The following is a 59,479-nucleotide window of genomic DNA, read 5'->3' on the forward strand; positions in this document are numbered from 1 at the left end:
AGATTTCTTCTACTAAAATTAAATAATTGTTGATTTTTCAGAGTTTTGGTGATGTAGGAGATGGATATAGTGGTAAATCATCTCCTCATACTGAGCATGAGATATTTGAAGGAGTAACTCTGATTAAAGCTGCAAATGTGAGTCTTGTAGAATTCTTTAAATTGCATTTAGTTAGTTTATGGACAATTACATGAGTAGTGTCTGAGAGGCTGCAGTTAACTCAGCTTGAGTTGTATTCGAGTTATTTAAATGAAATGACCTGGGCATCGTAATACCCCAACTGCCAGTAAGATTAACTTGTGATTGACTCAGAACCCACGCAGGATAATCAGAGGTTCTATGGCGTGCGTATATCGCTTAGCAGGAAGCAGCACACCACCAAGTCTGATGATGTTTATTATCATCATTGAAACTATGAAATTCGGTTAGTTCGAAGTTTTGACTCCGATTCCCAACTCTGGGCTGTTTAAATATTTGACTTCAGTGAAAACATTTCAAACTTGAATACCACAGTCCTGGTTGTCCCAGTACAATCTCAATATTATTAATCACCTTTATGTTATGTTATATAAACTTTCGATTTCACGGAATTGCTTACTTTAATCTTCATTTCCTCACAGCTTGCTAAAGAAGGAATACTTCCATTATCCACTGCCATATTGTATCGTGATTTGAGTGAGAAAGTACGGGCACAAGTACAAGCTTATTTTAACCTTCCTCATCTATATTTTGATTATACTCATCTGGTTTGCAGAACTTCAAATCCAGGTTTGTATTAAATATTTAAAAAAAAAATTCGCAGTTATGTGACGATAATATAGAAATGTACCATGCATTGATTATTTCTTTGGTAATGAATTTTCATGATCTATGGCCTCCTTCCAAAGACCAACCCTTGTGGCTCGCTGTACTTCACTGAAAATACCCACTTTAGCTTATGAAGTGTTTCCATCAGTTGTTTTTAGAGATAAGATCTGAAGCCCGATCCCCGACCCTACCTGAAATTCGGGCCGGGCCTGAAATGTCAATCATTACGTTCGGGTCGGGCCGAGCGTCTCTATTGCTGACTTTTTTTTAAAATAAATATATTTTTATAAAAAATATATGCTAAAGCTATGTGTGGAATTTAAAGAACTCTAATAAAATATGAAATTTTGGGTTTGCTTCGGGCTCGGGCCTGCAAATCCAGTTAATTAGTCGGGCTCGAGTCGGGTTTATTACCCGCGAGCCCGCGTTGTTTTATGCGCCACATTTAACAATAAAATCTAACAAATCAAAAAAAAAATTTAATATATCGCAATCAACAAATTGAGTGTGGGTTCCTGTTTGAGAAACCTTGACCTAATGGTTAATGTATTAAATCAGGGGCGGCTCGTGAGCCACAAGCAGGCCCATCAAGCCAGTTTGGGTGGCCCTTGTTTTCAACATCGAGCATAAAATCCGAATCAGTTTAGGTTCAAATAGGCGCTCACATTGGTAAAAAATTCATAATGTTTTTTGCTCTTGTAACTTTTTTTAAATCTTTCATCGTTTAGCCTGGTGTCTATATAACTACTGCAAGGCTAAGCATTAGCAGCATTCTCTTCTTTTGCCTTTCCCACATGGATAAACTGAATCTTTTGTGTGGCCAGTCTAAATTTGTCAGAAGTTGGTTATATAGCCCACGACAAAAACTGTTGCACACCGCTGTGTTAAAATAATAAGCTAAAAGAATTACAATGAAAAACTCACTGACAGTGATAGTATAATTTTTCCACGATAAGATAAAATCACCACAATGATATTATTGTGGTGAAATTACAATGAGTCTTCAGGCACAAGCTATTCTAATAAACCAAATATGATTGGTAAGTAAAATTTTTTACAGATTCTCCCGAGAATAGAAAAGATCTCAGCCATCCTATTCATGCTGATAATTGCCTGCTGAAACCCAATGGAGAATGTGTTAAAGAACTTCCTGCTTATATATGGCGAGATTATAGTGCAATATTGTATTTGAATGATGGTTTTGAAGGAGGAGAATTTATATTTGCCGATTCAACTGCACGGAGAGTGAGAGTAAGTGGGGTTTTTCAAATTCAGGTTGCATGTCCTAGAACAGGGTTTCCCAAACTGTGGGTCCGTGACGACTACACAGGAGACGCAGCGATATTGAGAGTCTGAAATATGTAAATTTAACGTATATCCACTGTTACATAGTCATTCATAAACGAGGTGAAGTTAAATGATTGTATGCGTTATTGAGTTATCGCCAGTCAAGAACTTGTGCGACTTTGCCATGGTCATTTAAGCCCCGTTGATGCAAGAAAGAGGCGTGAACCCCAGTCAAGTTAATTGTGAGAGACTATCCAAGAATACACAATTAAATTAGTTCGTTGTCGTACAGTTGGGCCTACGAGTTTGCTTGTCAGAAATTGATCCGTCACATTAATGCTGTTTGTGTTGTTGTTGTTTTAAATCCAAACGGAACATTATCATCCCTCCCTAGTTACGCACATAAATTGGTATAGGATGGGGGTCCGTAAAAAATAATATTCACAAATAGGGGTTCGCCGCCCAAAAAGTTTGGGAAACTCTGTCTTAGAATCTCTAAAAGGCTGATTGATAATAAGGTAGATCTCCTTAGGGCTGTGAAGTTGGGAAAGATGTATACTGAACTCCGACTTCATACTTCTAGCCATTTAAACAATGACTATGACTCCCTACACCGGGATAAATAATTCCGACAATGGTTTGCGGGAAATTGGTGAATTGGTACATCTCAGAGGAACTCCAGGAAAACCAAATCTCGATAAATTTGACTTAGTCAACTTCATGCTCGGGGTTTCTTTCTGAAACTCTTGCTAATAAGAGCCTGAAATTTTGAATCCCGACTCAGAAGAATTTAAATTTTTGACTCCAACCTGACACTGAGGAATTCGAAATGACAACTCTTGCTCTGACTCCAACATCAATAAAAACATACTAAACTGTGACTCCATGGTTATGTCACTGGAATGCTCAAAACAACATATATACTCACCACAGCGACATACGACTGTATATATTGGATTGTGTCAACTTGTCACTTTAATTTAAAGTCAATTCTTTTTAATGAAATCAGCAAGTATCAATTCCACAATGGTGGTTTGGTTGACTGAGTTGATAGATGAATTCTTTGTAAGATTGGATGACCAGATTTGTGAAGCAACTGTTAGTATATATTGTGTATTAGTATTAGTACAATCGAATAAGAGAATATTCTCCGGTACCAAACTTTTGACCACCTTGTCAAGTTGTAATACTTTCGCATTTGGTCCGAAAGGTCCACACCCCCCACATTTGCGTTATAGTCCCTGAGGAGAGGCAGGCAGGGTACTTCAATAAAACCTGACGAACCGCCTCGCCCGCCTTTCCTTTTGATTGTTTTTTTTTACCAGTATCGACCGCGTTATACTCGGGCTCGTGGAAAGTTGAAGAGAAATACACGGGTCTATTGACAACCCATGACTGGACGAGCAGTTGGTTGGACATTCGCCAATCGCTCGTTCCTCTGGAAATTGCACCCACGCGCGTGATAATAAGATCTTTTGAGAATCCCACTCTATTACTTCTGAAGGTTCCGCACGCGTATACCCCCTTTGATAGGAGGTATTCGGAAAGTTCAGGACTCGTATAGAAATTGCCCATGTACAATCCTTCGAATGGGTTCATCAGATATTTTACAACCCGCGAAGAGAGTCCGGTTTCTGGGCTAGCTGTTGGTTCTTTGCCCACATAAATTTTCAATCTCGAAACATACCCTGTGGAGGATTCAGCCAACACCCAGACCTTTATACCGAACCGTGCTCTTTTCGATTTTATGAATTGCCGAAAGCTAATTCGGCCCTTGAAAGGTATTCTAGCATGTAGCTGCCCTCCAAAAATGGCAATAGTAAAGATAATAATCCACGAATCTTGAAAAGTTAATCCTTGTTTGGATCATCTGATCTTGGCGCTAAAGTTTCATCACAGAAATGCTGATATCTATGTATTTCAACAAATCGGTCTCTGCATTATTTTATTTAAACTTGGTACATCGAATATCCAATTTTTCTTTTGCCAATAGAGATGGACGTTTGGAAGCCAAATAATTCCCATAGCAATATCCAGTCCAAGAAATGCTTTGAATTCCTCCACATCAACAACTTTCCATTCTTTTTCCTAAACATTCTTTTTTACAGGCGTCGCTATGAAAGAAAAAAATGACGTGAGTAAAGAGTGTCGACAGGTCTATTTTCTGAGAAAACTATCAAATATCGATTTGACAAAAACCTATTCACCAATGGACTTATTAGTCTTGTTTTCTGATAGATAAAGTAATATATAGCAATACAAGATGCTTACCATGTATTTTTCAAACAGCATTGAGATTGGTCATCCTGACAATGAATTGAAGGACTGTGGTGTTGAAAAATTGAAAAAAAAACAGTCCATGAGTGTGGACGTTCGATTTAGCTGATGACTCTGTACCATTCTTAGGCCACCGAAAGGCTGATTTGTTCTTCTTGTAAAAGATTTTGTTCAGTTGTACGACGGACGGGTTCTCATCAACCACAAAACAATAAAAGTCATACAAACCTTCAGTTTCTTCTTCTTCGTCATCATTCCGAAAGGTTGGACTCCACTAAGTCACTTTCATCTGAATCACTAGGAACAAATCCTTCGTTCTCTATTTGCAAGAGGACATCCTCTCTATCGAATAACTGTGACTGCTGACGAGACATAATGTGATAGTATATCTTCCTACTATAGCGCATGAAATGATATGGCTCGCTCGAGTTCAACCCCGTCCTATTTATATACCTAGTCGATTTCGACACAGAAATAACTTCTTTCTCTCAGATACACTACTATTTGTTTACACACTCTTAAACATCAAGTTCTAACTGTGTTGGGTTAATGCATTGCAAAGACCTCAATTTTATTCAACATAGTAAATAGGTGCGTTGTGTAATCTCAATGCTATGTTGTTTAACAGGTTCAAGTTAAACCTAAATGTGGCAGGATGGTGAGTTTCGGTGCTGGACGCGAATCATTTCATGGTGTCAAGCCTGTATTAAAAGGCCGCAGATGTGCTGTTGCTTTATGGTTTACTTTATCAGAAGAAAGAAACGAGCGGGTTGGTAATTTATATCATTTTTAATTTCGCTAATTGCCAAACTTTAGTTACGGTACTTCCATAGCTTTCAATTGAAAAAAATCTCTGCTTTTTGTTAGTCTACTTAGATTTTAAATGTCTGTTTGAAGTAAATTATTTGCAGGTAATAAACATAGTCTAATTTTTTTTAGGTAACATAGCTCATGATTGTCCATTGATAACTTACTGTTGCTGAAATACAACAATTGTTTGTAAATTGTACAAGGATATTCAAATTGCATATTTCAGTGCATATGTAAATTTTCTCTTTTGATGATCTCTATTACTTGTTGGTATTTCTATTACATTTTTATCCCCCATTAGACTTCAAATATTGGCAGATGTCACACAAAATGTTAGTAACAGGTTTGCTATTGCACTTCTGATTACCTTGCGTGGATTAGTAAGTTCAAACATCACAGGTGACAACTTTGTGTGAAAATATTGCTTTCTTAGCCCATTGGATAAATAAGATAAATCCTAAAAATATTCCTATCATCTGATTACCATTTAGAATCTTTCTTAGTAAAATTTTGTCTTATTTCTGAAAATATATTTCCTTATATATTTGTTTTAGCAACGTATCAAAGCTGAAGAAATACTTGCCGAACTTGTATCAAAACAAAAAGATGAACTATGATTTGATAGAATATGCACACTGTGTCATTACGATGCTCCTGATATATTCAAACTTTTATTAATTCCAAAGAATACAGTAAGACATCAACTTTTATATACTATTTGATGTTGGTAACTTGGTGTATTGTAACTTTGATGAGTTATTTCTGATATTCATAAGCCGAGCTTTCATATAAACTAGAAGCATATTGCTGTTATATTTGTATCTGATACTAACATATTGATGACAGGCTAAGCCACATCCGACATTCTACCTTTATTCCACTTACCTTGCCAGAAGTGACATTCCTGGTAGGCCAAACCAAGACTTCAAATATTTTGATAAAAAAAATTCTTCACGGTTCCAAATGCTTTTTTATACTCATATAAACTTTCCATCCTTCCATTGCAGTTACTTTAAATGCAGATCAGTTGATAAATATCTAAATATCTTGTATTCATAGTGCTGATGAAACGGTCCCTTTTGCTGCCAATTTTTGCACATTTGCACAACCTGCAGTATTTCTCTATTTTTCTAATCATGTTTCCATACACCAGTGTTGACTATTATATATTTGTGCTAATATTTCAAGTGCCAATTATTCCATTCTTTCATTTTGTATTTCTCTATGGTTTAGTATATGTTTATGCGAAGCATATAAATTCAATATTGTTTGTTTATGCCACCGTCGAAACCTTGAATTCTTGATTTGGCAGCTGAAGCTAAATCTTTAAGTTTTCACTGAAACTGCAGTACAATTTTCTTATACGTACACTTCCCAACATCTACCATCAATCTTCACAGTATTATGATTACTGGTACCTTTCCTAAATGCTTTGTTCGTGATATGAATCTGACCTTTATTATGGCTCTTAATGAACACCAATTTAATGATCATCTTCAAACGATTGATAGTTTTTTATAGTCTTGTTGCTGCTAATTAGCGGTTTGCGAATTATTTTGTTTCATTTCTTATATGTGCTATAAGCAGGGTTGAAATACCAACAAGTAACAGAGCTGATCAAAAGAGAAAAGTCACATATGCACTGGAATATGCAATTCAAATATCCTTGTACAGTTTACAAACAATTGTTGTTTTTCAGCAACAGTAAGTTATCAATGGACAATCATGAGCTATGTTTCCTAAAAAAAAGGATGCATATGACTATGAGTTGCTTCGCTTCAGGATTTCCGCTTTGCATTCCCCATTCATTTACACTTTGAGAAAATTCGTTTTCAAGCGATCATGACAGTTCAAACAAATATTTAATTTATATAAGCGCATTCACATCTATCTCGTTTGTTTCGTTTGGAGAAGATATTATTGATAGTAAGCCAGAAACGTCAGGTTTTCAGTAAATCGTTCATGAATAGAGCAAAATGGTGTTGAAAAAAAATTTAATTTATGTTTCGCTGCAAATGTCGCAAAATTGCATTTAAAAAATGTTGAAAATTTGGTACTTCTGTAGTATATGTACCAGGTTAGGGTTAGGCCATACTTTTATTCTGATTTTCCTTATTTTAGTTCTATAACGAGTTCGGGGACTGTTTGTGTTAGCCATGTGAATATACCACCTGCCCGTGAGCTTCCGTTCATTTACACAACTTGATGTAAATTAGGCGAACGAGCTGTGAGTCTAAAATAAGGACAAATTTATTTTGTATGGCGCAGGTCCTGAAAGCAAGGACATAATCTTGAAAATCGCGGATGTTTTGGAGCCTTGGCTATAAACGTAAAGTGCCATCTGTATTCCGCTGTATACGAGCAGTGTGTGCTGTCTTCCTAACAATTTCAGAGGGTATCTTATATATATTTCTTTGTATTTTTTTTTACCATAACGCTTTTTTTCTACATTTTGCCTGATGCAATAACAACATTAAACTCTATTTAGCCAAAGTGTCCAGTCTGTTATTCTGTTATTTGCGACTCTTGGGAAGGAAATCGATTTGAAAAAATCATGTCTTTAAATATTCTGCAGTAGAATTATCTCCAGAGGTTTGCATATGTTCAGGTTGTCATGCCGAGGCCTTGTTTCCCGTGGTATTGTCTCGTGGGTTATTAGGTATTATAGTAGCCACATCAAAGGCTTATGCGCGGTAATAGAGCCCAAAACTCTCGCTTTTATTTGATCGTATTCAGACTGGAATACATTTGTGATTATTGAAAATTTAACGTAAATACGTAGAGCATGATTTCGTTTTCATAACCCAGTGCGTTCGATAGCTTGAATATCTTTACAATGTCCACGGTTGTAAATGTATTCATGCACTTGGACCAATGAGGGAGGGAAAATAGGTACCGGTAATAGTTTTGTACTCTGCCTATTCGATAGCTGCTAGTATTTTGCATTTAGAGTCATTTCCGAATAGTTTGACAATACCTATTCCTGCCTTTCAATTGATTTTGGATAGATATAAAAAATGGACAGAAATCCTATTTTTGCCGCAAAGTTCATTATATAAAATTGGGTTATTTACAGTAGATTATGTCATCATAACTTAACGTTTTTTCAGAATGGTGGTAATTTTTATTTGAAAAATTTGTCGTTTATATCATATCATTTTTAAAATTTCAGCTAGAGGCTTTCAGCCTAAACTCTTGGGAAGAAACGAGGTTTGTTTATGCGGGTTTCTAAGCACAATGGTTGATAAAAAGCGTTTCCGACGCAATCTGTGAAACGATCTGATGTCGAATACAATATACCTGTGGTACATTATATACCGGCATATAAAACATTTCATAAATTTGAAGACTTTTGTACTTGTTATTCATGATAAAAAATAAGTAAAATTCGACACTTGTTTTGAAAGTGTTGGCTTTATTACTCTACTTTTCTTTGATCGTTGTTTTAACAACATATCTTTTATCGCGCATTTGACTCATTTCACCTCTTTTGTTCACACTCACAGTGATTCGTATTGACGCGTATTCTTCGTTTTAATCTAATCTTGATAAGGTGAAGTGGGGCACGTACAGACAAAAATATTTTTATGGGAACTATTTCTAATAGAAAGGGCTCATGTAACATTTAGAATATTATTCATTCGGCCGCCTATCTTTTTGAGATTAACTCTTTAATGACGTATAATGTAGATTTTTGGCCAATAATGCTTTATTATAGCCCACCTCAAAAGGACTCTTGCTTTGTGACGGTAGAAGGTGTGCCACAGAATCCTATTAAACTAATGCTCTTTGAGAATCGAATTTTCCGACTATACTTCAGTCATTTTGTTGCAAGTGCGCGATATTAGCTTCCGCTGTTGTTTAGATGAACTATTCGATTAGTTTCAGATAAAGTATAAAAAAATAGTTATTCCTTACTATGACGTATATACATACACAATTGTCTCTAAGGTTTTCCAAAACTATCGATAAGTTCAATAAAAGCGCCAGTCTTTCAAAACTGATATTTTGATAACTCGTAATCTTCGTATGTGCTTGTATGAGATGGTTGATCATTTAAAATAAAATAACACGACCTGATATAAGGAAAACTTATCCATTTAACGCAAATATCTCATCATGGTTGAGGTGGCGTAATATTCCTACATATTATTATTGTTTCACCCTCTCATTTTTAAGTTAGGCCTACTTCTCTACATGGAGCCGGCCCTGAGCCACTGTAATTCTAAGTGTAAATGTTTTCACGTGACCATCCAGGCCAACGATTTTCTTTGTATAAGCTGAACACTTAGGGTAAAGTTAATTTTATCGTGATTTTGTGCTGTTAAACGGTAATAAAATGTAAAATGGAATCCATTTCCACGGTGATAAAGACCGGCCCTGTTTATACTCATCAAGAACCAATTAAATTCAAATAGCGCTTCATCATAAAATAGTGAAAAAGAAATACAAATCAGCGTATACTTAGTAACGCCTTTATTGCACTAAAATACTTAAAAAAGTTATTTAACAAGCATGAGTCATAGCTAAACACAACCCAGTCAAAACCCATGTTTTGTGGCTGAACACAAATCTGCCTTGACCATTATTCTATTTTATCTTACATATAAATTGTATTACAAAGTTTTTCTACTTTTGTATCATGAGTATATTTACAAATACAGTGAAAAGAATACGTATAACTGCCAAAGAAAATAATACTGCATCATCTTCAAAAAGTTTGATGAATAGGAACGATTTTAATTCGCGATCATTTCATCTTTACGCTGTGGATGGTGTTGTAGGATTTATAGTTCGATTGAAAAACGTACAATTATATCCGTCGATATATCCAGCTTCTGAAAATGTAAATAGCATATTAAAAATGCTTTACAAGAAAAAAAATCTATTACACTATCATTTTGTTAAATGCAAATTTCGTCAAATACCCAAAAACTTTTAGCTAATTTCGAAAACACACATTTGATTTTGATGCACTAAAATACATGTCTATTTTCAGCTCTTTCACTCACATATTATCAAATTTATCGGAAATCATGAATCACAAAATAAAATATAGATGGTGTTGTAAAAGGAACTTGAATATTGACATAATTCAGGTATTTCTTTAGATGCTTACTAATTTGATGTCTTACCACTGATCGTTTCTTGACTTGTCGTATTGTCACAGAAGCATACGATTTGTTCATTGTTTGTGGAATAACCGCACGATGACGATCTGGATGGACAAGGATCTTGGAAACAATATTCATTCAGTGCTTCCAATTCAGCAATTCGTTCATCTCGAGCTAAATAAAATACAAAAAAAAAACTTATTTGTGTTAGAATATTTCTTTCACTAAATCTATAAAATCATGACAACTAAGCATTAAAATAATCTGACAAAAACCCAAATCTTCAAGCATAGTAGAGTAAAAGATATCCAACTCGCATGCAAAATTTTGATTTATAGAGGTATATTAAAAACAACGACCTAAAGTGACCAATACTTTTTGAAAGTGAGAGAAGTGACAAAATAAAAAAGTTTTTGACCGTTATATTTCTAAATTTATTGAAAAAATGATGTAGATGTCAGGCATGATATGGACCACTTAAACACTACATACCCCCGTAAGGAGGGGTTTCACAACAATAAAATTTGTGAGTAGTTGATTATATTTCACGAAGGAGACTCGTCTATATACAAAAGTGAATAGAAAGAATGTATGAATGCACCACGACTATTTTTTGCGCAGTAAAGATACATTGCTGGGTTAAGTTTGCAAACAAATGCTTGCCTTTTATTTCTCCGTATAACGTTAATCCAACCACCAACCCCGTTAAGAGAGCTCCAAGTAGCAAACCAATAAAAAACGATATGATGTTGCATCTTGTCAAATGGGCACCGCAGCACCATAGCCTACAAAATCCAACATTATTTGCTGTGGAAGCACTTGTGGCTATTTTACTCGTATTCTTTTGTGATGTTTTTCTTGTGCTTTCACCATTGCCGGTTCCATTTTCCCATCCATCTTTATTTGCGGTTTCCTTATCATTTATTGGTTCCACAACAGCGGTCTGATAATTTCAACAAAGGGTGTTTTATCAAGAATTTGACATAAAGCAGGCACTATTACTTGAACAGTCACAACATTAAAAATTTCAGGAACAAGTTTTCTTTTGTATCATCGAACTCATTCACTAACAACAGGTTACCAACATTTTAAAAAATCATACCGAACTTATAACTTGAAAAATAAAGAATAAAAACAAGAAAGGACCTATGTAAACCCTCTGAATACCACCCCTGCTTACAACCTGCGAAGTCAATACTGTTCAAACTAAACTCACTTCGAAATGAAATAAATAATCAGCATGCAGTATTTATATAATTGACGTTGTTTTTATGGCATCCGCATAATGAATATTCACAAGTAAAGTAAGTAATATATATACTGTATAATGCTTATAATGAAATGTATATTTAACATTTAGTATTTCTGAAAGTGACGTTGTTTGTATGGCATCCAAATTATGAAAATTATACGACAAAAAATTTATTTCAAATATTGCTTATTTGGATTCGACTATTCAATCAGATAATTGAAAATACTTGTACAGATACCAGAGAAAATGTGCAGCATAGGTTGCGTTCTAAACAGGTCAGTGGGATCGTAATTTGGCATATAAATTGGATACCGAGATGGAGCCGTATTTCTAAACTAAATTTTAAATTCTTCATAGTTGGAATTGCAGACTTGTAATGACAATAAAACAAATCATCAAAAAATACCTACAAAAACTCAAAAAGCGTTAAGTTTGCTGAGTGTTCTTAAAAATTCTACTGTATAGGAAGTTTGTATACACCAAAGTTTTTTGTTATCAGAATTTTTTTTTCCTCAAATTCGGATTTGCAGTCGGGGTCTGAGTTTTTACAAATTGGATTCTGGAATCGGAATTGTTTGTAAATTTTCTAGGTCCCCACAGCTCTCGTTGTAACCAATATTAAAAACCCACCTTCCTTGAATACATTCCATCTAGATGCCTCTCTCTGCTCAGTCTTCCTTCAACACTTGTTCTCAGTCCAATACTTCCAGAACTGTGGTATTTACCTTGTTGTTGCATCAATCGTAATTCTATCAGCGATCTTGGTGGCGGCTTATATAACTCCCTAGTAAGCCGTTGGTTAGTCGAACTGATAGGCATAGTGTATAGCTTATTTATTAAATATATATATATCCAATAATTTATAACGATTATTCATAACCTATTTGTGTGTTTGTGGTTGTGTGAAAAAAGGAAAAGTATAATTTTACCTTGTGCCGGCATTCTGAAATTCAGTTATACTACCCACGATTTAAAATTATCAATATATATTAATATATTTGCAAAACAAATACCTAACAAATTTTTTTCAAACTGATTTCCAATATATACTAACACCATAACCTAGAATGTAGATTATATTAATCCCAATTTTCTGTTGCTTGCTTGTGTATATTGAAATGATTGCTGAACTTATCTACAGTCCGTTAAAAATCTGAACAGATCTGTGCAAACTACGGCCCGCGGGCCAAATGCGGCCCGCAAGGGAATGTTATGCGGCCCGCGAAGAAGTGCCAATTTTGAACGATGTGCCCGCGAAACGAGTTTTAGTTTAGTCAATCTGGTACGTGAGAGCAATTCCAATCTCTTTGCGTCGCAAAGTCTATACCAGTACCTGAGTGCCACTGTCATACCGTGTTAGTAAAACTGGCTAGCTAATCCTGTTGCAAAAACGAATTTTTCACTGAATTCGTCTAAAGCGAGTGTGACAATAAATTCGAATATATAGCAGTTTTCTTTAGAAAATTATGCGTTTTACCTCAATCTTTCTGCAAGGACCCCTATCAATGCCGTAAAATCAATAACAAACCGAAACAATTTTTGTGCCTGCGACTACCAGAAAGTCTGTCTCAAATAAAGGTGCGACCCGCGGATTCGCCCAATTACTCGTAGTTAGCTCTCCTATAATAAAGTTTGCACACACCTGTACTAAATAAAAATGATTTTCCGAATTTTGATTTTTCTACCGATTACAGATATATAAATGAAAATAGTTTCAATTTTAGCATAAAATTTAGGGAAATTCACGCTGACATTGATTTGTACTTAAGTTCATCTACATTTTCTTTGAAGTCACCGTCGAGTGTCTCAAAGACACTCAAACGAACAACAATTCATCGTTGACAACCACGCGTCAAGTACATTATATATGCCAAATCTCGTCACAAAACAATTTATTTATTTATGTTAGAGGAGTATGTTGGCTAAGCTCGGCTGGGTTCATGCGATTATCTAACTGCGTGAAAGGGGGTAAAGAACCATGAATTTTTCCGGAATTCTGCTTCATATGGGCTTACTCTGTGAGCATTTATCAATATCCAAACCCAAAATATATCATTTTCAATATAACATTCCTTGGACACTATCAGTTTTGCTACTTCAACCATTTGCCAAGTTTATGGATATATCCTGATTCAGAAGCAATTGAACTTATTTTACACCAGTTGGTGGGAAGCTAACTGTCCTCATGTGGACGATCATCAACAAGGACCTATACTCCACAAATCTATTTTGACATTTATTGCCAGATACCCAAAATCCACGTTTTTCATTGTAATCTTTCCTCATTATGCTGACAAATTGACTAAATTTGCTTTTTAATAGTACTCACTGAAAGCACAGGAAATATTGAAAAACTCACATTCAATTATTTGAATTCCATTGCCTATTTGTAGTAGCCTGCTACCTAATAGGAAAATCAAATTGATGGAATCACATACATAAAAATAGTTTCACGAAGTAACTGAAGCAGACCTGACTTCCCATCAATATTTAGTTTCTACATTCATATTTTTTACATGAAAATAATCTTAAAAGCTAAAGGTTTGAAAAATATTTACTCATTGCACAGCCCAACAATTTACTGAACTAGACGAGGTAAACCCAACAGGCATACACAGACCGTGTCATCGTGGTTTGAATGGGTAAGATATTTTCTTCTATAATTCTACCCTGTTTATATATGAACTGATGACGATTACAAAAATCTGAAGTCGTCCAAGTTATTCTAACAATATAATGTACCAACAGTCTTCTATCCTTTTTTGAAATGACAGAAACGATTCTTATCACACCTTAATAGATGTCATTTTAAATATTAGTTGCGCGTAGCTCTCACGGCCCTATTTATTGAACAGAGCGCTATTGATAATTTGTTTCTGGTTGTCGCTATTCACTACACATACCTTGTGATATTTTGTATGATTTTATCGCAATTCCTCACTGTATGTCCTTTGTTCAACAAAATGCCACAAAACAACAACCACCGCTCATAATATGACCAACTGATTGATATCAATAATCCTTAAATAGCATTATACATATTTGACATGAAAGTGTCAACAAATTTTGATAGTGGCATAGTTAGACAAACTACGAATTTATTAGCTGAGTTTGGATGTGGTTGCGTGAGTGGTAAGATCTATGTACTGTGTTTAATATATATATATATATATTGAGATTTGACCAGTATTACAGTAAGATAATCAACTTTTGATATTTATGTTTACCGTTGACTGGAACGAATTTGACGTTAAAACTGTAGTCGATTTTAAGTCAGAAACATAATCAACAACATCTCGTCTTTTCTAATTAACTGCCGACCTATTCCTATCGTGTTTTATCGCTTGTGTTCTTTGAGATTCTCTTTCCGTAGTCCCGGATCCCGGTCAAATCTTTTGCGGTCCGTTCCCAACCTGCTGTTTTTCTCATAGCCTTCCCTTCCTTCTGTTACGGATATCTCCGATTAACAACGAGATCTTGCTCGTCCATCGTCCACGGGTCGGATGCTTTCTTTAAGTGTCTGTTATTTTCCATTTCCCCCCCTCCTCACATTCTGTGTCATTACTTATCGATTTTAATCGGTAAGTATGTTGATAGGTATTTGTCTGTCTGTCTGTATGTCTGTAAGATGCACGTGATATCTCACGGAAGCGAGATTGAATCTGCTCCAGATTTTGCATGTGCATTCATCATATCTCGGACCAGAATTATGTCGTATAATTAGCGTATTATTAATTAATTAGTGATAGGACACAAGATGTCACTATGGAATGAGAGCGCTGTTTTGGAGGATCCCCTAACTTTTGATCGATAAGTCTCCGATATTCTCGTTTAGTTACTTGATGCGATTTTTTACGATATTCTTCCTATTCTTTGTCAGTTATTTGATTCCACTTACACGTACATACTTCTCACTTTTTCTTTTTCTTTATTATTGCTTCTTCTTCTATTTCTCATCTTATTCGACTTTTATTATATAACAAGATCTGATTGAATCTTTTCCTCGGAACTTTTGACCTCACTTTCTGCTGTTTTCTGTCTCATTCTGTTTTTTATGAAACTATTTGCACATTCTCTTTCCTATAATCCTTTCTAATTCGAACTCTATTTGGATACCCATCTGACCTCTTTCTGCATCATTTTGTTGTTCGTTGATGCGATTTTCACCGCTTACATGATGAGATTACGACGAGAATATCGGCCGGAGACCGAAGACTTATCGATCGAAACTGCGGTTTCGATTCATGACTCTGTAGTGACACCGCGTGTCGCATCACTAATGAATAAATAACTCGCTAATTATACGACATAATTCATCCAAAATCAATAGGCTTCTGGTCCGATATGATGAATGCACATTCAAGATTCAAGTGAGATATCGCGTTCATCTAACAAACAAACAAACAGACCGACAGACATAGAGACAGACAGACAAAAAAATACCTATCAACATACTTACCGATCTTAAGATCGATAAGTAATAACTGACTCCTTTGTTTTGAACCTCATTTTTGTCGCCTGTTCTCCTTTTGTAATATTGAAAAAAAATCAGTTTCTTAATAGATCGTAGATGTCGCTAGAAAGCTACTTCTTTAAAACATTCAGTGCCACGGACTATCTATCACATCAATAATACCAACACGAAAAATAAGGAAAGGAAGAAAAAGGGAACAAATACCACGACCAACGACAACATAATAACAAAACGATCTATGTGTCCATTTTGTGTTCAATAACGGTCAACGGATACGTCAAATTATTCAAATAAGCATTAAGAAATCCCACAAAGCTTTATTAAAGCATTTTTATATTTAAGGATTGAATTAGTGATGATTCGGGCAGGTATGTCACTTTCATAACTCCCATCCAAATTTAAAGTCCAAAAAAGTAAATTCTGCAACCTTTCATCACAATGCTACTTGTGTGCTTGTTTTACATTTACACTTTCATATGATATTATCAAATTTTTCGAGGGTTGTATCCCATTTTTCTTATGCCTGACTAAAGCCACAGATGCCATTGTACTAGCGCTGATATGAGGCACTATAATGCGTGTGACTGTATTATTGTAATTCTTTATAAATTACGAGAAGCGTGGGAATTTACTTTTGGATTCGTCATAAATTAGGTTGTTAGAAAGAGTTTGAATTACGCCACTACTTATCGAATGGACCAAGATAAACACCCGTGCCAGCATGAAAAATCGTGCCCATTCGGAAAGACAGCGACTTGCAGCATTGTGTATATTGGTAACACCGTTGCTAATACGACTGCCTTAGATTATGTAATTCGTTTTTCGAAGTGAAATGTTGAATAATTCAAATGCTTTATTGGATTATAGAAAAAAAATATTATACAACATATATATTATTTAAACATATAGAAAAATATTGGTTAAAATGTGCCGTTTAATTACATTAGAGGGGCTGAAGTGACACTCTGTGCATTAATCAATAATACAATTTAGTCAAATACCATCACCAGTAAAAATCGAAAATGAAGACATAGTCAAATGCTAAGTAGTAGGTCGGCTAACAAGCAAGATAGGCATCAGACGCCATCTTCAGGTATATTTTCAGAGACAAAAATTCAATTTGATTCTGATTTTTGAAGTTAGTTTTCTTAAATCGACGGCGCAAGACCTAGAGCATTATTATTGAAATACATACAAAGTAATATTAATTGGTATGTGCATTCATCATGTGCCTAATCAATAGCTTAAAAAAAAGGAATTCCGCAAAACTTGTTTTTTAAAAAAATTGGAAGTTCTTCTTGGCAACCAGCTTCAATGAATGAACTGTGTCCTGTGGGAGTCCTGTGGTTCCCAACCTGTTACAGCTTGTGACCCCTCTTCCGGAGTTTTAGCACTCATGGCCCATTGTTTATCATTCTAGTGGTATTTGTATATCTATAGTGTTATTTGTATTGGTAGATTCCAAATCTGAATATGTGAAATACTTCACGCTCAAAAAAGTGAAAACACCATGTGTAACTTTATCAAGCAACGAAACTAGGAAGAATTGGGTGAGAAAAGTGAAATAAGTTTTGCTCTGTGTCGCCTTCAGCTTCTCTGTGGCCTTCTTGGGGCCACGAGCCGCCGGTTGGGAACCGCTGGACTAGACTTTATAGCGGGTGATATTATATTAGAATAATTAGATCGATCAAAAACCGCGTCAGGGAAAACGGACTGTGATAGGTAGCTCTTTACACTGGACTCTAGATTAAATATACGATATATATACTTTTTAAAAAGTTATACTGCATTTGCAGGAATGTCAATGCAGGAATCATAGTGTTCAGAATTATACTGAAAAACCGATTCTGTCCAACATTATCTGCATGCACGTAGTTGCGTCCTCTTCACTGTCGTGTTCACCATCTTGCACTGTTTTGCCAATCTTTTTCCTTGCGAGTGTTCTCAGAGCGTACTTGTAAGGGAATCCCATGGGGTGAGTGAATATTAAAGAAGTATCCACCACCCTTTCGTGGATTAGCCGCAGGGCTACAAAATCACTTTCTAGGCTGTGACCAACCAATATAGTATCCTTGGAAAAGGTCTCAAGCATAAAATTTTGTACGTCTTCAAGAGTGGTCGTTTCACCACGCAAACATTTTTTCGTCACACCACTGAATTGAGTATTGTAGTCGAGGATTCTTCCATACGGCTTTACGTAGGTATCATAAACCGTGTCGCAATTTTCGTCCACAATACTGACGCAAGTTAATTCCATACCGTTGACGGTGTATGACATCTCACAATCAATTGCGTATATACCAGGGTTAACCCCATACGGTATTGGCTTTTCGTATGTCTCGACGTAGCCGTATCTGTCCAAAACGTTGTCTCTGTGCACGTGTGTTTTTGCTGTCGTACAACCTTCTTCATCCTCATCTTCACCGCAACAAGTGTAACCGTCATCATGCAGTCGTCCACTGTGATACCAGCACTCTCCACCGGTTATACGGCCCGATTTTTCAAGAATAAATGAGTCTCCGCATCTATAGCATGTCTTATGTTTTGTGTTGTTGAATGCCTCCTTCGGTGGCGAGCAAGAAAATTTGGCCTTGTCTTGTTGGTGTCCTGGTCGAGGAAATCCATGGCGGTCGAGTTGTCCAGGACTTGCAACATATTTCATCATTGCATCATACACTCTGACTCCAGTAGCTTTTTGCCCCTTCTGCCGTCGTTTACGTGTTCCTCCTTCAGCCATACTGTACTATATTGTGCTATTACCCAGTAACCAGCGGGATTAAAGTTATTGAATTCTGTGGGTAAAAATAACGCTTAAAGTATTTTTTCGTATTTATGCAAATCAACGAGCTAGAAATTTTTTTTAGCATAACGTAACACAGAATAACAATATCCGAGTATAAAAAGAGTTTTAGATGATCCTACTGCGACACCACATCCCAAGGATATATGTTAAGATATACTATACTGAAACAAATTGCCCCAAACAAAGTTTTTACTTCTTGATCTTGCCAGTTATAATACAAAACACTCACATTTTCTAGTCTCTTCACATAAGTCCTACCTCTCATCCCAAAGAAAAATTCACAATGTAAAGACTATAATCGTGATGAGGAACTATATCACGTATTCATTAGTTAGTCATGGTTCTGACCTTTAACAAAGAACTACTTCCTCATGACGCCATTCTGTTCATTTTTATATGGCGCACCTGATAAAATATTATATCACTAAGTCATGAGACTTGTAAATATAAATCAGTGTGACTACAAAGTGAGATAATTTTCTCATAAATTAATATTGCTTTATAGTCACGCTCTGCTTTGTTTAATTGGGGAATATTCTTGCAAAGGATTACGGTGCAAAGCAAATATAATTCACATTTATTTACAATAACACGTTATATATTACGTATTATCATTCCCCACCATGACTACCAAAATCTCTACAAATACCTATATCAAGAACACCTTTATCTTCGGCCAAATATGATAACTTATGAAATCTCATATTTCACCTGTAATTCGTGTATGGGCTGAGCTTAATATTATGATAACGTTAATGGACTATGTGTTGTTACGTCACACAAGCAAATATCAATACACAAAACTCATAAGGCGAACTTAATATAATAAGTCAAAGGAATATGAAATTAAAACTGTTGAAATTCTATAAACTTTAACATTTTTCGATTCAATCAACGTTACTGAAGGATTGTAAAATGGGAATTCCCTCTTTCCTAATAAAACAATATACCTTTATAGTTGATCAATATTTGCAGTTGAACTTCCCATTTTATACCTCGTCTGCATGTCACTTAATTCTAGAATCTAGAATATTTGAAATTAGTTCTGATGTAAAGTAACAAATTTTTCATGAGAATCTAACTTTACCGTGTCACAGAATCAACGAAAAAACAAACTATTATGGTTGCTTAGTAATTTACTTCGACATTTGAACGTAACATTTAAACGTGGGGCATTTTTTCTGTTTTTTTTTAAATGCGGACAGATAGAACGATATTTTCCAAAGTTGAGACCGAACATATACAAAACCTATAAGAACTTGATTCATTTTGTTTGATTCCAATTGTCGGCGCTGCAAAAGTATGAGTACCAATATGGGGGTAAATAATTTGTTTGCCTACTTTACACCAAGTCGTGTAAAGGGACGGAAGCCGATGGGCATGGGGTATATTCACTTGGCTAAGACAAACAGTCCCCGAACTTGTAATAGAACTAAAATAAGAAAAATCGGAATAAAATTATGGCGTAACCTCAACCTGGTACACATACTACGGAAGAACCCAATCGTCGCCTAAATCAACTGCAAGGACATTATTGCGACCATTTAATGTTCAATTAGTTAATTATTAATTGAGCTCCGATTAATTCCCCCCAAAAAATATTTCAAGTAGGTCGCGAGAAGTCGTTGTCTGGTGGACTCGATAAGTTTCGCTCGATCGGTTTTTACCATCCGTGTCAAAATGTAGCAAAGAATAACTATATTGCATCCGTTGCCGGGAAAACTTCAATAAAATTCAATGCGGCCCTGTCAGCACTCTCGTAAATATTCATTTCTTAGATGCATAGTTCTCTTTTACTACGTATTGTTACGTAATTGGCGAAGTATAGTTGGCACATTTATGGTGTTTATATCTCACGTTGGACGGTTTATAACACTCCTTATACAAATTTAAAAAACAGTTAGAACTTTCGATTAAAATTCAATCAATTTGATCTGCTAGGCGAAAATTTTTATTTGTTGATTAAAGCTTATATCTCACGTTAGAGGTTCTGGTCCAGGCATAGCACAACTAGGGAAGCTGATTCGAAATCTCGAATTGCATATTTTAAAATTGGATCGTGTACATATAAAACCGTGTTCATGTTTAGTCACGTGAAATACTCATTATCCTATGAACGTTTCGATAACTTCTTCCTAAATTTGTCAATGTTATCGCACAAACTCTCACTTTTGTGAATAATCTAAACCGCGGATTCTGTATGTTTCAAACAATAATTAATCTCGAATAATAAAAACGAAATATTATTTCGGATTTTTCAATCGACCGTGAAACAAATGCAACTGCATTTCAGGTTGTACAATCGCACTATTGAATCGAGTACGGCAGTTGTGAATTCGTGATTATATACAACGGAAAACCTGATATTCTCAATTTGCGAATACACAAATTCGTTGAAAGTGACCAATATATTTAAATAGAAATACTTAGCGCAAAGAGCAAACTTATGTTCGTACGCAAATTACTACTGTATTGATTTATATCTGGCCCGTACAAATCCGAGCATGTTTTCAATCCCTTTCCGAGAAGAAAATTACTTCGCAAATCTTTAGTTTTGCCTGAGGGCGCCCGTAAAACGTGTTCTAGACGCACGAGAAAGCTTCTCACAGAATTAATCTACCGGTCATTGGTTGAACAGAAGACGAAGTAGCAGAAAAGTAGCCTGACAGGTATATCGTGTACACGGATCACAAGTATAATACCAAGCTATAGAGAAGTTAAGTGTTTGAGGCGTAGGTTCAAGCTTTATTATCACGATTATGAAAGAAAAATTATTTTATACAAAGAAAGAGCAGACGGCTTGATTTGTCGTTATATAAACTTATACTATATTGATGAATTACTTCAGCTATTTTATGAAAAAACCGAGGGGAAGCAAATATTTATTTCTAATGCAGGCATAAAACAAATTGTTAATACGCATTACTGAGTTAAAATTTAAACAAATTCTATCTATAATATGTTATTTACAGATGAATATTAGTATAGACAGTTGAACAACTTCGGTGTTGACAGACACATAACTACAAAATGAGAAGCTTGATTGTTATCTACTTGTTCGTCGGTAATCATTATTAATATCATACTTTCCTTTCAATAATATTGTGAAATTACTCAAGATAATGTATCTATAAAAATGTTTTTTTTTTCAAAAATGGGCTCTTATTTTACATCACTACTATATGGCTGAGCAATTGTAACTATCTAATGATTTCAGAATCGAATCGATAATTTTTTTTCGAATCGAATCGAATAGTTGGAAGATATGTAGTTGTATTGACTGTTTTATTGTAATGGTCCACCAGACGCCTAAATTAGAGAAAACACGTAATCTATCAAGAAACATGTTTTTCATCAATAACTCACTTGGAAGAAAAGAGTCATATGTCCGAATTGCATTTTAAAAAATTATATGAATAAAAAAATGAGGAATTCACCTCGACCTTATGGTGGACAAAAAACAAGATGGCGACGATTCGAAATTTCCGTCTGAACCGATTCGAATAATTTACTATTCGATTCGATATGCCCAGCCCTATGAAATCATGATATATAAAATTATGTGTTTCAAAGTGTGCTAGTCAGAACTAAAGCAAAAGAAAAGCTATGTAAATATACATATATATAATCTCTTAATTTGAACATATAAACCTCTTTTGAAGGAATATCATGGCAATGCCAGGATCTCGGAGGGGAAGATTATTGTCGCTTTACTTTACTCAGAAAATCAAACATGTGCGAGAAATTAGTTCCTGCAGAACTTGCACAATGTCTCAAGACATGCGGTGTTTGCAAAGAGAAAGCAGGTATGTACATTTATCACGATGCACGTATATGATTTATTATGTATAGAAGCTTGATCACGATACTCAATGCATATAAATTCATATATAGCGTTGGATAAAGAAAGTAACGTACCGGCGTGGGCTGTGGCTCCTCCAACACCGAGACAACCAATGAATCCAAAAAGAAGAAGGCCAGAAAAGTAAGATATATTTTCAAATATATTATTCTGCGAAACATTAAGTTCTAGTATCGAAACGTTTGGTACTACTATAGCGTGAGGTCTATCGCCATATGTCGCCTACCCAAGTAAAGTCCGAAGACTGTCGCAATCCTATTTATGGAAATCACGCTGGCTTGAGGTAGATCTCACGCTGTAGTAGCACCCAACATTTTGTACCAAGAGTACTCGTTTAGTACATTGTTATTCTATTATGTTTTGAAATTAGCCAATAAGTAAATTGAACATATATACATCAAAAACCATTGTCTATTAAATATGATTTATAGTATTAAATAACAACGATTTTGAATCTTTCTAACCTGTGAAAATTTGCACTTTTCAGAAAAGATGAAGAGCCTATTGCGCTTCCCTTGTATGCAGTAATTATCATCGTTATTGCGGTGTTGGTCATTTTCATCGGAATAACAGTTTGCGTTATCAAGTTGAAACATAAGTGGAAAAAACGGAAAATGAAGAAAAATAAGAATGTACTAAGGCACGCACCTGTGGCACCAAATACAATGCCTCCTCACGCTTATGGTTGGGGAACTGGGAGTTACAACGCTGGATATCACCCTGATATGGACGGATGGTCGAGGTAGTCTAGTTTTGTACAAATTTGCTAAACTTGATTCAACATAAATTTTGAAAACAATTATAATTAAGAACTAGGCATATTACGTTCGATCAAATACGGCAGCATAATTGATAAATTTATTCTCACGATTAAATATTGAAATATATTTCAGAAATAACCTTTCTCACCAAATAACAATTTTCCTATACACAAATAAATTTATTTCGCAGCCCGTATTATTCAATTTTTCTCATTTATTCAATGATGCAAGAATATCTATATATATTTAAATAAAATATTTTAAGCATCTCATAATAAACATAAAAACAATGCTTAAAAACATCGAGACGGGGGTCGAAATAATTAGCCCGAAAATGCCTCTAACTGCTGTATAATATTATCCAATTTTAAGGATAAGTTGACCATTTATTGTCCAGTGGACTTTTTGTGTTATATACTTATTTAGTATTTAGCATGTTCGTGGTAGCTGTGGAAATAAGCCCGTACTAACGTCTTTTGTGTGGGTATATTTTGAGTATTGCTCTCTTGTTAGGGGTATTAGGCCCCACATGACTCGAGCCATAGCCTATAGGACTCAAAGGAAATGTGGAAAAATGAATAAATCCAATAACATACCGGCGACTTCCTTTATCTTCAAGTACTGAAAATCTGAAAGCTAATATTGTACATTTCTAAACAGAAATATGTATTTATCTGGAGAAACCGACCACTACCATCAGTCCCAACAACACATGGCGTTAAACAACACGGTACAGCAAAATTCCAATCTCAAGGTAAAGTGTTTTTGAAAGACAGGTTCATATTTTCGATCAGAGCTGTGGCATCGCAGATATTTGCCTTGCAACCTCGACTTCAAGACATCAAAAAATACAACTCCAACTTCATGGTGACAAAAAGTTCATTCCTCCCAAATTCAATTTAAAACAATTTTAACTCTGTCTTGCAAACCCGTAAACTTAGAAAATACTCCGACATCACAGCACTGTTACCATTTACAATTATATAGGGATATGGTTCAAGTGATATTCGCAATCAAAAAGCATTTTAATAGCTAACAATTAACACCGAGTAAACTTCCAACTAAATTGCTGAAAGCTACACATTGAACAAAAGAAAATTGAGGTGAAAACCTTTCAATGCAGGCAAGCATTAGCCGTACGACCCTTCTAAATAGTGGTTATTGCTCCAATTATCTGAGCACGAGTTTTTTGGTATTGCGTTGCAAAAATATCTTCTGGGTATACACGTCTTTTTGCTTTTTCTACTACAATTTACTCAAGTCTGCAAATTCTTCTGCATTTTGTCACAGATCTACCATACGAATCCCCATTTTAAACGTGTTTTTTCTTATATCGCATAATTAACTCATCGAATTTACTATATCGTCAGTTTTATCTGGATAATTTGTTACTCACGCAAACATAAAACATAGGCCTACTATATTTTTGCAGAAATAACCTAGAAACCAATTACAAAACGTAGGATCTGTTTTATTTCGGAATCACGCGCACGCATTCATACGTGACAATCAATGAAGCGCCGCTCGTTAAAATAATGATATCCCAGCCGACGAGTCGATGGTGTCCAGTTATGGGGTCTCGTGTAGATATGGTACTAAACTTCACTAGACTCACTTGTTATGATTTACTCATACCCGATCAGGAAGTATCCAACTGCGCTGAACTAGACAAGACTCGACAACGCTTCGATGGCGAAAAAAACATACGACTAATTTGAAGTGTTATGCTAAACATGTTTACTTCAAGTTCAGGTTATTATTCCCAAAAAACAAACAAACAAATATTCGCAACAAGAGTCCTCTAGTTTTTAAGGTGGTAAAGTCAAAGTGACGGATCTCCTTGTGTCTGTTAGTATCAGTTTAAGATGAATTTGTAGAAAGTAATCTCGTCGACCTTTGACAGACTAGGTAACTGTGACAAGGGAAATGGTAATAGACGATCATTTTTTTTTAGAAAAACATCAACATAGTCCAAAATGGGACAAAAGACAACAAGAGGAAAGCGCCTGAACCACCAACTACAGACGCAGGTAATATAATTAGAATAACCCATACACTTGAACAAAATAATAATGCTTTGTTTCCATGTTTTCCTTAGCTCCATGATTTCTATGCACGAAGCAGTTTTTACATAATAGTTTTTAATTTTTGAAAGCGATTCTCCACAAATTTATGTTTCATATATTTCAGATTCAACGTATCAAAATCTACAACAGGCTACATCCAGTAACAAGTCCGATAACGCCCAGAAAGACTGGAAAGGAACGAAAAAGGTAAATAAATATAAATCATGTGTAGAATATTTTGGCTATAATGACACATACAGTGGTTAGAGAATTCTACAACTAATCATAGGATTACATCGGTAAAATGTCAGAAATTTCAGAAAAAAATAGCCGAGTAATTCAATTACACTCACGACTAGATATATTTTGTTAATCTATTCCTGACCAATTACCAATCCTTTCTTATATAAATCGACCAAGAGGGGGTTTTTGGCAACCGTCGCCATAGGAATTTCTCACGTAACTGGGAATTCTCACAGTGTGAAGAAGACAAATGTAGTTCAATATGATGGATGGAGCAAATGCTGCCTTTTATATGGGGGAATTATTGAAGGCTACATGAAAACCGGTTTAAAAATACCCTTGGTCAAGTATCACATATAAAATCACCGTGAATCAATTTTGCTCTTTCATTCAGAATGTTGCAGAAATACCGATTCAGATCACTGAAAGTGCATTCAGTGCGGCTGCACCTGTTCGTGATGGACTTCAAAAAAATCACGGTATGAGACGTCTAAATTAAAGCATAGAGGTTTATAATACGGCGACTACGCTTATAATATATCAGTCGGTTCTAATTTTTCATCTCAACAGCATATTATATATATATATGTTATGTTGTTGGTTTCTAAACTGAATGACAAGTTTATTTTAATATCTCTAATAAATGTCGCAAGAAAAGCAGAAAATTTGAAGGTCAGATGAGATCATGAATAAAATGCGTGCTTACTCATTTTTTTCGATACGTTTTTATTTCTTTTAAGTTCTAGGTTGTTTTAGTTTGATGGATGTTTCCCCGAGCATCATTTTCTTGTTTATTTCCGTAACAATTACGAATCAGCAATAAGTTAACAATGACGTAACAATAGGAATTTATGCCGCCGCTCCGACACCTCCTTCGTTCAGACAGTTCCAGCTTGGGGACTGACAAGATGTCTAGCTGTGTCACCGATTTTTTTTTCTGGTTTTCTAGCGACCACTCTGTATATTCAATATATCTCATTTTTAATTCCTGATTTCAGCTTCTTGGAATGACGATTTTCCGCCCATACCTCCTCCCCGAGATCCAATCAAAAGAGAACGAGCAGCAACGGTACAAAATAAACCTTATCGAGAAATTCCCATCACTGTGGGGGCAGACGAAGAAACACTGGAGTATGCTTCTTAGTTTGTGATTTCAATTATACCTTTTTTGCGTCATGATAGACATATTTGCAGTTGCTCATTTTTTTTCATAATTCCAGTAAAAAATCTAAAGATTTTCATTAAAACGTTCAATACTTCAAAATCATTCATTTCATACACGCATCTTCACCATGATTTTGCATATATGACAAACACGTTAAAAAAAGCTACTTTGGTTTAATACGATTTCAAAATTTTTTGTGCATTTTATACCATCTCGTCTGTGTGTAGTTGTTAAATAATCTAATAAAATAAATATATAACTCCAAAAATAGAATAGTGCTATACATGGCCGGGTCAAGGTAAGCAAAATTTTGCTAGTTACATTAGAGTTAGACAGTATTCGCTAAATGCCGCAACTTAGTTAAATAGCCACTGCCTTTTTGCCATAAAGCATATTTAGTCGCTAATTGCCTCAACTAAAAGCCGGCGTATGGTATGAAGTATGCAACCTTATATCTTGCGAACATTATAAAACTACGCGTACAGCCGTACTTTGTGGAAATTTACAAGGACATGGAAACTATTGATAATATCATTGCAAACTAATAATATTTGTAATCAAAATAGATGCGTTTAATTTTTTCGAGACGAAATCACGAGAAGAATTGTATGCATATTTTACAGTTTCTCTATTGTCTCCTCGCTAATATAGCAAAACGTATATAATACTCGCATTGGAAAGATACAAGAATTGCTTTTGTTAAATGCTTTTTGTACTTCCATCAATAGCGGATCCGTTTCAGTGGAAGATGAAGATTCTGATACTTCGACCGTTCGTATGGAAAGATCTCTCAGTGAACTAACAGATCACACTCAACATACGAGTCCTGCTCTTGCAAATATTTTAAATGATTGGAAAGAACATCTACAGGAACAGAAAAAAGAATTAGAGGATTATTATAAAAGGTAAATAAAGAAATTGAGGTGTCTAATTTAACATTTTATAGATTTAAGTCGGTCTGGTCGGTCCTTTACTAGACCTTGCGTTAAAAATTGTATGCTTAAGTTGCTAATGCAAAATGAAGAAATAGATTAAGGAATCTAAAAGATGGTACGTGTGAATAAAATGAACACAAATTATAAAAATTGTCTTATTGACTTATTGCACTTATCCTTTTCTGCGCGATGGCCCAGAAGAGGTTTGAGCGTCGGGCCTAACTACGCTAGAATTGTAGGGTAAAGAACTCTGGTTCCAGTCCTATGCCTTATAATAAATTAGGTTAAAAATGGAAAACCATGAAGATTCCTGCTCTTCCAAACATGGTAGCTACTTATCTATTGCTGCTTGTACAGAGCCTTATTTGGAGTGAAGGCGTAAAAATGCCACTAGTACGGTCCCTATTTGTAGGTAAAGCTTTCTACATACAAGACATGGGTTGATGATTGAAATCTGTTATTGTATATTCTGTTTATTTTCAATGCCGTCATGCAGCCCTTGAAACTTTTGGGCTGCAGTAGCATTTTGCGCAAGTCAATATTTTGATGCAACATGCAATACACATGAATATCCCCTTCTTTACATGCAGTTTAGCACTTTACGTCAAGCGAGTGGGATTGAAACCTGCAGGTGAAGTTATGGAAGATCGTCCTCCTCCTTCCAATGATCGTTCTATGCAAGAATGGGTGAAAACAAATCAAGTTGAACGAAGTCAAAAACACAGGAATAAATCAGAAGCCGCAATTTATTCAGATCGACCATACGCAAGCATTCACGAGGTGGGCGATCATTTTTATAGTGTATGAAACAAGTTATGCACAAACTTTGATAATTAGGAATCATATGACTACTATATTTCTTTTACTGGTTTAATTTTTGAGAACCGAGCAATTCGATCAATTTCTTCGTTTGAAGTTATCATTTAAAGCAGTGGTTCCCAAAGTTGATTGACTGGGGGCCAAAATTAGAAGCGGAGGGAAATTAGGGGGCCAGGAGAGGGTAGCGCCCGCAAGGGGCCGATACCGGTACGAATAATTGAGCTACCGTTTAATTGTATTGTTACAATGTATACATGTGCTTAAACTGTAATAATGACGTAACAATTGGTGATATCTAGAGCGCAAAAAGGTAACAACGTAAAGTGTTAAACTACTTCACTTACGTTCGGCAGGCCATATATAAACGTTACGCGTGCCGTAATTGGACCGCGGCCTCAAAGGTATAGAATTAATATGACTAGAGCTATCTTACTTTTTTTCTACTTAAGAGCAAAAACAAGTACAATAGCTTTTGCTTTTTGGGAAGCAGTCATAATTAGATTGGCAAAAGCTTTACTTACTTATTTGCTAATGAGAAATGAAATAGTGAATGGGAAATGATTTCAGAAAGTAGTATAGGAGTTAAGAATAGAAATAATTTTTTTTTGTTAAGTTAGAAACCGTTGTTTTGCTTTTGAAAAATGCTCCAAAAACTACACAAAACTTTATTTTTCAACTACCAAAATTTTTTCAGAATTACTCAGCAATGTTGAAGTTTCCAACTCCTCCTGAATCAGTTCGTGGTGATTTTACTTGGGAACCAAACAACGAAGAAAGTCAAAAGCAGGTAGAATGATATGTAAACATGACATACATTTTCATTTTTCACGTTTGAAATTTGTTTTCATTCGAATTTCACGCCCAACACACATAACAAGTTCAAACTCTAGAAAAATAAAATTTCAAAAATTGTTGGTTTTAGACTATAGCCAATATCCGAGACTAGAATTGGAACAGAACTCATATTCTTGACTTAAAATCCTCTCGAAACGGAGGACCTAGATACTTCCACCATATTATTCATTACATTCATGCTGTTTTCTCTTTGTTTTAGGTAGTAACTGATTTGAAGAAAAAGCTTGCCAGATTACAGAATTTACTGGAATCAACCCAAGAAATGGCAGATAGCGACAAAAAATCATCGGCGTATTATATACCTAGTCAGGTATACCAGATTCTGCATTTCTTCTTTCATGCCTTTTGGTTTTCTTATTTGCTTCTTCCCTATTTATCATTCACTGAAAGCTAATATTCACTTAGTCCTAAATCATATATTAATTTGCCTATTTTTTATTGTGAGCTCTTTGTATTTAAACCTTGTGCATTAATCACGAAATTCTTTAATTAAAAATTAAGAAACCTTAAGTTTCAGACTTACCGAGCTTTTCCCAACATTCGTTTGTTTGCTTTTAATTTGAAATAATTTTATTTGCCTATTTATTTTAGCGTTCAAAAAGTCACAAAAACCAGACTAAAACTGAATTGCTTGGAGACAGAATTACCATAAAGGTATAGTGGAAATCTTATTTGGTAATATCTTTTTATAAAATTACACAACATGGTGCGTTAGATGTAAATTCATTCAGTCACCAGAAAGTTAAAAACAGCAATTTCATTTCAAGTTTTCAGTAAATTAGAATCATAGGTTGCTGGTTAATAGCTTTGCGACCAACCTCTGTCAACCGTTCTTCTTTCATCCATATTTTTGAACAATTGGCTCTGACTGAATATGAGCTACAATATGTGCTTTGAATCTATATACGCAATATTCCGTGACATTAATATTATTTCTTGTACAGGTTCTTTTACAAAAACTAGAAGAGCCACAGCGACTGAAAGTCCAGATGAGAATAGCACAAGCTCTTGACACTTCAAGAAAACGAGGAGGCATGAATATCGCGTCACGTGATGGACCCATCACATGCCTATCTAAGCAAATACATCATGTTATGAACGACATCTTGGATCCCAGAACGTGAGAAAATACATATCAATCATATGTAAAACTGTAACTTTAGAGAAGTTCACTTGTTTGTTCATAATATCGTGTTACTAAAATTTGTTAAATACTTCGACTTGTGGAAGTTACTGTGCATAAAGTATAGTCAGTCGTCTTTACCAATGCAATTGTCATTAGGCTACCAAGAGGGGTTGGCCCATGCCATCTCCGTTAAATTGAGTATTACGACATCACGTTTTCTGGTAACATGACTTTTCATTACAGCTTTGCGTTTCTTAGGGTTTTTAAATTCAAACTGCAATTTTGTAGTTTATTCAGTTTTAAAATGTATTTATTTTATTGTCATAAATACATACTATCTGATATCCCAGTAGATTGTTTCCGTATATGGGCTATTCCAAGTGACACTACAGGACAATTCCAGAAATTTTGCATGTTGTTAAATTCAATATATTTTCACATTTTCAGCTACATGTTTTGTTTCATTGTCCAATCAGTTGCTTTATTGAATATGTAAAAAATTGCACAAAAGTTACACCCAACCTTACTTAGTAGATAAAAAAAAATATAGTAAAATATAGCGTGACACTACAGGACGGCAAATCCACCATGTACTAACAGTGCGTTGTGTTGTGCTGTAAATTTTTGCGATGGTACAGTAGGAGCCCAAAATATTTTCTGGTGCAGTAGCTGAACTACCCCTCTATGTGTTGCTCAAGTTACCTAATGTAACACTGAAAATCCATGCCCATAATGTGCATATTGTATGTGACACTACAGGACGTGACACTACAGGACATTTTTCCACTTCGGAATAGCGGCCTCTATCATCTCTTAAAATTCTGGTAATAAATTGTTAAATGGGTGAAGAAATGTCCTACAGCACTGCAAACATTTAAACTATATTAACTTAAATCCAGTCCGTCAATTCCATATGAAATAACTGTACCACACAATCAAACACTTTGTGTCAGGAATCATCACAAAATATGCCAATTATACCAAAATTTCTACATTTCAGGCCATTTTTTATAAACCATCAAAAACCTGGGTGAAATTTTAAATTGTTCGATGAAATGAATGCAGTCCAATAAAATTCCAATGTCTTTTTAATATAAAGAAAAAAAAAAATTACTTCCACTGCACTACTTTTTGAAAATTTGATGGAATTCAACTTTTGCTTGGAATGGCCCATATAATCAAAAATACGACATCATATTATGACGTGAAAAAGTTTCAATTTTTGAATGGTTTCTCGCCCTCCGAAATCCTGGGCACGCCAATTTGTATACCAGTGAAGCTATACGTTATAGAATCTGTCGTGAAATTACGATTTTTTTTCAGACATGTATAAATAAACCCAAAATTCTGTTTTTTTTCCGCAGATCCACAAAGATAGAACTTGGTGCACATGCTGCTTGCACTCTTGCTACCAAATTATTGACGAACGTTCACTCAAACTTACTTCCAGTGCTAAATTCTGAATCTTCGAAACAAAACGTTGCCAGAACCACAAATCGAATATCAATTTTAAGCAAACAGTTGTTGGATATGACAAAACAGTTGATGACACGGCATAGCTTGTTTCAATCTAAGGTAGAGTATAGCAGTGGGTTTTAACATATGTAAAGGGAACAAACAGTTCAGTTACTCCGCTGCCCCGAATGCGGCGATTTCGAAGAAAACATTTTATAAATTGAAAGTATTGGGGAACGTTAACTCAATAGTACCATTGTCCGTTTGTCACATATAAGGCATTTTTGAAGCGATTATTGCATTTTTCACTTCTTGGGGTGTACCCTTCTGGGTTTAGGTTAAATGGTATTTTAGATTTGGGTGCAATTTAGTGTCACAAGAGTGAAGCACAATTCGGAGCGGTAGACGCGATTCAAAATAAATTATTTTGGTAAAATACTCGATTCGAATTCAACCGAGAAATTTGATCTGGAGAAAATGGGCGTGTTGTCAGAAGTTATGACATGCTCATATGAAAATGTTTAATTTTATAACTACGAAAACTTTATACAGTTTCTTATCTTATTTAGGACAGATCAGGAAAACCGCAAGCTAGTAAGATTTGATGCGCACAATTCTCAATATAGATTATAGGCGATTGATTTTAAATTACTTATCGTAGTGTTTATTTTCAGGACTACAGCGTTTTTGTGAATGCATTTGTCGATACTACAGAAAAAATCATGGACACAACATTTCATCTTGTTTGTGTAATAGTCGATTTACAAAGAGCGGAGAGACGAGGTTTGATAAAAAGCCAGTCACAAACTACTCGACCTCATCTCACTCAGATACAATCAAGAAGCGTTTCTCAAAGACAGTCCCTTCCTCAACAAGGAAGACAAGAGAAAGGAGAGTTGTTGAGTAGACTTCATTCAGAGTCCAATTCCACAGCATTGTCTGCAGTGGACGTGAGAAGACTTAACGATGATTTAGCAAAACTACGCCAACTTTTGAACACAGGTAAAATTTGACACGCACTCATGTGCTTGAGTACATGCGTTTAAGCATTTATGTATTCGCGTATTCAAGCATTTATATGGGTTCCTTTTAGAACAGCATTTTTAAGAAACCCCCACTAACCCCGCCCCGGCACAACTTACGACAAGAAGGTAACTTATAAATACTGAAAATATTCCAATATTTTTCAGTCATTTTTAATCAGGTAATCGAATTCGTTCCAAAATATTTTTCAGTCATTAGCAAACTAATTATATAAAAATGTTGAATATCACAATTAATGGCCCAGGGTATGTTTGACAGCCAAATATCCTGTAGCAGACCATTCAAATGTCAATTGAGACTACATTTCCATTCCTAACCCAACAGCTAGTCTAGATACCTAATATGTAGATATTCCATTCCAATATTGAAAAGTTATAAGTCATGCCTAAATTTAGTTTATCAGTTTGCAAACAAATCCATGAGTATCACAGATACTAGGCTTCAATTCACTCAAACATTAGCAGCACCTCGAACAAAACGAAATGATAAAGCACCAACAAAACATGACTTAGATAAAACATGTCAAGTATGACTCAACAGATAAAATACTGTTGTACTGTTGTAAATACGATTTGTGCATTTTCACATGTAGAATGAGAAATAATTATTTTTACATCTTTCTAGAAACTCAACTTCCGTCATTATCTGAAATCACAATTCCAAGGCAAAGTAAGTTTACTCACAATCACCTGGATCACGCAGCAGATGACGACTTTCCTTTGGGATATCAATATGATGGTCAGGATATGAGTGAATGTGATACGATGTCTACATTGAGGTAATTTTCCTTTTTTTGCTACATTTTTCTCTCCAGTAAATTACATTCATTGTTATTCACTTTCAACGAACTTTGATATATATGACAGGATGTAGGCCCAAGACAGGCATTTGGCTTTAGTGGAATGTTTTTCAGCATAATTTCTCGATACCAAGGTCTTCTTCTCGGAGAAAACGCAAATTAGTAAAAATTAAATACAATACAAACTTTACGACTGTTTTTCAATTTTCCATTTCAAAATTTCAATTTATTGCAACTTGCATGTGTCTGCAAATCCTGGCATGAATCAACTAATGACTGATTTATTTTTATTTTTTATCAGCTGTTCTACATGCATTACTGAAAATGATGATCATTACTTCTATAGCGATGATATTCCCCCGCCCCCTCCGCCGAAATTCTCTGCTCCGCCAGCAAATCTCAAAAGAAAACAAGATGGAAGAGTACAGTACACAGACATCATTTTTGATCCCGAGATTCAGCGTCCATGGACACGTCCAAAAAAAGAAGAAAATTTACATCACGTTACGATGCCGCATATACAAATGGATAGGCCTGGGAATCATCAAGTCGCACTTGTTTCGGCACAAGCCAGCAACGTCGAATCCACAAAAGAGAATCAACGTAAAGCGAGTAGTTTAGATCCTTCGTCTTTTGCTTCCTTCCATTCTGATCGACAAGTTATTAATAACGATGATGTACAACCACGCCACCAAGCTATGTTGGCAAGATATTTTGGTGGAGAGACGATGGAGCCTAAAAACGTTGTAAATGAAAATCAAAAAGATAACCTACAGCAGGCGTTAGAAAATCCAACTACGCCAGCTATAAATCAGGCTGTATTGCCATTGGTCGAATCAGAAAATCCAGATGGGGATTGTCCGGCGGTGACTATGTTACCATACGGTTTGGTGGCACAGGATACACCGCCTATCGTAAATCCGCCCAAAGATAAACGCGTGAAGCTTCCTAAGATACCAGAAATTACAGTAGTACGAAACGGAGAAAATGAGACAAATCAAAGCATAACACCCTCCACAACCGAAGAACCGACCAACAACTTTGTAGAGAGTCCCAACAACGCCCCATATTCGGAAGATTTAACAGATGATCCATATAGCTATACCGATACTTTGCCTATGCACCGAAAGGAAACAGCTCCAATTTCTGAAGACAAGCCAATAGATTCCTATAACGAGCCCCAATCTCATACGTCAGAAGACAACTCACTGAAAAAAGATATTTCTGTAAATTACTTAGGAGATGATGACTATGAACTTCACATGCCTACGTCTCCAAAATATGTCGATGACATAAATCCAAATCACGAAGCTGATTGGCCAATGGATGACAATAACGAAATGCCATACAAAAATTCTGAAAACGAAATCGAAAATGGCGAGCCTACGTCCCCAAAATATGTCGATGATATAAATCCAAATCACGAAGCTGATTGGCCAATTGATGACAATAACGAAATGCCATACAAAAATTCTGGGAACGAAATCGAAAATGAAGATCGCGAGCCTACGTTCCCAAAATATGTCGACCACATAAATCAAAATCACAAAGCTGATTGGCCAATGGATAACAATAACGAAATGCCATACAAACATTTTGGAAACGAAATTGAAAATGAAGATGGCGATCCCGATACAAAATTGGATAGCGAGGAAGACAGTATCGCAAGTTTTAGTATGAGCGTAGGTGATATTTTAACGGACGACGAATCAGTTGTAACGACGAAAATGAAGTCACAATCAATTGAAGATGATAACAATTTTGGTGCGATCGACGATAACACAATAAGAACAATAGGACGTGGCGATAACATTAACGATGGTCTGATATCGGAATTTGAATTCCCGAGAGTGGATAGTCGTCTGAACAATAATTTAAACAACGGTGCTGTAAACTCTAGGACCGGAACTCCAAAACCAGAGATTCTATTAGAATCTAAGCCACAAACGAGTTTATGTGACGACATCAATAAATTTGCCGAAGATACTGAACCTGCTAATCATGATACTAATAAAGCGGATGAAGTCATATATGACGCAGTATGCAGTGAAAATAGTGACAACGCTCCAGAGGAAAAAGATTTGTCTCCGAGTGAATTTAAGAAAAACGACCCAATCTATGATAGTCCTGCTGATTCTGCAGAAAACCCGCCTAAAAATAATGAACCTACCATTGACGAAAATAAAAAGAAGGAGAATCGATTTTCGATTTCACCCAAATCAAAGCATAAAAAGTTTAAGATGCCAAAGTTTTTTGGAAAGAAAAAATAATCTGATTATATTTTTGGTGTAAACGTTAAAGATATTAGAAACAAACGTCCCATCCATACGTATACCAAAAATAATTTATCTTTAGAAAATGCATTTACTTGCTGCTTGTACTGATTTTAAATACTTATTTGTGCAAAATATAAATTCTAAAATATATGTTTATTCATAAGCTTAAGCAAGAACTCATTTTGTTTGATAGTCCAACCAGAAATTTGGCAAGTATTGAAGCTTGTGTGTATTGAGTGAGAGGGAATAAAAATTCATTCACTGGTGATCTCCAAATGTCGTGTGCCACTTGTATAACTTGTCTCCAGTATGCTCCCCAACTTTTCATTTTCGCGATGGGGTGTTTCCAAATTTTGAAACTTGTTTTAATTTGGTGAAATAAAAGGGGTTGTTCCCCCCTATAAGTATCACTTGTTCCGTTTTGGTCATATTTGTCCCACACCTGCCCTAACTTGTCCCCCAATAGTCCGACGCTTATCCTGCTCTTGCCACACTCGTCACACGCCCCTTGTTGTCCCACACCTGTTCTATTTGTCCGACTCCAGAGGATGTATTGGATCATATACTACGAATCATTTAAATGTAATTAGATGATTTTGGACAAAATGTTCCAAAAGGTCATAGTAAAATAGCTAGAGAATATTTTGTAGCTCTTATGCAAATAGACATATGAGAAAACTAAACTTGATTAAACTGAACACTGAACAGCGAAAATATTGTTTATAAATATATTGGTAATTCATCGGAGTTTAAATAGGAATACATGCAGTAAGATGACATTATCTTACAGATAGTCTGACAATTGAATTCTGAAACTTTTTATAGGTGAGTTAGTGGTGATGTTAATAAGGTGATTTCAGTAATTCAAAGTTTCATCTTCACCCCTATAATATATATAAGTTAGGCATGTTTTCACAACTGAAATATTGTCTGAATTTGCGGTGGGCGCAGTTCAACTATACGCCTACAGTTAACTTGTACACATTTACTTAAATTTATTCACTGCAAATAAATTAGAAATCAAATCATTCATGATCAGCTGTGGATACTGGGCACCAACTGTAAGAAATGTTTAGTATTTATTTATGGACACTAGGTTGTGCTCTAGAATCCTTTTTCCACATCATTTATCAAAATGCCTGTATTGCGATATTTGTACAATTATATAAGCGTAGTAGCCTCATATCAGCCTGTGTACCCTGGCCTCTTATCCAAAATTTCCACATCATTTATCAACAGTTCTGCCAGTCTTACGATATTCGTACAATTATATAAGCGTAGTAGCTCCATATCGGATTATGTAGGCTGATTTCTTATACTAAATTTAATATTAATGTTGCTTTGCTGCTTGTATTATTTTTTGTGTATAATACAAATGAGTTTTACACATAATTTAAATGAGCCAGCTTAGCTGTCTGTGCCCACCAATAATATGGCAACTGTGATTTATTCCTGTTTTCGCTCACTTCCTTCTGACAGTTTTAACTTTGTTTGTCTAGTTTATGCTTGGAGTGATGGCCGTATAAGTATATTAAATTGTGAGCAACTGTCGGAATAAACTTACTCAGTGTTGTGCATTACTGCTATAAAATAAGTCTCAGCAGCAAAGGTTGGAAAAAACAAATGATACAAGTGTTAGAAATGTTCCATCTTAGAGATGTATCGTGAGTGATCCGAGTGATGACATTAGGAAAGTGGGCCATATATGAGACACACTATTTTCGAGACACTTTAGAAAGAGGTAGTATTTTGTATCAAATCCAGTGAAAATTTCCATGAAAATTATAGAAAAAACAATTCATATTTGAGTGTCAAATTGCACCGAAGACGCATTGAAACCTTGTCGAACGAAAAGTAAACAAAGTATGTAAAATGTACGGAACGATATGCAATTTTCCAATATAATGCCTTTTGAAGTACGATTTTTTTTATCTGCTATTATCCATTAAAGTGTCGTGTAACAATGGAGAACACTGATTGTGATAATCAGAAATTGACGTAAATTGTGCTATCAGCCGTTAGGAAATATTCAAAAATGACAAGAATTATTTCAATAGCAATATTTATTTATATATTAATCATACAGAGTTTTTAAAAATCAACCCACAAAACACAAATATATATACACATATATATGTATCAATTTGACTGGCGGCTTGCTTAAAATGATAGATAATGATTTTTGATGAGAACAATAATATACAGAAATCAATGGATAAATAAAATTACATGCACTTGATGATAGATACATAGTTATTGTCAATTTGTCGTCGTCAAGAACCTTACAACGTTGTATATGGATAATTAAGCGACTTCCAAAAACTTCCGAATCACTAACGATTCGTTCACCAAATAGATTTGATTGAAATGAAATCACAGGACAATATTACTGGAATGGAAAAATAAAATATACGAAAATGCTAAGCCGTTTTGGGTGTCAGAAACATTGTAATGGGCCCACTGTTTATGATAATGAAAAATAATGCGAAATAAACTTTGAATTATTTTTATCCAGTATTCATTATACGCAGCTTAATCTAGGGCACATACTATATTATAAAACTTTATGTCTATTAAATAAAAGGCTACAGAATAATGACAGAAACTCTATTTCCTGATGATATTATGATTCGTTATGAATGGAAGGTGGAAATCAGAGTTGAAACAAAAAATTCAAAATGAGTGCGTCGAACTTCAAGTGCTAGAGCAAGTTTCCTCATTACATACTTTTCATCTTTTAAACTCTTTTTAAACTTCAAAATATTGCAACGAAATGTATAAAGTTATTTTTTCTGAAAAACATACTAACACATAATTACAGCTGTGATTAATACTTGGAGCTTTTTCAACGTTTTATTGCGGGCCAAAATTCATCGAAAATGAGTAAATATATGACGAAATATAAAATGATCAAAAACGTTGCAGAAAAGTAATATTAGAAAACGTCAACTAAACCCAAATTTCGTAGTATTTACTGAATTATGTATGTTGAATTCATCCAATATCCCTAGTAACGAGGCGTCATGTAAATGTTTTTTTCTTTAAAAACGGACATTAAATTAGCGGGCAACGATTATATGATTTATCTGTGTATCATGTACGACACAGAGTACATTTTAAATTTTGAATATCAACTGAATTCATGTGTTATGATTTATAGTCAAAGTGCATCATATTTTTCTTTTTCTTTCGTAGCATTTAAGCTGGGCCAACTTTGTTTGTGCTGACTGTAGTCATAGCCGACATAGATGACGGAGCCATACTGGATGAAACAACATCTTCCGCCCAGGGATGTTTTCCATTGAAAATGTAACGGATCGTAGCGTCGCGAAACTGAAATTGATAAAGAATGAAAATTAGATTATAGTTTATCGATCAAACTCATCAACTTTGCTATCGATTTTATTCAACAGTCTCGGCCATCGTTGTGAAATCGATATTTATTACAGTAATCCATTATCGGTATATAAAGAAAATAATAAGGTCATTTGAACGCGCAAAAATCTGTCAAAATAATATCTGACATTCATATAATTGTAGTCGGGGTGAACCGAGTACGGTATTCTGATTATACAGCATTCGTAGAGCCAGATGAATTCATTATTTACACCAATAGAGTTTATTTTTTCGCGAAGAATTTCGAGTTCATTATCAATCATGCCAGGTTGATGAAATCAACTAACTTGGATGTCGAATTTGCATACATTTAACACTTTGCCCAGCAGCTGAAACGACATAAAACAACCTATCTCCGAAATTTGAAAAAATATATATCATTTTGTACAATTAAAAAAGTCTAAAACTTATATAATTACTCCGGTAGTGCACTGAAGCAGCAGTAAGACCCATTGAACCCCAAAACCTTAATATAGACAAATAGTTGATATTTTTAGTAATGAAAATCGACTGTGGAAGTACACAATTTTGCTTGTTTATCTCAAGTAAGGTTGAATAAAGGCTATATAAGAAACCAAATCAATCATGTATAAGCATGTATTTTTTATATTATGTAATCCATAATGCCGATGAAACGGAAATAATTTGAAAACTCTAATACAAATTTTGGCATTATGCCTACTACGATAGGAAATTATTTTGTAAATTTATGCATGGATTTAATGTTGTAACAAATCAAATTAAAAAAGCTCTAATATGTGGTATGAGATGAAGACGCTGGAATGATGTTTTATTATCCGTATTTTTTATATTATGTAATCCATAATGCCGATGAAATGGAAATAATTTGAAATTTCAATTCAAATTTTGGCATTATGCCTACTACGATAGGAAATCATTTTGTAAATTTATGCATGGATTTTTAATGTTGTAACAAATCAAATCAAAAAGCTCTAATATGTGGTATGAGGCGAAGAAGCTGGAATGATGTTTGATTATCCAAAGATTTTCTGTTTTTGATTATTCACACCTTCGGATCATTTATTTTTGACTGCATGAAATTTTTCTGACATTGCGATGGTCACGTCAGTTGATCGGCTTTCTTGTCCATATATATGAGCATTGCTATCATGCTCTTTTTTAAAATATTATTGTCCTTTTCTATCGAAATAGCTTTATTATATTTTTTGTTTACAGAAATATTTTTTGATAAAAACTCCTTCTGTTTTTTTTGTCACTAAAATTCTGAAAAAATCGGAAAATTCGAAAAGATATACCTAAATAAGCTTTAATAGTGATTGGAATATAGAAGATTGGTTACTCATTCGAAGATTACTCATTCGATTTTGAATAACAACAAAAACTGTATTGAATGGATTTAGCATGCAGACATATTTTTGGAGTAGTTGCCAATTTCTAATAAATTAGTATATTTTGCTAATTGTTTGCCAAAATTTGGAAGAGCTGTTTATACATACATAAGTATACATACTTGTTTGTTGAGTCCAATGTAAATCAGGGGGTTGTAGACAGTTGCTGATTTTGCAAAGAATGCAGGCAAGGCAGAGAGAGCGTAATTAGTCTGCAAAATAAGATGTTTTAAGGAGCACTTCGATTAAGAATATTATATAAAAATTTTAATGACAATCATATTAGTAATATAATTATTATTAACAATTCTTTCATAGCATGTAAAACAAATAAAAAAACCTTCAAAAATATCCGGTACAAATATATCATACCCTTATTGGCGCATAACTCGAAAAGTAAAAAAAGAGTGGTCTTTGATATGTTTTTTTATCTTCTAAATCAGGGATGTTCAACCTTTTTTTCAGGAGGGCCAAATACGAGTAATTGGGCGAAGCCGCGTGCCGCACCTTTATTTAAGACAAACTTTCTAGTAGTTGCAGGCACAAAAATTGTTTCGTTTTGTTATTGATTTTACGGCATTGATAGGGTCCTTGCAGAAATGGTGCGGTAAAACGCATAATTTTCTAAAGAAAACTGCTATAAATTCGAATTTATTGTCACACCCGCTTTAAATGAATTCAGTGAGAAACTCGTTTTTATAACATAGTGTATTTTGCAACAGGATTTGCTTGCCAGTTTTACTAACGCAGTATGACAGTGGCACTCAGACACTGGTATGGACTTTGCGACGCAAAAGGATTGGAATTGCTCCCACGTACCAGATTAACTAAACTAAGACTCGTTTCGCGGGGACATCGTTCAAAATTGGCACTTCTTCGCGGGCAGCATAATATTTCCTTGCGGGCTGCATTTGGCCCGCGGGCCACAGTTTGCACACCCAAGTTCTAAATCATATAGTATTTCTTACCTGGTAGGTTATCACGGTGTACATGGAGACAACGGCATACGGAGTCCAACAGAAACAGAAAGCAAAAACCATGACAACCACCATCTTCGTCACTTCCTCGTCAGCACTAACTCCACGACTGCTCTGAACCATGGTTGCTTTTTTCATCTATAAAAATGATGATTTTTTGTATCATTTTAAGTTTTGTTTTCTACTCATATATACGTGAAATTTAGAACTTCGGTGGTAACTGAAAGCTCAAAGTTTATCAACTGTCAGATACTTGTCAATTCACTTTTTATAAATACTTGACGAAAATTCTTAAAAAGACAAAGCATGTTATAAAGATTTGATAATATAATATAAAATGGCATTATTAAAAGAAGTAAAAATAAAAATACAAGGATAGTGCTTTTAGAAAATCTGTAAAAAAATTTCGAAGTATATGTAGTATTAAAAAAAACTGGCGCTTTTAACAATAAAAGTCTGTTGCTTATGTCAATTTTAGGCCGACCTCACTATATATTCATGGTTGCAGTTGCCATTTTGTTTCAATTAATATTTTTCATTTAATTGATTCACATTATTTCACCACCCTAGCATTGTAAATGGTTGACTTTTTAAATCAAATAACACTAGTATAACGTATTATATATTTAATATATATATATATATATTTCAATTGCGCTTTAAATATCCCCAAAATAGATTATTGATGATCACGATTTATTGTAAAATTCGAATTCTAGAAATACAATTCAGACGCTTCAGTTTTAATCATTTTCAGATTAAAATGTCTAATTTCAGATCGTTATATACTCATCACAGAACAAGATGGAGTAGCGAGTACCTAACTATTGCTCATTTCTCACTATATTTTTTATCAATGGATCCGCGTGTACTGAATACAAGGTTATGTCATAAATAAAATTGTTAAAGTGATGCAAGACCCTCGAACGACTCAATGAAACAATCAATGTTTTGTTCATTAACAACAAAACTAAGATTAAAAGGACATCCTGAAGTATGCGCACCAAGACGGCGCACAACCTGAACTCAAGTTGTGTACCAGGTTAGGGTTCAGGTTGTGCGACATCTTGGTGCGCATACTTCAGGAGTACCGATTCAAATCTATTTGTTATATTTATCATATACCGAGTCATTGTGCCACTGATTGCCCCTGGTATGAAAAAACAAGTCAATTTGATCTCAAGTTAGTAGGATTGTTCGCGCAGCACAGATTGGATGCAAACGAAATATCAATTGATATATGCAAATATTTTACCTCACGAAGCTTCATGATCAGTTTTGTGTAAGAAATAGCGATGATGAAAAAGGGAACCACAAAGCACCATACGAAATACATGACGATGAACATTCTCTTTCCTGGTTCAGTAACGAAATAGTTTGGTGCGCAATTGGTTCCGATTCCTTCAGCTTCATATCCGTCCCAAAATATCATTGGTGGGGTGTTCCACAAGATAGAGTATATCCAGGTAAACGCAATTCCTAAAAACAAAAATAATTTATCATATTAGTGTGATATTATTATAGATGGGTGTCTAACAGTTGCATAAGTTATAAATTATCATAAGTATAATATATTGGAAGCACATTCCGGATGTTTTTGGACTCTGTGGGAGAAACCTAGGGGCTCCGCGAGCTATTTACTTATTAAAATACTTGGCTATTTTCGTAACTGTCAAAAAAAGCAATTATATATGACATTATTAAAATTTGACAATAACGTGGTAATTCAATTATGACATTATCTATAAGTCCCAATAGATATTGCCAGATTTCAATTATCGCATTGTTGCCACAATTCGACACTAATTTATTGAAATGTTTGTCAAGTGTCAAATTTACAGCTTTAATTAATATAATTTATTTTTATATTTATTTCTAGCTTGTATTAAATTCAAGGCAGCGAAGACATCAGAGTCATTAATAATTAAACAAAGTAATTTTAATTTACTCGGGAACATTAGTAGATAAGTAACAATATATGTTTTTGTTTTTATATTCATAAATTTATTGAACGGTTCCGTAATTAATAGTCAACATCTACACGGGCTCCATAGCACCAAACGTTAGGAAAGCCATGATATACACGACTTAAATATCTGCCGGTAGAAAAAGATATGAAGTAAATTTCATCGATCGGTGTGCGCCAATTCTGCCGGGAAACAAGGGGTTATTAGTGGCATAGTTCCTTGTGATAAGTGTATGTACATGGACAAAATGGACACGTATATAAAGAGAAAAATATAAAGCGGTTTATTGTACGGATTTATTTGACTCCATGCCGAGAGTGATAAATCTCATGAAGAATTACAAGAAGGCACTTACCTATTATTGCGTGCTTTTCATTGAATCTTACAGGTCCGAACGGTTTGCAAATGACAAAAAATCGTTCAAACGCCATCACCGCAATTGACATCAGTCCAGCAATACCTGGAACATTATATAAACATTTGTCTGACATTTTTTTCGTTGTTTACACTTTATATCGATTGAAATTGGATAAAAACTCTTTATTGAAATTATAAATTTCACACGACATCCATTTACAGATCAGTCAAAATATCAAATAAACCCAAAACTCAGAACAAGTCGAGTCATTTAATATAACGACCTGGACAAAGAAGAATATCATAGCATTGAGGATTTTCACCAGGGCGGGCGGCCACGGATCGATACTCCGGGGGCCACAAGCAAAGACCTCCGCTAGGTACAATTTGTAAAAACTATTCTTATTTCAAGCAAAGTAACTGAGTTTTATTCTATGGATCAAATACATTTAATCTTTTGCTTTCGTTTGTTGTTGTTTTTTCCTAAACATGGCGCGTGAAATAAATGATGTGACCACAGGTATTGAGAGTGTTTGTGGACCACGGGTCATAAAAGTTTCAGAACCACTGCATGGGGTAGAACATGTTATCAAAAAAAACTTTAGAATCTCATACATAGCTGTATAGATTTGAATATTATCAAATTTCCTGAGAGTCATGATATCTAGCATGAAATAGTAACAAATGAAAAACCCTTTTAATTACCTCCAACCGAAGCGATGTAGCCTTCCATAGTGCACATCCATTTCCCAGCAAAGAAATGTCCAGCTACATTAGCCATCACGTTCAAAGTGTTGCTTGAGAGAACCGCCAGTAGATCAGCGACAGTCAAATTAATGACAATATAATTAAGGGGAGTCCTGATACTCTGAAAAAAAAGTTTTGTTTGATATTTATTTGAACCCGGTTTATATAAATATGTAATGTTTATATTGTTGATTGCATTTAGAATAGAAAAGCAACAATACTGCAAACTTTTCGTCGTAAAAAGTTGAGCACATTACACTGCTAAATAAAGTATAAGTCGGATAACTTCGAGGTCAGTCAGTATAATAACTTCGGGGTGAACCTGAGACTTCCCAAAAGTTATTGTTCCATCGTAGGTAGGCTGATGTAAATGTTTTTAAGTGTAAAAATTGCCGATTTGCTGATTGAAAAATACATATTTTATTAAACAAATGTAAGTATTTAAAAATCGTTTATTTGTCCACATTGCACGTATTCTAAATTGCACATTCGTGGCTGTTTGCGATAAAAATTTAGTACCATTCCAATCAGACTCACTTACTCCAATCAGACTCACTTACTATTCAGCATAATATAAGTTAAACATGCGTGTTAAATTATAATATTTTTTGAAGATGCTCATCGGATAGAAGTTTGTCGTTGCGGGGAAAATGGAACTTCAAATGAACCCATAGGTCAATGAGCAAATTCGAGTAATTAATCATTTAAGATGACTAACAATGACAAACGGGGTCATCTTTGGGTCGACGAATATTTATCGGTCAAATCAAAACATATTTTTCTTCTTACAAATACGTAATAGATGAATTTACGAGGAATCGCAGACGGATCATCTCCTACGTGAAGTGCCGTAACTCGACAAACTATCGATATATATCGATCTTGTCTTGTACATTGAATCATTCGCATATTAAATTAAGCCCTCGACGTCATAGTGTACTTAATCGGGATTCCAAACCACCCCGCCCACCCCCTGAACTATATCCATCCCATGAGATGCAAGCCATGATAATGCACCATATTTCGTATTCTGGTGGATATTTGTGATGATTTAAGTGATATTAACAAATTACGGTATAGCCTACTGTTTGACCCTTCGACGAATCAAAATCTTATAAATAACAAGTTCGAAAATAAAAGAATTGACATTTTGAAGAGGGGGTTCAGAAAGTCATGCCCAGACAATGACCCAGTAGCCTTAAAAAATTTCTCAAAAATTTCGTTCAGTTCGTTTCGTTTACTGTCGATGTTATCGATCTCATTAAATTTCCTTTTCTGAAAAGTATGACCTTTACCAGCAGACCATAATAGAATTACCGAATTAGCTTCGTTCAAAAATCAGCATTAATAAAATTTAATCTTATAGTTTAGAAAACAATGACTATATTGTGAATTTCATGTTATAGAGTGGAGAAGTCTTAATGTCTTATTATTAGTGGTACAATACTGGAGCGTAATTTCTGCTAAATTATTATTTAAAACAAGTTTGATAAATGTACAGGAAAAGGTTTGGAATTTGATAATGTGATTCATAAAACACATTAAATTTATCTAATTTTTTCAATTTTCCATCACAAATTTTACAAATTCGCCTGTACATTCTAAGATGTCATTAACAATCTAATCATGGAAAGTTTTAAGTGAGAACACTAGTTACTTTCGTGTAATTCAATGTTTTTTTGTCTATTTTGTTGCTGTTTATAAACTCATTTAGCGTGTTTTACTTCGTTACTTAGCGTAGTTTTCAATCATGGACCGAGTGCTGTACAAAAATAACTTTTATTCGGGTCTATGAAACATAACCCCTTGTTTACAATTGGATTGTGATATCAGTTTTTGCTATCATTAGAGTTACACTAGGAGACGAAGTTTTTACCGAATTTCAGAATTCTAATAAGTGAAATTTTTAACTGAAGAAATCTAAAAACGAATTGCAGTCTGGAATTTATCAAAATAATGGTAGTTAGGAATCGAATATTGCAATTGAAGTCCAAATTTCGCCAAATCAGAGCTTGTATTTTGAATTGTTTCAAATCGGATAAAATTGATATTTTCTTGCCTGTACCTGAGTCCCAACTAAAAATCGACAAGGGAAAATTAAATGAGAATTGAAATACGCAAATGTTCTGTGTTACAGCTGTAGAAACTAAAATAGGAACTGCAGGTCAATATCAAATATCCCAGGAAAGCTCTTGTATAAAACGGTTAATTATTCTATTCCACAATCCTATTACCAACAAGGACATAATGTTGGAGAAACTTTTGACTCGGAATAATAAACCGTTAACGCACAAGTTAGCATATTATATTATTGATTTAACTCGAGCATGCTCTACTCGTGTATTTTTGATGAGGTTTATCGCATCGCCCACACTAAACATCAATATGTGCAACAATAAATGAACATACCCTGCTTCATTAACTGCAGGACACCCAGAAACAGCAAAAAAGAAATCATTGCCGTCTAGCTCAAAGGTGATTTTTGTAAAGCAAATGTGAGCAAAATTTGCTGATATCTAATGATGATTTGAAAGTTGGAAGACATAATTCAGTTTGATTAACAAAAAGTTAACAAAACAGCAAAGGCTAACGAGTAAAATGAAAAGCATGTCTTACCCCATCTTTCTTCGTTCTAAGTCTGACGTCGATTTAATTAGTAGATGTCACATCTATCTATATACGCGTTGTATCTACTCTTATAAATGAAAAATTTGAATGAAATGAAAAATAAATTTACAACATACCCTGTTATGGTAAGCCGTGAGAAGAACAAGCATGTTGAAAGAAAATGAGCAGACGAACAGAAATGACATATAAATTGCAATCATCGAGTAGTAGAATCTGCTGACACGTAGAGCGTGAGGGGGATTCCATGAATCCCAGACAGCTGGGATGTCATCGTTTATTGCTGTGACGTTCATGATACCTTGAAAATAAACAAAAAATATTTTTAGGATATTTTCTATATAAAATTCAGTTAGAATTAAATGTGTATGTCATGAGTTACATGATGAACCCGCATAAGAAAATATAAATAAATTTGCGAACTTTAGATGAATGGTGGTAAATAAATGCAAATCAATCAAAGATAAAAAAAAATTGTGTTCGCAATTCGAATAGTTGAACAAGTCGGCAAACGGAATTGATTCAATATACAATGATACGGTAATCATATCATGCCACAATAGGTATATTTATTTATCTTTTTGGATGCCTAATTTGCTGTGGGAACCTGACGAAATGCAGCGGCCCAGTGTTTCGTTCGGCCCAATCAAGTTCAAGGTTTCCATTGCTGAATTAATATAATTCTGAATGAATTTTCATTGCGAAGAATCTGTGATCTTTTGCACTCGCTCCGCAAAATAATTCAGTTGTCATCACCGTGCTAAACAGATGCCGACCCTTATATAACGCTGGGGAATAAATATGTCGAGTAAGTCGAAATATACACAAAATATATCCATGATCATTTTGAGTTGAAGAATGAATGCTATAAATGCATTTCAAAACTTATTAGCTAGATGCAGAGTTTCAAATTTAATATAAAATTTTGATTAAAATGTTCCAAATTTGAATGATTTGCGCAGATTTTAAAACAATTCACTTTTAAATCACAATCTATATACATGTTTCTTTTTAGCGTACAAAAAAACGCTAACGAGTTTAACTACCGGCGGTGCAAAGAATACTCTCTCATTGTCTTCTATACGCGACTCCACCATTATACATATATATATATATATATATATACTATGCCTGACAAATAGCGTTGATGTATGTTTTATTACTGACCTGCAGTAGGTGAGATAGGCTATGTACAATATTAGCAGGAATCTCCGTACTTATATACGTAGCGTCCATTAAGATCATGAGAAATACGATATGAAAAATCGATTCGAGAATGTCTTGATATATAAACCATTGTTTACTGAATTCACGTATGAGGTAAACGAGGTGGAAAGCACGATAAGAGTAAACTGATGAAGGTCACATTAAAACTTGGTTTTACAAACTTTTTTGTGACCGTGTAAACGAATGACTCAGTTATCAGGTTTAACTCATACTCTAAAGTACGACGGACACTCAACTGGCGGACCGCGGTCCGAATCCGGACCTTTCGAGTATTGGATTTGGACCGCACCAAATTATTTATTTTGGATCATTAGCCCCACTTTTTGAATTTCCTATCATAAAATGATTTTCATAGTTTTGAATATATAGGAAAAGAAATATAACACCATAATAAACAATTTTTATATGCTACTAATCATTAGTCGGTCGAGGAAATGCTCGTTTAAGGATGCCGAAATATCAGTTCTGGAAAGACCGGACCCAAATAATTTTGAAGTTTTTTTTTGCGGACCTTCGATAAAAATAATTGAGTAGCCCTGCTCTAAAGTACGACGGACACTCACTTAGTCTTAATTATAAAATAAAATGTCGAAAGTTTGAGACAAGGTGGGTGTGGAAAACAAATTGGCATTTCACAGTAAATAAAAGTTAGCTGCTGCATATATACAATACACAATACAATTTCTACAACTAGAACAAATCGACACAGTTTGATAGAAATATTTCACATTGTTATGAAATACAAACCTGTGGTGTTTGGATAATTCATATAATCATCATCGTCATTTCCCATCGCAAATTGTTCCAGCCAAGGATTTACGTCGTTACCTTGATTACCACGCATTGTCCTCATTTTATTGCGGCTTGGCGTTTAGTGCAATATTTAATGAACAAACTATAGTAAGAAAAGGTAAAAGTGTTAATCATAAAACTACAAAATATTGGGTCATATGAATTTGTATGTGATTATGACAATTCTATACCTACATATACCCATGAATTGTTTTTACTAACTATTTAGATAATGACTGTCGCCTTCTATCATGCTTCGCTTCTATACGTATACATGTATGTTAAGTAGTTGTCTCGTTAATAGCATTACCCATGGCACAAACTCAATTTTTATGCAGAATAATTAGTTGTATTAGGGATATATTGCGCCGAATTCGCGTTTAATTCAGTGTGTATAATTATATAAAAGCAAAGTACGATCGATTTATTAAAACGTAATACTTCACTTTATGAATGCAGTCGGATTCATGTCCAATAGTCAATAGATCATTATTGTGCCAAGTAATTAATGTTGTACGATACTTTACATCAATTGTGTTCTGTTGTTGATCTGAGCTTTAACCAGGTGCAATAATATCACCTAGTAATCCACAAGTCACGTGGGAGATTAATTATTTCATGAATTATTTATAAATGTGAAGGATTGATGCCATTGTAGGTATTTGATTCATTAGAACCTCCAAATTAACTCAGTTTGTGTGAAAATAGTGAACAACAAAATTAATTAATCCTAAAATTGCATTTAGGAATTTCGTGAAATCTAATTTCGAAAGGTGAAATCTTTTTGGTACGAGTCAATTTAAAATTAAAATTATATTTTAGGGTATATTCCACCAATTTAAAATAAAACTTTCCTTTTTAAGACTTTCTATAAACTTGGAAAAAATTTTTAATTTCCACGACATGGATTGAAACTTGATTAGAAATGTTTTACCACCATCACAACTAGAGTTAATTGAACGTAATCAGTTTTCGAAAAAACATTTTTAATATTTAATTATCGCAAAACCGAAAGTGATTGTGACGTGAAAAATCTTATCTGTACTGTTTATTTCTTATATTCACGTGGTTTGTAAAAACGTATAAATTTCGCTATTTCTCAATGTTGATTAGAATAAGATAGATCTAAGAATGTATACAGTAATATATTGTTGGAAACTGCAATGAAGCTTATAAGGTGTTTCAATTGATTATTCTGTATCGCCGGTGGCTATCGTCAGGTCGAAATTTAGGTTCCTGAACTTAAAACTCTGGTGTATCAAACAAGGGTAATTTTGTAAGATTTATATCAACCAACTTTGCTAAATTGATTATGAATTCATATATAGCATATGCTGATATTATAAACTATGCAGACACAGCTGGTACTTGAACACCACCTATTCATTGAAACTTCTTATGTTTCCACAAAGAACTCATACCATCAAAAAGACTTTCCTGGTTAGAAAATATTACTGAATTTGTCACAGTCAAGGTGCGTAGTTCAGATTTTCTAACCCCCTAAAATAGCGATGCTAACATAATTAAACCTAATGCGCCAGCCAAATGCCTCAGTCTCACAAAGAAGGAATCAAAATCGGATTTAAATCGATCTTCTACTCTTGGGCGATAAGTACTTAACAAACTTCAAAGCATTTTCAACATTTTCAAAATTTAATAAAGATTAATTAAAAATAAATGTATACAACTTTATTTTAAATGACGCGTAAAATTAGACAGCTTTTACAAATACGCTAATTGGCGTCAAAATCTTTCCCCAAAGACGTCGATAATCATATTTAAAAATGCACACACTGGGTAATTTGATCAAATATTTCATCTTCCGTCTTTCATATATTTTTAGATATGGGACATTTTGAACTACGATATTTACATCCAGAGTGAGTTTCGAATTCAAGAAAACATGCAGATTGAAAGGATCTAACCTTTGAAACTAGTATAATAATAACAACCGCGTAAAGTTGTAACGAACATGCCTCATGTCAGTAAAATTGATCAGCTATTATAGAAACTGAGGCTGACATCACTTCTACTCTCATAGATACTCGAAAACGTCTGAACATCACAATATAAGGCCTGTAATATCATTAGTCTGCCTTTTTTTTGTTGTACAGAATTTTATTGACAGAAATTCAATGACTTCAAATATATTTTACTTGATTTTTTGCAAATCGGTATGGGGATTTTAATATGTCCATTGATGTTGTCATTTTTGCTCCCGTATTAATATCTTATCTTACTGGTTTTGTCACTTCCTGATTGATTTCCAAAATATAATATTTGACCCTACCCGTATGATATTCAGTTGAAGCAAGTATGAAGAAGTGTGTGATCAACCAGAGGTATCGCATTTTTTCAAATACGTTATCGGTTGCAGCGTTTCGAACAACTAAGTTTCCGATTGCAGAAATCTCGATACAACGATTTGAATACAAAATGAGTTAGTGGCACGACCTAGTGCACGATTGGATATAAAATTCCTATTATGGTAGTCATATATATTGAATATAATAAAAATATATTGTATTTGAGAGAAAAATGAATTAAATGAAGCTGAAATAGGCCACGAATAACTTTCATTTGTGACAAAATAAATATATACCTCCTGTTTTCGTGGTAAATTTAAGCTAATCATATTAATATTTGAGAGCTATTAACCTTACCACAAACCATGGTATCAAATATTAGTAAACTGTGCCGCTTCGAACTCTTGCTTTATTTTATAAACAGTATATGTGCATGACGAATTGAAACTTTGGAGATATTGATTCATATTTACTGTTAATAGGTTTCGTTATTATGTTATTTGAGTAGGAACAAATGTTTAGATTTCACCTAGTTCTTTAAAATCATTTAAAATGTAACATAAGGGTTGTTGTTGTTACTTGGCGCTCATCCATGCGACTTTGTTTAAACAAAACGCTATTCGCTTACAATATCTTTATTCCCAGAGGGTGTAGCTAACGATTGCGGACGAAGATTAAGACGCATTATCTTAGATAATGTATGATAATAATCTTACTTGAAATTGGCAGGTAGAAACAATAAAGTATTAGTAGACGACATAGCGAATATATATGCTATTTTGAATTGCGTAACTTTTTATTTATTTTTATTGCGAATAACTGCGCCAAATAGGAATGCATGCAAAAAAACTATATTCGTTTTAGATGTATTCCAGATATAATACGACCGTTTACTATTTGTTTGGTATAAATTTTGGGTATTCCCGTAGTGTGTGTACCAGGCTAGATTTAGGTCATAATTTTATTCGATTTTCCTTATTGACTACCTGTGTAAGTCAAATGAATATCCCCCTGCCTATAGATTTACCTCCATAAATTGTTCACACACTTCTGGCACGTTAAATTTTGAACCAGTTTAATATACTTATACGCTCTACATATTTTTTGTAAATATTCATCATACACAAACCATGCTAACATGGTGACGGACATAAAAAGTAGAATGGCCAGTTAATGTAGCTCTCTGACGTCGCCTAGTGTAAGCTACAAAGGGTTGACAGGAATACAAATCAGCGTGCATGCATGGAACTAATAAAATTTTAAGAAATATCGTTCGGATCTACTATGCGTTCAGTCAAATGTAGACTGCTCCGTGTCTTATTTCTATTAGCAAACAATTATTTCCTATCCTAAGGTAGCTTAAAATGTAAAAATAACGAAAACTGAACCCCGGCAAGCTGGGAAAGGTAGAAAATAGCTGTTTGTGTTTTATTTATTCTGCAGAAAAGCTCTTACAAACACAGATGATCGCTAGTGTTTCGGCAATTCCTGCAACTCCGTGCTTTGCATATATATAGTATAGCTGACTTTCTTTCTGCCACAACAATCATGATATATAACTGACCTGCACCACCCAACTAACTATTGCATATTGTCAAAAATGAAATCCTTTTTTGAACCACAAATCTCTTGACGAGGAGATCTCAAAGTAGCAACTAACTATCCGAAGAGCACACCAGACTGATATCTATTATACAACTTTTACAGTTTTTGTATAAGAGTCTGCGGATGAGGTAGATTCCGGTGTACATTTTTTCTCGACGAGAAGATTTTACGTAATCTTCATTTCAAAAGGATATTCCGATGAGCTTTCGCGATATTGATATCTTTATCTCGTCAGATAAAATTTGAAATTGTCGTATTATGAATGTAATCTTGTATTTTGGTCAAAACGCGACATGTTGTTAAGTATAAAGATGATTATAAAATCTATAATCTTCATCTCCCCTTAAAAAAACCTATTTTTTGTTTTGTTTCAAGAAACATTTGATCGTCATTTTAGTTAGGAACGTGATTGCAAAGGGCGATTAATGTAGATTATTTATCATTGGACCATAGTTGAGAAGGCAAAATCGAGAATATAAAGAAAATAGAAATGGGGCTCAGTTTCAATCGATTCCTAATCGATTGATAATGGAGCTACATTGCTAAAGATGGCATTAAATGAAATTTGCGGTTCAAATGAGCCAATAATCAATAAGTAAATTAGATGGAAATTTTTAGTTCGATAATTTTAATAAAATTAATCACTCATGCATAAGCATAAGTAAGAGAAATCTGACAATCTTTTATTATTTTGTAACAATATTATGTATTATCCAAATATATATATATATATATATATGCAAGATTCATATGCATACCATAAAACAAAATGGGGACTAATTTCCCTAATGGTGCCCTTCCGTAAAATATTGAATTTTTTTGTACAGCTCATTTTGAACAATTAGCATAACTTGCAATCGGGGATTTTCCTATACACAGATAAAATACGCTATGCAAAAACATGTCTAAGATGTGATGGACAATGTTTTCCTTTTATTTTATTAATTACTAAAAAAGTAGGAAGAAAAATAGAATTTCTGACAAATGATCGTAACAATTGTAAAACAGAAGTGTCCGGAACCACGTATTGTTGTAAAAAATGTTCCATATCCCCTAATTTTTCTGGTTTCCTAGAGCTATTAGCTGTCGTGTTGTTTGACTAAAATTCAATCCTTGATGGCCAGATACTGAAAATTGTTCATACGATTCTGGTGCCGAACAAAACATTGTTTGGTAAGGATCTATTACTATACTTGAGAAGAACCTGATGCAGTCATTGCCCATCTAAATGTTTACACCTAGCTGAGGTAAGTGGTAGTTATTGGATTTGAACCCAAGATTTTAGTCCATCATGCTATCATAGTTGAGTCTGTCGCTTTTTATTTAACTGAGCTGCTTTGCCTAGTAGTTCAAAACCGAATTGAGCAAAAATCGAAGTAAGTCATTACTTGAAATTACGGAAAAGACAGTAAAGTAAGGAACAGGCAACTCGCTGTGGTAACAAACTGGCTAATTGTCTAAGTGACTAATTGGTTTAACAGCGTAAAATGCGCATGGTTGAAAAACGTTCACGCGAAGGAGCCTCAAGGAAAAGTTAATAGTTCAAACCTTCGCCTCTAAAAGCGACTTGGCACGGATCAGGGGGTTCAGTTTACGAATAAAACTTTAGGGGTAAGAGGCTCGTGAGCCGTGACTAAGGAGGTCAACGAGTGTAAACACCTATGTTTATTTTTTAATTTAAACTTTATTTGTAATTTTTATAATGAGATCGAACAAAAATGCGCCATACTGTATAGCCTACATGTTTTCAGTTCATGATTCAAAAATACATTGAGTAACCGTGATCTTCAATATCCAAAACATTTGAAATTTTTTATTTATATAATTGCACCGAAGAGCATAAACCAGCAAAGGATTTACTATGTTTCCAGTGAATATCAAATTCATCGAATGTAACAATCCACCCCCGTAACTCGACAAAATTTGGTTGTCGATTCAGGTGGAGCTGCTTGATAGCTTTGGTTCCCTGCGGCTCATCTTCCCCAGTGAAATGTGTGTTCAATTTTATTCTTTCAAACTTTTCATGTTATCGTTTACCGGATGGAAGAAATAAACTGGACTATGATCATGTTAATGGAGTTTTGCAATGCACAATGTACAGTCTTAAGTAAATGAAGGCTACCATGTTTGAGACTTGAAATTTTGTTCGGTGCGTCATATCCTTCGAAGAACATCATATCCTTCGTAGCCATTGTTCCAAATTCGGACCACTAACAAATCTGACAAATGGATTGTGTGTGGTATTCATGCAATGAGTCAGGAGTTTTAAGTTGTACTACAATGAATATTAATAACAATCGATCCATCTATGAACAAATCAATAATAATACAACTAATCCCTTATCTTATCACATTCTCGAATCCCATGGGTTTGTACAGACAGACAGTTTTTGGTTGATCGTGAAGATGCTTGTGAACAAAAGTTCGCGGGAGTGCAGGAGGTAGATGGAATGGACTCATTACTGCTCATCTGAATCAAATTGATCGAATAAAGGAATAAAGTTTGTTCTCAAAAGTTATGACATTTTTGGTCTCGGAAGATCATCTTAAGATTAACTCTATTTTTACACTTCTTATTATGCCAAATTGCATTTTTTTGTCATTATCTTTTCTCGATTGAAGTGACGAATATACAATTCATAGACTACCGTCATTTGAACTGCGTTCGCATCCAAGTTATTTTTCAAATTCAATTTAAAAAACATTTTTCATAATTTTATGTTATCTGCAATTGAGTTCAGAGACTCCTCGAAGACCCGAGTAAAATTTGCGATTTGTGAAATGAGATCCCTCGAGTGTCGACACTGGTTGTGCAGGAATAGTAACATAAAGCCATCACTCGAACAATAATTTCGATTCACTTCTTGTGTTGCCTCGAATGTACATCCGTGTCAAAGACCTGAACATCGTTCCACATTGATTCTACTCAAGTCTATATCATGGCATTCAGCAAAACATGGGCATTTTGACAGGTAACGGCTTTACGTTTTGTTGATGGCATGGCAATCCTACTATTGACAGAAAGCTAAAATCACTTTCTTAAATCAGCAGACAGCATGAAAAAGTTGATATATATACGTATAAATGATAGATTTCTAGTCAAAAGGTGCGATTTGCAATATAATATAAAGTACGGTATATATTTTTGCCGACAGCTCAACGTGGAACAGAAGCATAAAAACAGAACTATAGGCAAATATGCGTGGTTTGGTACTTTGATATCGGTAGTTCGTATGGAAGACGATAATCCATTGAACCGAAGAGGTTAAAATCAGCAGCATTAGCGGCAATCTAATATACCATTCGGTCGAATGCACTTAATATGTAGGCTATACTTCATTACTCTATTCACGCATGAATTATTCACTTTTGTGCAGTTATGCATTAATCAGGGTTATTGTAGTATCTTTAGACACTTTCCACGTTTTGTCCAATCATATTTTCAAAGCAAGGGAAATTTTATGTTGATTCTAGCGTAGAAAAATTGTATCTAGGTGGGAAACTTTATTTATTTTATCTTTCAAAAACCTATTTTGATTACAAGATAAAATAATCGTAGCTAGGTGGGAAACTCTGTTTATACTATCTTTTAAAAACCTATCTCAACACTCTTGCGTAATGACCATATATAATTAGTATGCAAAAGAGGGTTTGGTGGTTTTGATATTGTTGGGTACTAAATATTAGTATTCATCAATGAAAAATCAATAGTTATGCAACGAATTCTCATAACCCATCAAATTCGACGTCCCAGGGGTATTTTGCCAGACAGATATCGACAAATCAAGGCCATGAACAAAATGAAAAAACAGAACGAAACAAAAAAGGAGCAGCGTTTCAACAGCGTCCAAAAATGTTACTAGGAAAAACAGGAACATGGTTCCAACGCGCGGGAGGGAAAACTTGCAATAATGTCAGTAAATGTGACACATTTGGGGAACACTGTGTTTGTTAAACAGATAAACTTCGGATCAGTGTTGTTTAACGGTTGCATCAATGCCAGATTGCCAAATAGTACGGATTATACTTCACTTTATGCACTAATTCAACTCATATATATCTAACATACTTTTCGCGCTTTACGGAATAGTACACAGTATATATTTCCGGGAGAGAGCTACACAACAAGGCGCCCATGTTTAATCGAACAAAACTCAGCTCCCACCTCATTCGCACATAAAAAACATTCACACACAAGGACAGACATAGTATTATGCTCAATTCAAAAGGATACCTAGGAATGGATAGCTTTATCAAATCTGCATTCCACTGCCCGGAATTCCTCATCGACGCGATTTCTGAGTCAACTTTACTTGTAGTTCTTACAATTCGGCGTTTATTTATTCAGTCGAATTTATCTTTATTCAGCTATTATTTAACCGCCTATTCCTGTAATAGAGCGGTTCTCAAAGGTGGGTCCGTCGGCGCACTAGCGCCAGTGCAGAATTGTGTTAAACACAACTAATATAAGATTGAATATTATACATGTTGCATGTATTAACAATGTTTTATTGTTTCTTATGTCAAATGCAGTGTATATGAATCAATGAATTCCATTTTACCTTTCTAAGTCGTTTACTTTCTTTTACGTAGGGTCTGCTTCTATTGTCACGTACTGTTGCGAAACAATTGAGGTAGACAAGGGACCATTTGCTGCAATTTCGTGAGCTGCAGTTTATTTATTTGCTGAACCGAGTTTAGCGAACATGAGTGATTTTTTCAGTATTTCAAAGGAACATCACGCAGAGATGAAGAAGAAGAGTTGACATTTTACCTTTATTCTTTAGGACAAACGTTTACAAACTTTAAAATGCATAAAGTACACATTGACGATCACAAAATTGAGTTTTGTTTATGTATTCGGCAATTTTTTTCGTGTCAGTGCGCCGTGAGTTTTTTACCTGATAATTTGCCCCCGCACGAACAAAAAGTTTGGGAATCACTGGTGTAATACACAAACAAAATGTCACCACCGGTTTATTTATTGTTTCGTCATTCGGGGGTTCTGTTGACATTTCCGTTCGCTTATCTAATGAACGCATAAATGCCGTCCAATACTGTGGCTCACATATTATCTAATGAAGGCATAAGCCGTCAAATATATACTGTGGCTTACATATTTTGCAAATAAGCTTATTGATACAAGATACATAGGTATGTTAGTCGTTGGGCCTAACGTACCGCAAGAGGTCTAATTCTGTCTAATTATTGCATTTTTAAAGTTTGCGGTCGCACCCACAGCATTCTTTCGAAAAAAAGTCAATATATGGATAATATATATATTATCATTTTTATTTTTTGATGAAAACCGATAAAGTGGCATAATCATATGACGTACCACGGCCTCCCGTCCGGCAGTCAGCCATGTCGGGTATGAGATTAGTTAGGAAGGTATTGACACGAAATGGACCTGTAGATCACTTTGAGTTAGATTGTTGTTAGAATTCTCTGCATGTTCTTGTGAATAGTTTTCCTTTTTTAACTACTGGACCAATTGAATGGAATTTTTTCAGTGATTAAGAATTGTTGTCACTAGAAGGCTATTACTTTTATATATATTCCTGAATGTTCTATAAATCCTATGGGATCCGATATATCACCCGCCAATTTAATAATTCGCCAAGCATGTCGGCTATCTTGTGTGTTGATTTTGCTAAATCTCGGGACGCAGAAGTCTTTTCTATATCGGTGACGCACTGTAAGTGGGTACGGTAATGTACTGTAAAAGTAAAGTGCTGTAGTGTTAATGATTTAATACTACAGTTGTGAGTAGAAGCATTTAGCATTTTAATCCACGTTGGCGCATGAATAATCATAATCACAGTACCTAGTGAAGCTAAGGCAGTCCAGACAACGGTACTAGTAGCCTAAGTTATGATG

General features: G+C 34.6%; 4 protein-coding genes and 1 pseudogene across 4 annotated transcripts in view; 2 read left to right on the forward strand and 3 right to left on the reverse strand.

The window, feature by feature from the left end:
- Window positions 1-7,674, forward strand: part of LOC120328236 (prolyl 3-hydroxylase 2-like) — a 15,885-nt gene extending 8,211 nt beyond the window's left edge. The window contains exons 13-17 of the mRNA XM_039394672.2: window positions 42-137; window positions 621-768; window positions 1,868-2,058; window positions 5,000-5,140; window positions 5,736-7,674. Of these exons, the coding sequence (XP_039250606.2) occupies window positions 42-137; window positions 621-768; window positions 1,868-2,058; window positions 5,000-5,140; window positions 5,736-5,798 (639 nt within the window). The 3' untranslated portion in view covers window positions 5,799-7,674. The remainder of the gene's footprint in view (window positions 1-41; window positions 138-620; window positions 769-1,867; window positions 2,059-4,999; window positions 5,141-5,735) is intronic.
- A 2,084-nt stretch (window positions 7,675-9,758) lies between these two features.
- Window positions 9,759-12,391, reverse strand: LOC120328884 (uncharacterized). Its single transcript, XM_039395447.2, has 4 exons — window positions 12,178-12,391; window positions 10,959-11,238; window positions 10,317-10,469; window positions 9,759-10,019 (listed from the first exon to the last, which is right to left on the reverse strand). Exons 1-4 carry the CDS (start codon window positions 12,364-12,366, stop codon window positions 9,943-9,945), a joined length of 699 nt encoding a protein of 232 aa, XP_039251381.2. The 5' UTR covers window positions 12,367-12,391; the 3' UTR covers window positions 9,759-9,942.
- A 5,458-nt stretch (window positions 12,392-17,849) lies between these two features.
- On the reverse strand, window positions 17,850-18,758 carry LOC120328212 (exonuclease GOR pseudogene; annotated as a pseudogene).
- Window positions 18,759-21,729: 2,971 nt separating this feature from the next.
- Window positions 21,730-36,637, forward strand: LOC120328158 (uncharacterized). The gene is made up of 19 exons (XM_039394576.2): window positions 21,730-21,888; window positions 22,487-22,630; window positions 22,719-22,809; window positions 23,174-23,428; window positions 24,108-24,201; window positions 25,402-25,477; window positions 25,638-25,720; window positions 26,151-26,235; window positions 26,755-26,887; window positions 27,650-27,826; window positions 28,447-28,636; window positions 29,370-29,462; window positions 29,730-29,840; window positions 30,122-30,184; window positions 30,475-30,650; window positions 32,021-32,231; window positions 32,786-33,113; window positions 33,780-33,933; window positions 34,256-36,637. The coding sequence occupies exons 1-19, from the start codon at window positions 21,855-21,857 to the stop codon at window positions 36,222-36,224; spliced, it is 4,467 nt and encodes a 1,488-aa protein (XP_039250510.2). The 5' UTR covers window positions 21,730-21,854; the 3' UTR covers window positions 36,225-36,637.
- Window positions 36,638-38,353: 1,716 nt separating this feature from the next.
- On the reverse strand, window positions 38,354-49,791 carry LOC120328224 (parapinopsin-like). Its single transcript, XM_039394654.2, has 8 exons — window positions 49,644-49,791; window positions 47,789-47,970; window positions 45,003-45,165; window positions 44,296-44,400; window positions 43,229-43,452; window positions 41,965-42,111; window positions 41,119-41,208; window positions 38,354-39,563 (listed from the first exon to the last, which is right to left on the reverse strand). Exons 1-8 carry the CDS (start codon window positions 49,747-49,749, stop codon window positions 39,429-39,431), a joined length of 1,152 nt encoding a protein of 383 aa, XP_039250588.2. The 5' UTR covers window positions 49,750-49,791; the 3' UTR covers window positions 38,354-39,428.
- Window positions 49,792-59,479: the final 9,688 nt, after the last annotated feature.

This window comes from Styela clava, chromosome 7 (genome assembly GCF_964204865.1).
Source record: "Styela clava chromosome 7, kaStyClav1.hap1.2, whole genome shotgun sequence".
Taxonomy (NCBI): domain Eukaryota; kingdom Metazoa; phylum Chordata; class Ascidiacea; order Stolidobranchia; family Styelidae; genus Styela; species Styela clava.

Excerpts from the sequence above, each read along its gene's own strand:
- LOC120328884 (XM_039395447.2), bottom strand. The coding sequence starts at position 12,366 with ATGCCTATCAGTTCGACTAACCAACGGCTTACTAGGGAGTTATATAAG. Across the intron at positions 11,239-12,177 it reads ATGGAATGTATTCAAGGAAG|ACCGCTGTTGTGGAACCAAT; the intron begins GTGGGTTTTTAA and ends TGAAATTATCAG. Across the intron at positions 10,020-10,316 it reads AAGTCAAGAAACGATCAGTG|AAGCTGGATATATCGACGGA; the intron begins GTAAGACATCAA and ends TTACATTTTCAG.
- LOC120328158 (XM_039394576.2), top strand. The coding sequence starts at position 21,855 with ATGAGAAGCTTGATTGTTATCTACTTGTTCGTCG. Across the intron at positions 21,889-22,486 it reads TGTTATCTACTTGTTCGTCG|GAATATCATGGCAATGCCAG; the intron begins GTAATCATTATT and ends CCTCTTTTGAAG. Across the intron at positions 30,651-32,020 it reads GACATCTTGGATCCCAGAAC|ATCCACAAAGATAGAACTTG; the intron begins GTGAGAAAATAC and ends TTTTTTCCGCAG.
- LOC120328224 (XM_039394654.2), bottom strand. The coding sequence starts at position 49,749 with ATGAGGACAATGCGTGGTAATCAAGGTAACGACGTAAATCCTTGGCTG. Across the intron at positions 45,166-47,788 it reads TCACGGCTTACCATAACAGG|AGTATCAGGACTCCCCTTAA; the intron begins GTATGTTGTAAA and ends CTTTTTTTTCAG. Across the intron at positions 42,112-43,228 it reads TGATCATGAAGCTTCGTGAG|ATGAAAAAAGCAACCATGGT; the intron begins GTAAAATATTTG and ends TCATTTTTATAG.